This window comes from Danio aesculapii, chromosome 14 (genome assembly GCF_903798145.1).
Source record: "Danio aesculapii chromosome 14, fDanAes4.1, whole genome shotgun sequence".
Classification (NCBI taxonomy): Eukaryota; Metazoa; Chordata; class Actinopteri; order Cypriniformes; family Danionidae; genus Danio; species Danio aesculapii.
This window is the reverse complement of record NC_079448.1, coordinates 25,895,016-25,962,768: the sequence shown is the minus strand read 5'-3', so window position 1 is coordinate 25,962,768 and position 67,753 is coordinate 25,895,016. Positions and strand designations below refer to the sequence as shown.

The 67,753-nt window shown below is 35.4% G+C and overlaps 2 protein-coding genes across 2 annotated transcripts in view; both read right to left on the bottom strand.

Moving 5' to 3' along the window:
* Nucleotides 1-16,510, bottom strand: part of sh3rf2 (SH3 domain containing ring finger 2) — a 37,122-nt gene extending 20,612 nt beyond the window's left edge. The window contains 5 exon segments of the mRNA XM_056472452.1: nt 6,419-6,724; nt 11,594-11,689; nt 12,921-13,187; nt 15,552-15,909; nt 16,396-16,510. Of these exon segments, the coding sequence (XP_056328427.1) occupies nt 6,419-6,724; nt 11,594-11,689; nt 12,921-13,187; nt 15,552-15,908 (1,026 nt within the window). The 5' untranslated portion in view covers nt 15,909; nt 16,396-16,510.
* Nucleotides 16,511-63,661: 47,151 nt separating this feature from the next.
* Nucleotides 63,662-67,259, bottom strand: LOC130240374 (E3 ubiquitin-protein ligase SH3RF2-like). The gene is made up of 3 exons (XM_056471856.1): nt 67,145-67,259; nt 66,301-66,658; nt 63,662-63,919 (listed from the first exon to the last, which is right to left on the bottom strand). The coding sequence occupies exons 2-3, from the start codon at nt 66,655-66,657 to the stop codon at nt 63,662-63,664; spliced, it is 615 nt and encodes a 204-aa protein (XP_056327831.1). The 5' UTR covers nt 66,658; nt 67,145-67,259.
* Between the last annotated feature and the right edge of the window lie 494 nt (nt 67,260-67,753).

Sequence of the window (67,753 nt, the reverse complement as noted above, 5' to 3'; positions counted from 1 at the left end):
TAATAACAATGTACATGCATACATACATACATACATACATACATACATACATACATACATACATACATACATACATACATACATACATACGTGTATATATATTTCTTTATAAATATATTAGCAGAAATATTCAAATAGTGCTTTCATAAATTCAAATATTTTAAACTTTTTTGGTACTTTTAAGGTGGAAATCATTTTAGATTAAGAGCAATTTTTGTTAAGGTGGAATTAATTAAAGGTAGTAGAAGAATTTATAGAAAGGCTGGAATAATGTTTCCTTGAAAAAAAAAAACTTCATTAACCTTTTTCTAATAATAATTCAATTAATCAAATTTTTTAAATAGTGCCCTGGGTCCAACACATCTCATTTAATTCTTAACTGTCTTTACAAAAATCTAATAAAAAAATACATACATACACTCACCGGCCACTTTATTAGATACACCTTACTAGTAATGTGTTCGACCCCCTTTTTCCTTCAGAACTGCCTTAACTATTTGTGGCATAGATTCAACAAGGTACTGAAAATATTCCTCAGAGATTTCAGTCCATATTGACATGATAGCATCACACAGCTGCTGCAGATTTGTCGGCTGCACATCCATGATTCAAATCTCCCATTCCACCACATCCCAAAGGTGCTCTATTGGATGGAGATCTGGTGACTGTGAAGGCCATTTGAGTACAGTGAACTCATTGTCATGTTCAAGAAACCAGCCTGAGATGATTCACGCTTTATGACATTGTGTTATCCTGCTGGAGGTAGGCATCAGAAGATCGGTACACTGTGGTCATAAAGGGATGGAGATGGTCAGCAACAATACTCAAGTAGGCTGTGGCATTGACGCAATGCTCAATTGGTACTAATGGGCCCAAAGTGTGCCAAGGAAATATCCCCCACACCATTACACCACCAGCCTGAACTGAGGATACAAGGCAGGATGGATCCAAGCTTTCATGTTGTTGATGCCAAATTTTGACCCAACAGAAATCGAGACTCATCAGACCAGGCAACTTTTTTCCAATCATCTATTGTCCAATTTTGGTAAACCTGTGCGAATTGTAGCCTCAGTTTCCTTTTCTTAGCTAACATGAGTGTCACCCGTGGTCTTCTGCTGCTGTAGCCCATCCGCCTCAAGGTTAGATGTGTTGTGCGTTCAGAGACGCTCTTCTGCACACCTTGGTTGTAACGAGTGGTTATTTGAGTTACTGTTGCCTTTCTATCAGCTCGAACCAGTCTGACCATTCTCCTCTGACCTCTGGCATCAACAAAGCATTTGCGCCCACAGAACTGTCGCTCACTTGATATTTTCTCTGTAATCCCAGTAGATCAGCAGTTTCTGAAATACTCAGATCAGCCCGTCTGGCACCAACAACCATGCCACATTTAAAATCACTTAAATCACCTTTCTTCCCCATTCTGATGCTCAGTTTAAACTGCAGCAGATCGTCTTGACCATGTCTACATGCCTAAATGCATTGAGTTGCTGCTATGTGATTGGCTAATTAGAAATTTGCGTTAACGAGCAGTTGGACAGGTGTACCTAATAAAGTAAAGTGCATATGGATTTCTTTACAAATAATTTTAAGCAAGAATTTTTAAATAGTGCTTTCACAAATTCAAATCTTTGAAACTTTTAGTACTTTTGAGGTGGTTAGGTTAAGGACAGTTTTTGTTAAGGTGGATATAAAGGTAAGGTCAGCAGCAATTCAAAATGATCTCGCTGGTGACTGATTACTAGACTAGACAATGCCTTTTTAAAAATAAAGAAAAATAAAAGTAAGCTAAAAATAAATAAATAAATAAATAAATAAATCAAAAGAATTAAGTCACAGTGATACCAATGAACAAATTGTTACTGTAGTTCCAAATTTTAATAATCTAAAAAAGATCTTTGCAATATGAGGAACATTTGTGCAATGGAAAGTATCTATAGATGTCTATATATCATTTTAAAGAGTGTACTTGATGAGAATATTGCTTCTATATGACCAAAAACAGGAGACCCGACTTCACACATAATATTTAATTGCTTGGTTTTATTATTTACAACTTTAACTTCAAACTGGGACATTGGACAGCTGTTACCTGAACATTAACCTTGAAGCACTGGGATTGATTTAAAGTAAATCCAGACACAATTGCTACATTTAACAGTACGAAAAACTATATTGCAAGAACAGAATTTAGGGTACATCTCAAATGTCACAGCCTCTAAACACCCGTAACACTGAATTCACTTTAACTTGTATGCAAAGTTTTTAAGGTTAAAATCCATGTGATTTGAATATAAAATTTAGCTGATTTCACAGCAGGTTCAAGTAGGTCACACAAATTTTCTATGGTTATTGGCTTGAATTGATTTTAATAATGATTGATGTGTGGCCTGTGTTTCACACTTCATTAAATTGCTGACAATGCACCTTGCATTACAGTTATGCTGAAACCATTTATGGTACAACACCTGCCTCAATTTATTTCATCTGTATGTAAAGACCGTTCACTCAAATAACTTTCTAACTACTATAAAGCATCTGCTCCAACAGAAAAAAGTAGTTCCATTTAAAACTGTACTGAAAATAGGCATGGGCCGGTAAAAGATTAGTATAAGATGGTATGATATCCTTGGATAAAAATATTACAGTTTCACAGTATTGTGATTACTGCTCTAAAATATATTCTTTTTAAATGTCTGGTTAAAAACACTAAAACTTTTCCCCTTTGAGCATAATATATTCTATTTTGAGAAACTTTTAAAATGTTTTGGAGCAGTAAACAGGTCAGGCTAAATAATTCAAACGAATCATTGACTTCTGCTGCCTCATTTGTTTCAAAACACTGATTTCTTTACAATTTAAAATAGCATGTTTGGATGTCTTTTCTGCTGGGGATACTGTTGTTAAAAAAAATAAATAAATAAATAAACGTAAATAAAAAAATCTTAAATATACCTTAGGAACGATATAGCGGAAAATGTTGGAGGTTTTAAAACCTTAACTTTTCCAAACCGCGGTATACCATGAAAACGGTTATTGTCAAACGCCTAACTGAAAAAACAAGCTTTTTAGCTCTCTCTAAACATAACGAGTTATTTCTCATTATTTCTTTCCATTTAAAGAGAGGTGAGATCTATGGAGGACCAGGAGTGCCAGTTAGAAATAAAATGAAGAATCAAATGATCAATTTAATAATTCAATTATTAAAATGTGCATAAGAAAATCAAAATTTAAATGGACAATTAATAGATGAATAAATAGACATATTTAAATGTGTTAATTTAAATTGTGTTTTTAAATGTTGTTTAATAATGCAATAAAACAATGTATTTAAAAACATTTTTAAATGTATTAATACAATTATATATATATATATATATATATATATATATATATATATATATATATATATATATATATATATATATATATATATATATATATATATATATATATATATATATATTAATTTTTTTATAAATGTTTATTTAATTCATGTTTTAAAACGCTGATTAATCAAACAATAAAAAAGTTTATTATTAGATAATGTAAAATGCATTTGTCAATGCCTTTTTAAAAAGCTATTTAAATGCTTTTCTCTCTCTATTTGCCGCTTGCTTTTCTTTTCATTTCGCTACATGCGTTTCCCTAATTGAAAACAACTCAAGTTAAAAAATGCCATTGGACAGTCAGCACATAGGGGCAACCAATTAACTTTTGCCCCAAGTCGAGCTAAACCCTATCTCGCTTGTAAATTAAACGCGCACTGTCATTGCTCAGAGAGAAACCATAGCTCATTTTAGTGGGAGTTTAAAGATCAGCAAAGCAACTCAAATGTCAGGGATTTATTACACATTTAAATATGTATTTATTTGTCCATTAAGTATTCATTTAAATTGGGATTTATTTCTACACATTTTAATGCTTCAATTATTAAATTGATAATTTGATTCTTCAATGTACTGCTAATTGGACGGAAATAGTTTCAAAGATGTCCATTAAGTGAAATGCCTTATCTTAAAGGGATACTTTACCCAAAAAGGAAAATTTCCTCACCATTTACTCCCACACAGTGGTTCTAAACTTTTAAATATCTCTCTCTTCTGTTGAACACACATAACCTCTGAACAATGTTTTCGAAGAATGAGGGCATTGGCATCCATAGTAAGAACAAAATTAGGTATGGAAGTCATTTTTTACTTTGTGTTCAACAGAAGAGAGAAACTCAGTTGAACAAATGGAGGATGAGTAAATGATTACGGAATTTTCATTTTTGGGTGCACTGTAAACCCTAATACCTAATAACTAATTAATTAAACTGAGTTCTATTAACTTAATTACAATTAGTTTATCTTAATTAACCTTGATGAGTATTTAGAACTTTTTATTATTTTTTTGTAAAAAATAAACCTTTCAAGCAAGCTGAACAACTGAACAAAAAAGTATCTCTTTTAAAGTTTCATTAACTCAAAATATTTCAGTCAAGTGATTTTGTGTCTGACGTCATCCAGGCTCACCTACACACTCATGCCTCATTTGGTTTTCCCAAGATGGTGGATCTGCCTAGCTTCACACTACAGTAAGTACAATAATTCCAAGAAATATTAAATAATGTTTTAATCTATATAACTATACAGTAACAGTTAAATGTAATGTTGCATTACAGAAAACTCGTTTAGCCCCACTTGTTGCTAACTAACTTCAACGCAACTGTTTAAAAAGTTAAAATCAGTGTAATATGTCAACTTTAAATTCTAACAGACTGTTAGTGACAAAAAAAAATTTGAAATCGGCAGATGTAAAATTTTTAAATCTTGGCTAATTTCATTTGTGAAACTAATTATGGACATTTATATTTTAAATTTCATGTTTTTCAAAATGTATGAGTTGTGTGACTAAGTATTTAAGTTTGGGAGAAATGAAAAAATTTAAGTTAATTGCTATTAAAATGGGCAGCAGTGGCGCAGTGGGTAGCACAATCGCCTCACAGCAAGAAGGTTGCTGGTTCAAGCCCCGACTGGGTCAGTTGACATTTCTGTGTGGAGTTTGCATGTTCTCCCCGTGTTCACGTGGGTTTCCTCTGGGTGCAGTTTCCCCCACAAGTCCAAAGACATGTGAATTGGGTAAGCTAAAAAAATTGTCCATAGTGTATGTGTGTATGAATGTTTCCCAGTGATGAGTTGCAACTGGAAGGGCATCCGCTGCGTAAAACATATGCTGGATAAGTTGGCGGTTCATTCTGCTGTTGCGTCCCCAGATTAATAAAGGGACTAAGCCGAAAAAAAAAATTAATCAATGAATGCTATTAAAATTTATGAGCAGGAAACTTATTTTAAGTTAGCAGAAAGTACCTTGTATGAGTACAACAAACTCAAAACTTGATGTTTCTGTTCACTTAAAACTGAAAAAAAGAGTTTTGCCAACTCTTTACAGTGTGTACTTTGCCTTAAAAGAGATTTCAGAAAAGAGCAGCCGGGAAATTCTGTAACGTATCTTCTTTTGTGTTTCGTGAGAAGCTTAATATGGGTTTGCACTGATGAGGAGTAAATAATGGCATCATTTATTTTTTAAGGAGGGGGGACTATTGCTTTAAATGTTTTCTTTCATGTTGGAAGGACACTGCTGAGTCAGAAACAGTGGGCATGTTTCCTGTGACTTCACGCAGTGTTGCACAACCTAAAGAAAAAAAAACAAACACGTATTACACCAAATCCAGTGTTAACTGACCCCAGGGCAGGTCATAATAGGAGTCAGAGTGACTCGTCTCCCCATGAAGTGATGCTCTCCTCGCCTTCTATTAATGACAACAGCTGATGGCAGGAGGGGAGAGAGAGAGAGTCGCTGCTCAGTGCAGAGGAATGAGCCTTTCAAGCAGATAAGAGGAAAGTCTTATGTAACTCTATATGAGTCATGAGCTTGTAAAGCGGCAACAGAGAATGAAGCATTTTTAGCTTGCTTCCTCTCATACAGGAAAAACATCTTATACTTGCAGAGGAGAGGAATATATTCAACTATTATGTGGATGAAAACTGCTCTTATTAGACAAGAAAGAATTGCTATTTTAAAATAAGTGATTCCACGTCATTGTGTGACTAACAAACGTCTAATTTACATCACTGCCATTACTATTTGAGATTCAAATGGACACATTTGAATGAGCGCATTATAATTATCACAAATCACAGACACAGGAACCATTAAAAACTAGAATCTCTAAGCAGTCGTCTCTCTTGTTCAGAAGTAAGGAATCTGAAAAGCATGTCAGGCTCATGATTTAACATCCTTAACATCCTTCCAGTATTGCGAAAGCACAAAACTGACACGCATGGCTAACTAATCATATCTCTGCTACCAAACGAACAGCCAATCGTCATTACTCCGCAAACAAAAGTGATCATAAACACACACATGCTCTGCTCACCTTAGGCAAGTTTCTGCGAGAGCTCCTCAGACGTGGTTTGTTAAATGTGGCGAGTTGAGGCGTCTTGCTGTAGGACGGCTGTGCGCTGGAGCTGATGTGAGGAGGCTGCTGGCTCAGGCTGAGGGGAGGATAGTTCAGGCTGTTCAAGAGACTGACATTTGAAGGCCTGGATGACTTCCGAGATGGACCAGTGAGCCGCCTGTGGATGCAAGCATCTGCGTTGACCCTAACGCCGCTCCTTGGCTGCGCTTCCACCGAGTCCCTCCTTTTACGCTTTTCCAGAAGCTCGTACGCCGCCGGATTTGGCTACAGCAGGAAATCACAAAATGGGTTAAAAGCAAGCACAATGAAGACATGCTGGCTTTCATCTGCGTCAGCCACATTACCTGCTGCGTCTCTGAGTTTGTCAATAAGAAACGTGCTATTCTTAAGCTATTAGTCGTCTTAAAGTTCCTGAGAAATTGGCAGCTGTGGATGTAAGGAGCGCGGCGTTGAGATGGACTGGTGCAGCACATGTGGGCAGGAGTGACGTTCCCCCTCCCTTTTCCCATGATGTGCTGCTCTGCCACCAAAGTAAAAGAAAGCATTACTGTGCCTTCACGCCTGGCTGGTCACCGCTGAGATGCCCGAGTGGCGCTGCGAGGGAGGCTGGCTGTTTAATCTGACTAACCTCAGATATAATCCTGCGCGTGGATAATGAAAAGTATTCCTATCTGGAGCTTAATTATCTAGCAGCACATGGAGTTCAGTGGAGCAGCGAATGCACATGCCAGTCACAGGACTGCAGCGTCAGAGATAGGAAGCTCACTAACCTCGTCTGAAAGCCTGTTATCATGCTCCCTGAGTAGCAACCAAAGTCAGAAGCTGAAAGAGATGAGGGCCTACTGTTCTGAATTTAATCATGACACTAAACAGAAGACTGACGAATGGTGATGAAGATTTTACGTCATGAAGCATAAGTGTAATTTACGAGTGATATCGCTTTCAATTATTATTGCATATTTGCTTAGCAAGTGCAAAATAGTCAACATACCAGTGTTTTATTTCATTTCAAAGTCAGAAAAATACACTACCAGTCAAAAGTTTGGGGTCGTTGTTTTTTAAAGAATATTATTCTGTACACTGTCGCCTCCCATCCAACCTGATAGAGATTGAGAGGTACTGCAAAGAGGAATGGGCAAAAACTCCCTAAGACAGGTGTGCATCATATTCAAAAAGACCTGAGGCTGTAATTGCTGCCAAAGGTGCATCAACAAAGTATTGAGCAAAGGCTGTGAATACTTATGTACATGTGATTTTTCAGGTTTTAATTTTTTTAATAAATTTGCAACAATTTCAACAAATCATATTTCACATTGTTATTATATGGTATTGTGTGTAGAATTTTGAGGAAATGAATTAATGCAATCCATTTTGGAATAAGGCTGTAACATAAAAAATGTGGAAAAAGTGAAGCGCTAAGAATACTTTCCGGATGCATCCTACATTGTTTCCAAGAGGTTTAAATGAGGAGTTTCGTCCTTTTCTTTAAAAAATTCCTTAGTGCTTAATTAGGTGCTTTTTTGGCTATATTTTGTTTTATTATTTTGTTGTACTTTGTACTTACAAGTTGTTTACTTGTTATGTTATATTGTTATGTTTTCTTTATTTTGTGACGTAATATAAGGGTTTGTTTCTGTATTTTTGTTTTAAATATCTAAGCTGTGTAATTTACTGTATAAATGTGCTTTTTTTTTTCTAGTTGTGAGATAAAATGGGAGATCATGTGATCCGGAGGCATACAAAAAGGAGCAACCTATTGTGATGAACACTGTCTGATGAAGAGCCGCATGCTCGAAATGTTACACATCTTATTTATGTAATAAATTGGCATTTTTGGAGCTTTAGTGTTGCCACCTTTTTTTAATATATACAGTTGAAGTCAGAATTATTAGCTCCCCTGTTTATTTTTTTCCCCAATTTCTGTTTAACGGAGAGAAGATTTTTTTCAACATTTCTAAACATAATAGTTTTAATAACTCATTTCTAATAACTGATTTATTTGATCTTTGCCATGATGACAGTAAATAATATTGAACTAGATATTTTTCAAGACACTTCTATACAGCTTAAAGTAACATTTAAAGGCTTAACTAGGTTAATTAGGTTAACTAGGCAGGTTAAGGGAATTAGGCAAGTTATTGTATGAGGATGGTTTGTTCTGTAGACTATCGAAAAATAATATAGCTTAAAGGGGCTAATAATTTTGACCTTGAAATGGATTTTAAAAAATTAAAAACTGCTTTTATTCTAGCCAAAATAAAACAAATAAGACTTTCTCCAGAAGAAAAAATATTATCAGACATCCTGTGAAAATGTCCTTGCTCTGTTAAACATCATTTGGGAAATATTTAAAAAAGAAAAAAAAATAAATCAAAGGGGGGCTAATAATTCTGACTTCATATGTATACTGTATTTTTGATTAAATAAATGCAGCTTGCTTTGCCTTTGCTGGATAAGCTTATTTCAAAACATTTAAAATCCTACTGACCCCAAACTTTTGACCAGTCGTGTATGTTTGCAAGTCTATTTAGGACCATTATGTTTTGAGGCGGTGACATTATTTCAAGGCAATTAAGCAAAAATACCCTCAGAGGTCCTGATAGTTATTTTAATTAGTGGTCTTTAACAGGGGGTCTGTGGGGGCACTGCAGGAGGTCTGCCAAATGCTGTCTGATCTCAAACTTCCTCTTGTAAAAAAAAAATTAAAAACAAAAAAAAAGAAAGCATAAAAATATCCCTCTTGTGAAAAATAACATTAGAACAACTAAAGTTAAATAAAAAAAAATAATTAACATCTAACAGCACTCTTCATTATTTACCTGTTTTACTATTGTCTCTTTGGTATTTAACACTATTTTATTAATTGGAAAGTTACATTTCTGGGATGTTTTGTGTGATTTGTCTAATGATTGGAGTTAAAATGCATATGCAGTAATGATAAATTATCCATTTATTGGCTTTCAATGTATTGTAAGCATTAGAATAAAGTATGTAAATGCAGTAATATAACAATAATGTATGAGTAATCAGATTTTAAAATTAAAGTGCAGTGCTTCCTTCCCACAAAATATAACCGTAATAAAGATATAATAAATGTTATTTTATATAGCAACTTTAAAAGTAGCATCTCTAACTTTACATGAAAAGTATAAACCTAAAAGATCCAAACAATTCAAGCAAAAAACTAGTAAAAAAAATACGAATCCAAGATAATAAAAGCTACAATACCCTAAAATGTTGGTTAAAAAAGGGACGATTTAAAAATTATGAGGGATTCTGCTTTCTTAATCTTAAATGGCAGAGAATTACACAATTTAGGAATTGACTGAACAGTTAAAAAGATCAGCTTCTGAAAAGCATAGAACAATTTTGAGGAGCGAAACCATTCAAGGCCTTACTGTATGAGTAAGCAAAATAATTTTAAAATCAATACTAAAACTGAGAGAAAGCCAGTGCATTTTTATCCATGATAGCTGTAATGTGCCCCCTTGCACTGGGCACATTGTCAGAATTCTAGTGGCTGAATTTTGCACCAACTATAATTTGCTTACAGTAGCTTTTAAAGCTCCAGCCAACAAAGCATTACATTAATCGATATAATATAATATAATATAATATAATATAATATAATATAAAAAGTTTGAAAGGCCAAGGCTTAAATCGTAAATGAGATTTGAAATACAACTGAATGCAAATACTAAATGAATACTGTTGTCCGGTGTTTAATTGTAGCTATAATCAACCAGTTTTTTTGTATTTTCACATTAAAATAACCAGGGGAATATGTGCTTTATATGAACCAAAATCGTTTATTTTCTAGTACTACTTTTTGAGGTTAAATATGATTGACATATTTTTAATATAAAAATTAAATACTGGCATGAACAAACAATGAACAACACATTTATTACAGTATTTTCTCATGCTAGTTAACATCAGTTAATAAAAAAACAGAGTTGTACATTGTTAGTTCATGTTAACTCATGGTGCATTAACTAATGCTACCAAGAATGAATTTGGACATTAACAATGCATTAGTAAATGTTCAACTATGATAAATAAATTCTGAACAAACATTGCTCAATTAGTTCATGTTAATAAATACCAACATTATCTCACAGAAACTCGCAACTTTTTGATTTAGTGGCTAATTCATATGAATTCGTACAATTTCATACGATTTGCTTGTCCCTAAATGAGGGTTGGGTTTAGTGGTGGGGTTAGGTGCCAAGCCTCCTTTTTAAAATCGTACATTTTTGTACTGAACTTGCACATATTTCTACAAATTAGCCACTAATCTAACAGAAAACATAAAATAGTTACGTTTTCTCTTGAGATTCATTCATTTTCTATTCGGCTTAGTGCCTTAATTAATCAGGGGTTGCCACAGCGGAATGAACCACCAACTTGTTCAGCATATGTTTTACATACCGGATATAGTTTATAGATTTAAAATAGAAATATTCATTTCAAATATAGATTTCATAACACTTCTGAAGTTAAAACTTTGGTATTTTGTTGTCTAAAATGAAACATGTCTGAAAACATTGTCTTATATGCAAAAAAGGCTCTAATGAGATTTTTAATTACATTTTGTATGAAATAATGTAAACTTTAATTAAAAAAACAGAGAGAAACTAAGCATTTTTAAGTAGTCTCTTATTTTTTCATTCGTTCATTCATTCATTTTCTTTTCGGCTTTGTACCATTATTAATCAGGGGTCGCCACAGCGGAATGAACCAGCCAACTTATCCAGCATGTTTTATGCAGCAGATGACCTTCCAGCCGCAACCCAACACCAGGAAACACCCATACACTCTCATTCACATACTGTACATACACTACAGCCAATTTAACTTATTCAATTCACCTATAGCGCATGGGGTAAACCGGAGCACCTGGAGGAAACCCACGCCAACATGAGGAGAACATGCAAACTCCACAGAGAAATGCCAACTGACCTAGCTGGGGCTCGATCCAGTGACCTTCTTGCTGTGAGTCGATCGTGCTACCCACTGCGCCACCATGATGCACTTTCTCATAAGATCAGGCTGGTAAATACATCAGCTAACATTAACTAATGAAACCTTATAGTAAAGTGTGACCAAAAATAAAAAAAACTGTTGTCTTACCTCTGTGAGTTGCAAAGGAAAAATCCCAACTTTGTCTCTGAGTTTACCTTCCACCCAATTTTCATTGACTTGTTTAAGGAGAGTAATGCTGTCTCCCTGTGGGGGCAAACAGAGATAGCCATGTGTTATGCAGCTGAGGGTACACTGGCGCCCCCGAAGATGTTTACTTGGCTTGAATCACTCTGAGCTGCAGGCCCATTACACCCTTAACTCAGCTCCAAACCCATTTGGACCATCTGCTCTCAGAAGAGAAAAAAAAGCACTCCAGGAAAATGTCCTTTAATGGATGCTGTGCCTGAGACAAAACCGTTATATAATTCAAGTCCTGCAGTGTGACTAACAATACTGATGCATTAAAGAGCCAAAAGAAAAGAAAATGTATTTGCCTTCAAGCTCCCACATTATAAATAACATAATACCCAACATTTTTGTGTCCAAAGTTCCAATAGTCTCAAAAAGCTTCAGACACTTCAGTCACACATATAAATGTATGAATGTTAATAAAGCAAGTGGCTTTTTTATTTTTTATTTTGTAAAAGAATAGTTCACTCAAAACCATTATTTACTCACCTTTCATTTATCACAGACCTGTTTGAGTTTCTTTATTTTTTCTGTTGAACACAAAATCAGTTATTAGGGAAAAATGCTGGTAACCTGTAACCACTGACTTCCATTGTTTTTGTGACTATGTAAGTCAATGGTTACAGGTTTCTAACATTCTTCAAAATATCTTCTTTTGTGTTCAACAGAGCAAAGAAACCCATTAAAGCTTGGAACCACTTGGGGGTGAATACATTTTAATTTCTGGGTAAACTAACCCTTTTAAAAAAAACACAGTATTTTTTTTACACAAAACATTTGTTTTAAACTCTAGCTCTCCCATATATGAACTGGATTCCTGATACTTATGGCATCCTTTTTACTGCTGAACAACAAAGAATATATTTTGAAGAAAAAAAAAAACAGTAGCCACTGGGATGCATAGTAGTGGAACCAAAACTATGAAAGTCAAAGGGTTTCTAATTTTCAACATTCTTCAAAATATCTTCTTTTGTGCTCAACATACAGTACAAACAAAAATTAAACAGGTTTGAAACAAGAGACAGTGAGTAAATAATGACAATTTTCATTTTTTAAGCTCTTTCCGGCTGTCAAAATGGTAAGCCATTGCAAACTAATCATTCCCAGAGTTTAGCATCATTTTAACAGATGGTTTGATGTTTTGTTAGAGCAATGGCATTTGTGCATTTTTCAGTATGGCAAATTTAACTCTGAAAGCAGAATAAATAAAACAGGATTGATAAGACTATAAAGTATAGAGATGAACCTTGAAGAAGGTTAAGCATTCCTTGCTGTTCTCTCGGTCCAGATTATTAGCATTGAAGTCATAAAGAGCTCTGCAGAGGGCCAGAGGCTGAGGCTGCTCACTCATGACCCGCAACACATTGACTGGAACCAAACCGCTGCTCTCTTTGCCTTCTCCATAATACCAGTTATCATCTACTCTCCACCGCAGATAAATGATGTCACCTGACTTCATTGTGATCTCCCCTGGTGCATTACCCTGGAAGTCATATAACGCTTGGGCTTGAACCTATAACAAATGCAAAGTATAGAGAAATCAAGAATAAGCCTGGATCATACTAGTGACAGCTAAAATAAAAGTAATGCACTTCTAAGAACATACTAATGATACATTTTGACATTTTTATCACTTTTAAATGCATTAGATTACCATACAATGAAAAAGGTAACAATGTCATAATATTATGTAAAAATTTGTATAAAATGTTACAATTCTATACAGGTCTCATAACATTTCCAAATTTGAAATGACAGTTGATTAAATTCAGGGTTACTACAGCATTTCCTAACTTTTCTGAAGCTAAAAAATTGGCATTGTGTTGTCTAATAATTAAACGTGTTGAAACCTAATGACTTGATTTTGATATGAAATGTCAATTGCAATAAAAATAAACTTAAATCAAGAAAAACTGAGAATTTTCAAGCAGTCTCATGTTTTTTTTCATAGCTGTATTTATTCTAACATGTGTTTGTTAAATCATATACAATAATATGTGATCATACTCCATTGTATTAGGTTATACAGTATATGGAATGTTTAGCTAAAAGTAAAACCTAATAGTTTGAAGGAAAGAGGTAGAATAAAGATTTAAAATTAAAATTAATTAAAAAAAATTTTCAAAGAAAATCAGTAAATTAGTATATTTTTGTAGCATTTTGGCTAGATTTAGCCTCATTACAGTATAGAAATGATTGTGAAATCTGTCACAGATCTTACTAGTATTAAAGTATATTTTTATGTTTGTGATTTGCTGTGGTTTTCAAATAAATAAATAAATATACACAACGGCCAAAATAAGTTTTGAACAAGTCAGAATTTTTCCTGGTAAATATATTTCTAAAGAAGCTCTGGTATGAAATTGACCCAGATTATAGTAAAATCCCAAACAAACAATCCAAACAAACAAAAACAATCTGAAAAAAATTATGCATGATAACAATGGAATAACCCAAGGTTACTACTGAATTGTATTGAAGAGTTTGTATAAAAGTTTTTTTTTCTTCGTATTGACAGTTCCAAGACGCCTCTTGTATGGAGAATGGAGTCACTTGCATTGTTCAGGTGTGATTTTTTCCAATATTTCAACATGGTCTTTAAATCTTGGCAGTCTGGTGGTCTCATCTATGGACCTTTCTTTTCTTTTGTGAAACTGATTGGTAATGTTTGAAGTCATTGCCATGCTGAAACGTCCACCAAGGCTTCATCTTCATCATGCTGGTAATGTAAGTGTTTGAACTGAAGTAGCAAACATTAATTTACACTGATGAGGGGCAGGGCTGCTTTCTAAACAATAATACATTTCAGCTGCTGTCTGAGCTTCCCATGCCTTTTTACACCTCCCTTTCTTCATGTGTTCAATACTATTTACCTGTGTCGATTCATTTTATTACACATAGCTTAAACTAACTAGCTTTGTTTTCTTTGCATGTATGAATTTCTTACATTTTTTAGTCAACAGCACCTTTCAAAATATGTTTTTCTGAGAAAAATGCTGACATGTTCAATACTGTTCTTATACAACACTTATATAGTAATAAACACTATATTATAAATATAGTAAAGACTACATTTTAAACAGCTAATTAAAACTAAATGTACTTTTTGGACTGTAAATATTCTAACAGCACGTTTTATGGTATACTATTTCCCTCCAGAACTTCAAATGCATGCCTACTAAATTACAGGCATGGAATGGTAATGAATGTAGTGGAGAAAGTTTCCCCAGAGCATTAAAGCATCTCAAAGTTTTAAACAGCACTACTGTTTGTGCTGCAAATGCAATGGCTTTTTTTCCCAACTGAAACTCAAATCCACCGACCTACTTAAACTAAATCAAGGCCCAGTGTGTTTCAGTGGACATTGTGTCAAACACACAGAAAGGAAAGCTGACCTCCCAATTAACACAACACAAAAACCTGACTGAATGATATATTGCTAACTACACATTTCATTAAATGCACAGGATTACTGTCAAATGGAAAATTATGATGATGGCACAACAAGGTAACATGACCCATACGGGACAGAGTTTTGGAAAATTCATATTTTGCAAATTTAGCAAGACAAGCATAATGACTAATCTAAATCACTAATTCACTAAAACATGGGCTATTTCACCTCAAATTTGGGTAAAATTTAACGACAAGCCCAACCAAGTAGTTGGTTTTGACCACATTATACAACATTTGAGTTTAAATGACCCAGCAATTTTAATTATAATAACTAAATAAAGAAAATAAACAAGCATAAATTATAGCACAAAGCAAGACTGAATTACAATACACCAACATGAGCTCCAAAATAAAAAACACTACGCATTTCAAATGACTATACACGCTCTAATGCAACAAAAGTACATGTTGTATGTCTTACCCCCTGGGTGTTCTGCTCCTGTTTGGGCAGATCTTGAATGTAACTGCTGAAATGGTCCTCCTGAGCCGGAGAGCTCACATATCGGACGGCTCTGTCCCTCGTTGTGCTCAATGGACCCCATTCGTGGAGGCTCTCTAAGAGTCTTAGCAGCAACGGGTTAGTGGGAAGCTCCTCCACTGATCCTGGAACAGCAGCTCTGCACTCTGGGCAGCACAACTGATGAGGGTGTGATGTCTCCTGCTGCTGAAGGCATGATTTACAGAACGTGTGCTGGCATGGCAAGACCTTTGCAGACACGTCCAACGGCTCCATACACAAAGGACACTCCAACAACTTCATAACAGCCAGATCCTCCATCCTACACACAACTCAATCATGAACATACACTCCTCTGGCACACCTGACACAAGATTACACCATTTACAACCATTGATAACACATTCTGAACTACTCCAGCCCCAAATACCCCTTATTAGATGATGGTTCTCATTGTCAAGCTGTTTCTAATGACTCGAGCTATTTACTTCCGTCAACACCTGCTCATCTCGCTGTTGTAATATGCAAACAGGTGTGAACGCAGAAGAAGCGAACTACATTTTGTAAACACAGACACGACATAATACCTAGCACATTTAACTAGTATTTACCCTACTTATGAGTACATTTTGATGGCATTTGTTGTGTCATTATCGTGTAGACATGAAAAGCAGGTTTTCATTGAAATCAAGATCGCAGTCAGTGCGTGACGTCACGTCTACCTGGTTACACGAAACACGTTCACGGTGAAAACGAGTTAGATATAACCTTGAACATTGTACTCAAATTCAGTTAAATATTCACATACCTCGTGGTCTTGTAGGAACAGATGGACAGAAAAAAGGCTACAGGCGAATGACAGAACAGCTCTAAACTGGATGTGTGGCGACAGGTGTCATCTTACACCTCAATGTCACTGAGATTCAGCCGGAGAAATGGACGAGTGATATGAGGCAACACGGAATTGGAGGCTGGATGCATAAGTCCAAATAATGTTTTAATTGCAACTGTAACCTACTCATTCATTTAAATAGGCCTACATTGTTTCACTGGTAATGAATCAGTGAATTTTTTTCTGAAATGTATTTTAGAGAGATATAGCAATAATACTAGATAATGCATTTGCTTACAAAAAATAACAGTGATAAGTTATAGCATATATATTTATTTATTTTTTGACAACATTAGTATCTAAACTTTTTTCTTCATGTTAGTTCAGATAACTAAAGTTAAATTGGCTGTAACTCTTATATTGTTGGTAAATTGTGAAACTACTCACTAAAAATAATAAAAACTGTTGAAGCGTTTTAAATTTTTAGTTAATCTTAACTAAAATAGTTGACTGATGGTAACTAGAAAAAAAATAGTAAAATATCAATTTATTTTTAAACAAATGTTCCATGAAATATGCGCAAATTGTTCTGACCCAAGGTCAAAGTAAGTCTAATTATTACTTAAGCCGTTTTATTTTCTGTATATATATGAAATATTTACCCTCTTGGCAAAATTTGACAAATTACATTTATTTTGCACTTTATAATCATTTATATTGTACAATAAATATTAAAAATACACTACATAACATTCAATACCACAGATTTGTAAATATTTGTTAAATATAATAAGTTTTTAAAATTTGCAAAATAAATGACAGCAATTAGCATGTCACACAGTTGAACGTCCAAATGTTTGTTTGTAATTATTGATGGACTTCAATGAATTAAAGAATAAATGTGTAAATATTCATGCATTCATTTTCTTTTCAGCTTAGTCCCTTTATTAATCTGGGGTCACCACAGCAGAGTGAACACCAACTTATCCAGCATATGTTTTTTCTTCCAGCTGCATCCCAGTACTGGGAACCATCCATTCACACTCATTCACCCACATACAATTTAGCTTACCCAATTCACCTATACCCAATGTTTTTGGACTTGTGGGGGAAACCGGACACCTGGAGAAAACCCAATATGGGGAGAACATGCAAACTCCACACAGAAATGGCAACTCTGACCCCAGCCAGGGCTCGAACCAGCAACCTTCTTTACTGTGAGGGCAATTGTGCTACCACTGCGCCACCATGCTGCCTATGTGGAAATATATATGTTGTAAATGTAATTGGCTAAATGTTTTAATTTTTATGAGTTTAAATTTAGACAAATGTGGTCAACACCGCTGTCAATTGGGTACAAACTGAAAAAAATTAGCAACACTTTTCATAAGACTTATTGTAAATTTACATAAGCAAGCTAATGCATTAATTAACCAACAATAAGAAATACATTTTAATTATTAATATTTATTAACATTAATAAAAACATACATCATTGTTTTTCATGTTAGCACAGTTCCATTAAATAATATTTACTAATACATTATTAAAAGCAAACATTTTTAATGTTGAAATTAACCGTACATACACTGATACATGTTTTAGATGTTTGTTTTTTCTAGAACATTTAATAATTTAGTTTAAACAATGGAAACATTCTGCTTTTGCTTTCCATTTGTCCATCAGACCATAAAAAAAAAGTTTAGTGATTTGAAATTAAACAGATAATCAAAAGTAATGACATTTGTGCATCACAACAATCTCAGTGTTAGATATATTTGAGGAAACCAAAACCCTTGAGGTCAGACAGACCAAAATTATAATTTTATAGTAAGGACAAACAGTTGAAAAACTAATTATCTTGCCTACTTGTCATGCTAAGAAAGTATAATGCAATTTATTAAATATAAGTCCAAAAAAAACAAAAATGGATTCAAGCCTGAATGGTCTAAAGTATGAGAATCAAAGTTGACTGCACTACATAAGAAATCAATAGCGGGACGAGTTACATGGAAATTAATTTCATTGCAAGGTCCAAGTTCACTTAAGACATTATTGGGTTCATTTTTAAAATACTAGTGCCCTCTAGTGGTGAAGAAAAGCAACTAGTTGATGTTTTAAATGTAGCATTGCTTAATAATTGTACGTAAGTTTTTCTTGAAAGCAACCCTATTGGGAAACTAGGTATCTTGTTCATTACTTGCAAAAAAAAAAAAAAATCCCCTACATGAATATGCTTGAGTCAGATAGATTAATGAGCAGCGGATCTATTGACAGATAAGACTAATATGATGAGTGGCGACTGCAGTCTTACTCATAGCACAAATCATCTGCAATGAAACAATCCAGACATGATGTTTTGAATCTTTGGGATTTCAATTTCACACATCCCTTAAAACCCCAAAGTCCCGTTAACATCTCAGAGTTAAATTATTCATTAATATTGGCTCTGCGTTCTGCACAAGTTCAGGACATTCACTTAAATTTTTTAAGGGTGCATGAATTTTTTATCTGTTCTGTAAGTCTGTAGAATATGGGGGGTTTTAGGAGAATCTTTAAAAGAAGGATTCCATTGCTTTTTATGTTGGAGATTTGCTGCGGTTTCATATCTGTTTTTCAGTGCTCATTGAAGTCCTCCGTGTCTGATCCAGCATGCTTTAAGTGATTCTTTAATCATTTGTTTAGGTTAGTTTAACAGCCTGACACAAACTTGGAAAGGCTTTGGCTGCTGTGAGACTGAGTGTTGTGAAGGATGCAGAGTAATTGCTGTAGCTTAATGAGCTCTTGCTGGGGTATTTGTATTCTTTGGTTGCTTATCTCATCTAGAGAAGAGTAGAATAGAGAATACAGATCTGGCCGGCAGAGGAGCAGTGTATGTGGCTACAGAAATAAGCCTTTCTGTTCGAATTTGAAGTGCTTCCTCTCTACACGAAATATTATTACAGACTCATAAAACCGGCATTCTATTACCTTTCTCCTTTCATTTTTCATTCAGCTGGTTTCTTTGTTTTCGGTCGTTTATTCAGATTTGTGCTTTCTCTGCAGTTTGAAGTAATCAAGTCATCGGAGTTCTGTGGGAATGAGTCTATGGGTGTTTATAGGCTTCCATTACAGGCCATCAATTATTCATGGGCTGATTATATGGCTATTGTTTCCTGCCATTATTTCTGAGAGTTTACATTTATCAAATTGTCCACCCACAAATGAAGGCGTATTGCACTCTTTCCTTGTTAAGCCGGAAGCAGAGTTTACTTTAAGCCACTTATAACGATTAAAATATGAAATATGTTGAGTGTTATCAAGGCCTGATAGAGATCAACAGTAAATCTGAACGCTGTTAATGTATCCCTAAGAATAGTGTCATTTATGTTGTGGTTTTATTTATTTTTTGTTTTGGGGGGATTTCAATCTGTTGTTTGCATCTCCCTTGTTGATGTTTCTGGGATGCTACAGCACCTTCTGTTTGCAATGCTTCTGATGTTTTGTTAATTATGGTTATATGCATATGTGCAGCATGTGTGGTTATTTTGTTCAGAGTGTTTAAAAGAAGAACCTGCTGTGCAAGACTAACCCGAATAACAACATTTTTGACGGTTCAAAGCCATTCTTGTATGACACTGAAGGTTCAAACAATTCCCACAGATGAAAGTTTATACTCGCTAAACAAAAGAAGCAAAGGAAATAAGAGTTTAAAATCTGTAACTTGGATTGGCAGATAGATGGACAGACAAACAGAACTGTTATGCATTACAAGTGATAAAAAGATAGATTTTAACCAGTTACTAGCATGATGGAAAATTATGTTAGCATGTGCTAGGCTACTTGTTACACTTTACAGGTGATATTGATGAACAGACTGACAGATGGAAAGATTTTTAGTCGCTAGCATAATGTATAGTTAGTATGTGCTATAGGCTAGTGATGTACCCAGACATTAAACTGACAATTTCAAGCTAACGCTTCTCAACATAATGTAACAACAACAATGTAAAATGACCCAGTTAGTTTTCTTACACATTGTTAATTGATTTTCAGTCAAAAACTGTTATATAATTGTCACATTTTCACTCGATTTCAGTCGACTGGATTTAAAAAGGAAATAAGATAGATAGATAGATAGATAGATAGATAGATAGATAGATAGATAGATAGATAGATAGATAAAACAATATGGAAAACACTAATTAAAAAGCAAGTACATTAAGTGTTTCTAAATTTAGTTTGACATGTATTTCATTGCAGACAATACAACAGCACATTATTTAATGTGTTCCTTGTGATTTTTATTGTTTGTGTGTTTGTTTGTTTGTTTGTTTGTTTGTTTGTTTGTTTGTTTGTTTTAATAAACACATTAAAATTTTGATTCTTGCAACATGTTTCAAAAACGTTTTGTAATGCTGCCAGTTCATGTCACAATCCTTAAAAGACGTTTTGGGACTGAAGACACCAAGTAATGAAGTATTTCAGGTGTAATTTTGTCCCGTTGCAAACAAGTCTTAAGGTGGGCAACAGTACAGGGTTTTTGTTGTTGCATTTTGTGTTTCAAAATGTGCCACACATCCTCTCTTGGATACAGTTTGGGACTGCAGACAGGACAGTCAAGTACCTGCATCCTCTTCATCCGCAGCCAGGACTTTATAATGTGTGCAGAATGTGGTTTTGCATTGTCTTGTTCAAATATGCATGGGTGTCCCTGGAAAAGATGTCTTCTTGAAGGCAGCATATTGTGCTCCGTACTTTGTACTTTTCAGCAATAATGGTGCCATCACAGAAGTGCAACTTACCACTGATACAACCCAACACCATGAACAACCCAAGCTTTTGGACTTGTTGCTGGTAAAAGTCTGGATGATCCTTTTCTTCTTTAGTCCAGAGCACACAGTGTCCATTTCTTCCAAAAAATACCTGAAATACTGATTCATTTGACCACTCTATGCCTATCCCAGATGCCTCTGAGCCCAGAGAAGTCAGCTGTGCTTCTGGACACTTTTAACAAAGGGCTTCCTTTTGGCACAGTACGGTTTTCATTTTTTTTTACAGTTTTAACACACATATTGTGGAACTTGACAAAGATTTGCCAAATAGTCCTGGGCCCATGTGATGATATCACTTACAGATGAATGACGATTCTTGATGCAGTGCCACCTGAGTAATCAGAGTTCATGTTCGTTCAGCTTAGGCTTGCGCCCTTGTCCTTTAGGCACTGAAATTTCTCCTTATTCATTGAATCTTTTAATTATGTTATGCATTGTTGAAGATGAAATATGCAAATGTCTTCTTATCTTTCTTTGAGGAACATTGTTTTTAAACATTTCAATAATTTTCTCACGTATTTGTTGGCGAACTGGCGATCCTTGGCCTATCTTTGCTCCTAAAGGACTAGACCTTTCTCGGCCGCTTTTGTACATAATCATATTTACGATCACCTGTTGACATCACCTGATTCAAATCACATCATTATTTAACCAATTTACCTGATTCATTCATTCATTCATTTTCTTTTTCAGCTTAGTCCCTTTATTAATCTGGGTTCGCCACAGCGGAATGAACTGCCAACTTATCCAGCACATGTTTTAGGCAGCGGATGCCCTTCGAGCCACAACCCACCACTGGGAAACACCCGTACACACTCAATCACACATACAATACACTATGGCCTATTTAGCAATTCACCTATAGCACATGTCTTTGGATTTGGAAACTGGAGCAACCCCACGCGAACACGGGGAGAACATGTAAACTCCACACAAAAATGCCAACTTACCCAGCGACCTTCTTGCTGTGAGGCATTTGTGCTACCCACTGCACTAACGCGTCGTCCAATTTACCTGATTACTAATCTTAAATAGTTCCTGTCCCAACTTTTTTTTTGGAATGTGTTGCAGGTCTGAATGTTAGTAAAGGATGTATATTTACAAATGAAATATTTTGTGCTCATATTAACTGCAATAAAACACAAGTTAAAGTAACATTGCAAATCATTACTTTCCATACTGTCCTGACTTTTTCTGATTTGGGGTTGCAGACAGACGCACGGACGGACGGACGGACGGACGGACGGACGGACGGACGGACGGACGGACGGACAGACAGACAGACAGACAGACAGACAGACAGACAGACAGACAGACAGACAGACAGATAGATAGATAGATAGATAGATAGATAGATAGATAGATAGATAGATAGATATATAGATTGCACAGCATTACAATGCATTACAAACGTTTTATTTGTCACAAAATATGCAATCAAAATATTCAACCCTTCAACCCCCTTTTACGAAACAAAGTAGAAAATCTGTCACATTGGATCAGCTTAATTATCCTTGTCTGAATGCCTCGAATCTAATTTGGAAACCAAATGTTAGCTGTTTCAGTAGCAGTAGCAGGTGGTCCCCTGCCAAATGTCTTTAGCATCCATCTGCAGTGCACCTGTGCTCTCATTCTGCTTCTGCTCTGGTTCGGCAGGTTATATGCACCGCGTGTCATTCTCCATTGAGAAAAGCCTTGTCCCTCTCAGCTCTGGGCGATAGCACCATAACACAAGAATCCATTGTACACAATCAAATTAACGAACATATCTCTGGACACTAATGCTTCGCCATTATGAGGACATCAAGCCTGGTTTAGTCCAGTGCTGACCTGAAATTCATGTTCATGTCCATTAAGGAAGGACTGTCATCTGTGTGGCATCTGTGATGTTGTGACATTCAGCCTGACCTCTAGGCGAACCGTCTAAGGTCCTGCTTGCCTTCTGGACCTGACAGGCCATCATCAGAAATAAACCTCAAGCACTCTCATTACCGAGGATATTACGCTCATTTGCACAAAAAATTATCTGATACGGCCTGGGTGGATGTGTGTGTGTGTTAGATGGTGGTGTGCATGCAAAAAAAAAAAACACATCTGTAGAGCTTTACATCTGGCTGTGAATATTAAAAATAGGACATCAACAGAACATGCATAAGACTCAGTCCATACTGAAGCCAGCTTTTAATTGAAGAACACACAAACAGCTGTCAGAACAAGCAAAGGACCTAAATATAGGACACACACACACAAACATGCTTGCAAGCCAGCTGCCTCCCTGTTTGTCCTCCCTGAGAACACTCTATTTTCACAAACACAAAAAAAAGAGCAAGAGAGAGGGGGGTTGACTACAATGTAAAGCCAAACTCCCCTTTTCGGCTCTCTGGGTTAAGGCTGATTAACTAGCAAAATTAGAAAAGCAACCACAATGACCTCACGCCAAACACGTTTATGAAATAATTGATCTCCTCCAATTCCCTCATGCTTTATTCCCATTGATTTCCAATGAGTGCTATTGGCCCCGAGGAAAATTCCATCACTGGTGAATAAGAAAGCAGGAAGGGAAATGAGGCCACATTTAACATCAGTGCACACAAAAAGGCACTGTCGGAATGCTTACTGAACTGATAAGACCTTTATTTATCATAGCGTGGCTATTCATAAACAAAGAGAGCGAGGGACAACTCTGCGATGAAAGCAGAAAATCGCTTACGGTGATTTCCGATCTCAAAACGCAAAGAACATTTCGCTTTTTGAGTCGCGTTTACGGAGCTCATGTGAAATAAACAGGCCCCTTTTAATTATTTCCCCAGAAACCGTGCAAGAGGCTGTTTGGTTTCAAAGTGAACTTGTAACATGATTACATAGCTTCCCACGTGTTTGTAAATGATGAAACTAATTCACGTCTGAAATATACTGGCTGCTGTTCTCACACTTATCTGCCGGGAAACAAACCAGCTCAGTAATCACAGCTTTGATGTGTTTGTGTGTATCTAATTCAAATTCCATACAAAGATTTCATTTCTGAACTCGGCCAAGGATCCAGACACACTTCTTTTGCTTGAAATTTTACGCCGCAAGTCCCCCGAGTTTTGTCCTTTTTATTACACATTCGCAAGCAAAATCTTCTCATAAGTCTTCTGTTGGAGCTTGCTTCCGGAAAAAACTAGTATTATAACAGATCTGTCATGTGCAGATATGTTTATTTCATGCATGAATATCCCTTTTATGTGTTGGTTCTATAATACAGATTTTCCTAATGGAAGTGCATTCTACTCTGTCACCGGATTGACATTCTTAGATGGTGTGTGGATGAGTGTCACACATCCGGCAAAACATCAAATCAGAATGAAGGCAATGAAAACAAATGCTGCCATGCCTGTATATTTTCTAATAACTAAAGGGAGGGTTCACACAAAATGTATTCACTCTCAGGTGGTTCCAAACCTATAATCGTATCTTTAATCTGTTGAACACAAGGAAAAAAAATTGAAGAAAGCGGCAAAACTGGCAAGCATTGACTTCCATAGGAAAAACAAACACTGGCCCTCCTGGATTGAGATTTGTGACCTCTCCTTTAAGCAATAGTTTCACATTGGTAATCACGCTACAGAGTGATTCTGCTGAACATCATAGGCTTGCAAACATTTATACTAACACGGCACATTTACATTCAGCAAACGGCATTTTAAACTTAGTGTGTGTGTTTGCAAATCTGAGTTCAGCGAGTTTGTATTTGAGTTCTGAGAGAATCGCCAACTGAGCATCTCCAAGCCAAACACTGCAGTTGTATTCCTTAATGAATTTGTTTTTAAACAAATCTGATGCTTAAATTATTCAATGACTCACTCTTAAGTATATAGTCATTAATTAATCAGTGGCTGCGTTCCAATTTATATTTTATGCACTTCCCTCGCTAACTTCATTCCGTCTCGCTGACTTGGATGTACGTCATGACTTCGACCCGCAGCAGGGGTTAATGTGACGTCAGATTTCACTGCACTTGAATAATGCGAACACCCATGAACCAAAGTTCACCAAAAGAGCTGCTTAAGCTATGGTTCACGTCTGATGTGAACACTGTCATACTAAAATCACAAGTGAACCACTATTGATAACAAAATAATTGAAATGTACATATTTTTTTCTGACTGAATAGATGCTTTTAGATAATTTAAAGATAGCTTTCCACTCTTGCCAAATTTATTTCCACTCTTATTCAGCAGAAACTGGTTCAATTTTTTATTACTTTAGTGATGCATAAACATATGAGCTATTCTGACATATCATATTTGAATATTGACATATTAAAACCAATTTTAAAAAAAGTCCACAGTTCAAATTGAGTCAAGCAGTCGATCAGTGCATCTGAAATCACATACTTCCCTACTATATAGTATGTGAAAACAGTATGTGAGCTGAGTAACATGTCCGATTTTCATAGTTATTTGAAAAACAGTAATGATACTGTGATACTGTGCTTCCACTGAGATTTTGAAGTGTGCATCCAATGGACACTTTACTATCCCATAAATCAATGCAACTGACATGGGTAAGTCATATAATAATTACAAATGGGGATGTAGTACATCTGAATTTCATTTATACTATTCATATTCCTATTATATAGAATGTATTTTCTAGCAGTTGTGAAACATATTTAAATTTAAGTGTAGTACCCACTTTTTTCCATTAAGTGAGTCTCTATACAGGTATGTCTATTATATATTGCCTTGGAGGCACTGCTTTTCCAAAGTCCCAGCAACGTCCTTTTTTGATGGGCCTAACTCTTGCAAAAAAGGATACTTTTGAACTGAAAATCTTACACCCTTCATGTTTCAAGAATTGAAGGGTGAATTGTATCAACTCATTCAGCTCGAGAGGATACGCTTCTTGGAACCAAAATCTCAACACCAATTTCAAACTCCATGGCATTCTTTTCTGCATTTCCTCAAAAATGATTAGTGCTATGTTAAAGATTTATTGGAACAATTGATCTTACTCTCATAATTACATTTAAACATTGATTGTTAAATACTCTCACTGCCCGATAGGAGTCCATTGATGATAGAAAGACATCTACTGATGTCCGAAAGACTTCTGAATGACAACCAAAGACATCAACAAATGTGACATCCGAAATGTGTCTGAAAGCGGTGCACTGATGTCCTAAAAACATCTGAAAGTGGTCCACTAACGTCTGAAAGTGGTCCCTACTCATCAGATGTTGAGAGACCAACCTGTTTTACATATTTAAAAGATGTACGAAAGACATCCAATGATGCCAGAAAGAGTTCCATTGGTAACCAAAAGACATTGAAAACGTCTCAATATTTCCTGACCTGATATTTAGGTTTTTATTTGTTTGAGAAGGAAATCTGTATTCTCTATATTGAAGAATGTTGGAAATAACAATTGCCTTCCATGGTTTTTTTTTTGCCAATTGCTGCTTGTTTTCTAACATTCCTACAGAATATCTAGTTTTGTGTTCAACAGAAGAAAGAAATTCATAAACATTTAGAACCAAATGGGTTTTAATCAAATGTATTCTTTTATTATAAATATGAGTATGAATATGTTAACCTTAAGGCCTGCTCAGCTATTGTAATTAAGCGGCACAAATGTACAACACAATAATGCTCTTCTTGAATCAAAACTATAAATGCTATTCACAGCTATTCGCAGCAGGTGCAATCGTGCATGACAAACCATGGATTATTTTATTGTTGAGGTTTGTTTAATTTTTTTGACCAGTGTGTCATTTTTTTCTGTCGCCCCTGCAATGAAATGGAACATCCAATTAGATTTGAGCTTTTGATCATGTACCCAGAGCTGCTGCAGTTGCACAAAAGGGTGAGACGAGTAGGGCTATAGCACTGAAAGCTGTTTTGAAAAACCAGCTGCCGACACCAAAGAAAAGTGCTCTGGAAAAGAATGGAATGAATGTTTGTTATCTTTGGTGCCTGAGAACAGAGAACATCTGAGAAAGTCACAGCAAGTACTAAAACAGAAGCAAAAAAGAAGTTCTATATACAGCAAGGTATGGGATTTGATGGAGAGTTTAATATTTTATTAAAGGTGTGTGAGCATAATAGACAGATTTAGGTAGATAATTTATGCTTAGATAAATAGTTTATGTTTGGTGTAGTACCAAACTTAATTTATCTTAATTTACTGTTGTATGTTGTGTGGTGTACAAGGTTAAATGCAAAAAATGACAACACACATACAGAGAGTGTACTAGAGGAAAAAGAGAAGACAAGTGTTGTTGTGGATTGGCTGCCAAAAGTACATTGTTGTGATTAGCAGCAGTTATTTTGCATGCGTTAATCGTGTTTAAATGCCATAGCTGGCCCTTAAATGAAAGGCCTATTTTGACCTATTTGGAAGGGTCGTGAATATTATTGAGCTCTGCTCTGTTGCTTTTGGCATCACCAAACTGAATAACAAATTGAATGTTTAAGAGCTCTTAAGTGGACCTACCCTCTCAGAAATAAAGGTATGGAGCTGTCACTGGGGTGGTACTTTTCAAAGTTTAAGGTCGGTTTTCCTCTAAAAATCACCCCGCATGATTACATTATATTAGACATCACAGCAATAGCGTCATTGCAAGATGATCAATTTCAGGGGGTTGAGAGTCCTGACATTGTTATTTTGGGGGTCATGGATTGAAAGATTGGAAACCCCTGGCTTAGGTAGTGCAAAAATCTCCAAAAATGGGGTTACAAGTTCATATAACCCTAGGAATTGGTCCTAGAATGAAAGGTCTGTTTTTACCTTATTGGAAGGGTTATGAATATTAATGAGCTCTGCTTTGATGCTCATGACAGGGACTGACACTCACACAGTGTGATATACTATGAAATATAAGCAGAATAATCATACTTCAGTTGTCAACAAATATTTTTTTAAAATCAGTAGATGTCTTGTCAATGAAGAAAATCATGTTAGCAAGTAGCGAGGGAGCTATCTAAAATGTAACCTAAAAAGGCTAAACTGTAATTTTATTTTTCACCTTGTGATAGCACGAATAATGATCAAACCTTTAAATTTGCATTACCTGAGAGCTCCGGTGTCCATTTCAAAATAAGAGTCCTGCGTACATAGGAAATATGATAATATAGGCAATCATATTTAGTGTAAACACACGAATAATTAGTGGTTCGTCTCACTTTGTTTTGTCTTGCTCACTGTGAAAAGGCCTTTAGGTTATCTATAAGCCAATATGCTCAAAAAACAGTGGCAATAAGATATATGCATTCAAAACATATACTTAAACTCACTCGAGATTCTGATGACATCACTTTGAACTTCAGCTTTTTATCAGATTTCTGGCCAATCAATGGTCTATAATCCAAGATATCCCTTTCTCTCCACTAAAAATAGAAGTTAAAGCTACCGCTGAAATCAGTGTCTTCAATATTTAATATATGATAAATGGTACACAGTTCATAAGGAGATAAATAATTCAGAGAGCGTAAATATGCTTTCCATTTAGGTGAATGAAGTTTGGCTTCACATTAGTGTCACACAGACCACACATTGCATACACAGTCTAATTTGGTCAAGATATCACAGAGTGGATCATATGTGGAATATGGTGCAGACCACAAAGCGTATTGAACCCGATTGAACTCTACACAAAAAGCTGCATTTAAAGTGATCTGGAAGCAATTACGAGACATGATTATACAGCATTATTAGTTGTGGCTGTCATAATATGTCAAATGAAGCTTTGGTCGAGCTCAGCTGTGACATAAACAAAATACTATACAAAAAAAATGTATATGTATATGTGATGTAATACTGTTCAAAATGCCCCACCCTCTGTGTTCCTGTTTCATCAGATTACATCACCACACTGAAAAACATATCGCATGTTTAGGAGCCCTTAAGTGGATCTATGAAGGTGCAGTGCACTGATGCAAAATGTTTAAATTGTTCTCTGATGCATAAATAGATGGTATGTGGCTTTGGTAAGTGTAAAAAAATCCAGAAATGGGTTTACAAGACCATTTATAATTCAATTCAATTCAATTCACCTTTATTTCTGTTTCTATTTCTAAGTAGCTTTACCTAGAAGATTATAGTAAACTGAAACAGTGTCAGTCCAGTTTTTAGAGTTTAAGTTTAGTTCAGTTCAATTCAGTGTGGTTTAATATTCACTGCTGAGATTCCAAACACTGAAGAGCAAATCCATCGATGTGCAGCTCTACAGGTCCCGAACCATGCAAGCCAGTGGCGACAGCAGCAAGGAAAAAACTTCAATAATTGGCGAAAGTGAAGAATTAACCCTAGCAATTGGCCCTTGAATGAAAGATCTGTTATACCTTATTCGGAAGGGTTGTGAATATGAAGGAGCTCTGCTCTGATGCTCATAGAAGTGGCTGATGCTCACACAGCGTGGTGTATGAAATACACACAAGCAGAATAATCATACTTCAGTTGTCAACAAATATTTTAACAAAATCAGTAGATTGTCAACGAAAAACTGAAGCAGGTTAACAAAGTCATGCTAGCAAGGAGCAAGTGAGCTATCTAAAAATCTAAAAGCTATCCATAAATAATAGCAACGTGTTACATGATGTGGATGCAATTTAGTCTAAACTGTAATTCTATCTGACAAAAGGGTGTGTGTTTTCAGGGATTAATGTATCAAAACATGAGCAAAAATTAATATCATCAGCTATTTTCATCTTGTGATAGCACAAATAATGACTAAAGCTTTAATTTTTACATTACCTGAGAGTTCTGGTGTCATTTTCAAAACAAGAGTTCTGCAAACATAAGATATATGATAACCTTAAAAAATGATTATTGTTGTAATATCAGTAGGAAATGTTATGGCCAATCAAATGCTACTGGGAAAGTGCTTATTAATGATCCCTTGAGTAACCTCTGAGGCAGTGTATTGTTACGATTTCACTGGTCTTTTACACTCATGGGATTTACATGAGAACAAAGAAAGATGTTTGAGGCTCACGGTGTGTCATTTCCATATACAAATCTTATTATTTAACTATGACTAGGTATATCATGTTTTTTCGTTCTATGGTACATTTAGGAAAGGCTGGAGAAAAGAAAAGGTTCTTTATTTCTCCAAAAATGCTACATTTCTCATCACGAACTACGCAAAATACAAAATATAGGTCTTAATACTGTACATACATGACCCATTTTCACCCAGATCAACGTGATGAGATTTATCCTTATGCTTAATTCAAAATCTTACAGACCACAGAGACGTGATTTTTGAACTTATTCTTACAAATTAGCACCCGAGTCTCACATGGTTGTGATGCTACTGAATGCCGACAGAGTGATGACATCTCTCTGTTGTGAGTAGTCGAAGAAGCCAGGCCTGAAATGCACAGCAGATGAGGTGAAGTGACAGAAAGCCCAGGCCACGGCTGAAAATGAACCATGCATTCACTGTGTGGCAAAATAGCATGAGTAAAATGTCACCTGCACCCCGAGGCATTCCTGAGTATCTCTCATGGGTCACAAACCACCCCATCATCGTGGGACACTCCCGGAGCCAGGCTGTTCGGCTTTCATTTTTCAGTAGTGACAGCTTGCCCTCTCTGGAACGTCTTAGACAAATACTCCAGTCTGCTGCCATTTAGATCCTGATTTGGTTTTGAGGTCACGTATATATTTTTTCCTCTTAAATGCTCCCTTCAGGTAATCAGTTTTGTTCTTGTTTACCCACGGCTCCCTGTGGCTCACGTCTCTGTTTACCTGTGCAGCTTGCAGGAACCGTTGAGAAATATCTGCATCTGCAAAACTGCCTGAATCAAAACAAGTCAACCCGGCCTGGGGCCAGACTATAGATTTAACTAGTGTTCATTAAGTCCAGCAGGGCTCATAGACTCTCTCAAGGCTCACCTTGCACAGTAATGACTGTGGCGCCGCGATCTGTCGAGTCAGTGAATCTTTGGACTGATAGAGCAGTATTAATGTTATCCGCAGCAATAGATTAAAACAGCAAGCAATAAATAAAGTCAAATGTTGCAATCTACTGACATGGCATAAAAACTTAATTCAGAACTGGGTATTTATGTTTTATGAAGGAATGCGAGTGGGAAAGTTGCTGCCATGATGCAAGACTGCGAAGAATTTGAAAGAGCTTTGGTGTTCATGTAATGGTTACTGTCTGGCAAGTTGTCGTACACTGTGTTCAAATATGTCTACTTCCATAAGCATTATGTCTAAATTCATATTCTCCAAAAGATAGTGTGGTAAAAATCACAGTGAACTTGAATTCATAGTGTGAATAAAACTGTACCCCAAAACAGCAGTGTATGAATTCATAGTATACAAAAAAAAAAGAGCAGTGTGTTTGAATTTGTAGTATGTAGAAAAAAACAGTATAGCAAAATAACAGTGTGTCTGAATTCACAGTGTGTGGAAAACAGTTTGACAAAAGAGCAGTGTGTCTGAATTTATATACTCTTTAAAAAAAGGCTGTGTTGTATTTATCCGATGCTGGGTCAAAAACAGTATGGACCAACCCAACATTCATTCATTCATTTTCTTTTCGGCTTAGTCCCTTTATTAATCTGGGGTTGCCACAGCGGAATGAACCGCCAACTTATCCAGCACGTTTTTACACAGCGGATGCCCTTCCAGCCGCAACCCATCTCTGGGAAACATACACACACTGATTCTTACACACACACTACGGACAATTTAGCCTACCCAACTCACCTGTACCGCATGTCTTTGGACTGTGGGGGAAACCAGAGCACCCAGAGGAAACCCACGCAAACGCAGGGAGAACATTCAAACTCTAACCAGCGACCTTCTTGCTGTGAGGCGACAGCACTACCTACTGCGTCACCCCCAACCCAACAGTTTTGTTTAAATAATGTTTTATTAAAATGTAATTAATAAAAATGAGCACAATGTCTTTTTTTACCCAGCGTTGAGTTATTACGGGCGACATGATGGCACAGTGGGTAGCACTGTTGCCTCGCAGTAAGAAGATCACTGGTTCAAACTCGACTGAGCCAGTTGGCATTTCTGTGTGGAGTTTGCATGTTCTCCCCGTGTTCGCGTGGGTTTCCCTTACAAGTCCAAAGACATGCGGTACGTGTGAATTGAATAAATTAAATTGGTGTATGAGTGTGTGTGAATGCAAGAGTGTATGGGTGTTTCCCAGAGCTGGGTTGCGCTGGAAGGGCATCTGCTGCTTAATGACATATGCTGGATAAGTTAGCAGTTCATTCCGCTGTGGCAACCCCTGATTAATAAAGGGACTAAACTGAAAAGAAAATTAATGAGTTATTACAACCGATAATTTGTTTAGTTTACTATTCAAAAAAACAGAGTGACAAAAGAGTAGTGTGTCTGAATTCATAGATTTCAAAATAAGTCCTGTTCCCCCTAAACTACCATACTCTGTGTTATATGGAAATGCAGATTTTAAATATGTACAGTATTTAATAAGGTATTATAATTTCATACAATTTCAACCTTTTATTCACCAAACACCTCGAATTATAAAACCCAGAATAAGGATACTGTTATTACACTGTAAAACCCAACAGTCAACTTTATCAAATGAAATGAGTGTAGTTAACTCAAAATTGACTGAAAGTTAATTCTAGTCATTCGAAAAGCGATTTGAACTCAGTGTTGAAGGTAATGAGTTAATTAAATACCTCATTACTTCAACTTAAATGGAGTGAGCTCACAGTAGATTAGTTTAACTCAAATTATTTGTAGCAATCGGTTTCCTCAAATGGTTTGAGTTGCTTTAACTTATTGGGTTTTACTCAGTTGGCTTGAGTTCTCTTCATTTATTGGGTTTTACTGTGCTCAGATTGCAAATGGTTTAAGTTCGCAATACTCATTAGGATCAGTTTTTGAACTTAAATGGTTTGTTGCAATCCGTTTCCTCAAATGGTTTGAGTTACCTTATGTTTTGGGGTTCTACAGTCTAGGTGCTTTGCAGGTTGCATATGGACCAATCATTAGTATGTTCCCTTTCATATTACTTACATGTATACAGTTCTTACAGAAAAGTACACCGTAAATTCAATATACTTACGTGGATTTTTGCAAGTTTAATGTCTTGTTGTTACCACCTTATTACTCAAACATTACAGTTTGTTTCTTTGCATGTTATAGAAAAGTACACCATAAATTCAACATACTTATGCGGTACTTTGTATGTTGAATGTCTTGTTGTTACCCCCTTATTAGCAATATTTCTGAATTTCATGCTAACATTAATTCCACACAGAATATACTTATTTATTGGTCAATAAATACATTTCAAACTGAATGTACTAGACATTATGCCATTTTGGACCCATGTAAGGAAGCATAGGACTGATTTTGTGATCTACCAAGCTAAAATAATAGGCCAGACCTCAATGAACCAACATTTAACCCTAAGCATGAGCAATAGCGAAAGTGATGCTTACCAGAGAGAACACGGCTAATAAATAGAAGTGCTCTCTCTGAGACGTTGAGTTGCTGTGTGTGGCTCCTCTCTTAAAGAGTGGGCCGAACAGATCACTTAAAGGAGGAAAAGTGCAAGCTTTTATGACAAATGATCTCTCTCTGCCCCTCACCACACCATCAAGGAGGTAAACATCATCTGTTCTGGCCCTGTTTTCTGATGGGTAGATAATAACTCACATCAGGAGGCTAAATGAAACTCACCGGGAAAAAGGAGGAGCAAATTACTCTGCCTTTCTACCCCATGACACTCATAGAAATGGAGATAAATGCGAGGGTGTTTATGAAGCAACTTGCCACAGATATTTTCACCTGATTATGTGCCACAGCAAATTCCTCTCGTTTACATTTTATGTTTATATTAACATACTATATTTATTATAGATTTTGTGTAGATACCATATATCTGTACATGTTTTAAATGCATTTATTCCTAATAATGACATTTTGTAACCTAAATTGGTCATAAATCAGATCTACTATTTTGTCTTTCTTTCTTTTCCATTAATTAAAACCTGTTTTAACACATTTTAATCCAACTCAGGCTCATTCTGAAAACATACCTCTATATACATTTATGGAGAGCACCAAATATGTCCCAGGAGCTACTTTTTTGCAGTTTTTGTTTTCTCGTATCCACCATGGGCCACTGTGTATGCGTTTTGAGATCCCAAATTTCTCTCACAAGTGCCTTTTGCGCCTGCTGTTCTAGCATAAATCCACCAGAGGCCGCTGTTGACTGACTGTTTGACTGACTGACCGAATGACTGACTGACCGATCAACTGGCCCACCCTCATCCTTCCCTAAACCCAACCAATAGTGTTTTCAAAAGCACTGATTGACCCATCCATCCACTTCCCTAAACCCAAACGAAAATTGAAAAAAGCAATTCAAGAAAAAAAAGCCCTCGTCTGATTTTTACCATGTTTTCAGATTTTACCACATCTTATTTACTAGTTTGTTTTATATTTTGGATTCTGTTTTGTCTTACCCGCTTTTTGGAACCATTCCTCACTGGACTCAAACCACGTTATCATGGTCAATCCTTCTTTGTGTCTCAAGTCCACCGACGTACATGGCGAGCTATTGGACAAACTGGTATTGGTGGGAAAGCACAAAAAGGAATGGTGTCATACCGCCCCGTAGTGTTTGTTTTAAAAATGAAATGGAGCCATACGTTCTTCTGGCTACATAATTTGCGGTCTCCAGAAACATATATAGAGCTACATTTTCAGAATGAGCCTATGTTGTTTTAATCTGTTTGTAGTTCATTTTTAATTCTTTGTTGTTTTTATTTTCTTGTTTCTTTATTTTTGTTAATGTAAATCCCCTTGAATTACCATTGTGTATAACATGTGCTATACAAACAAACTTGCCTTGCCTTGCCTAAATAAAGAAAAATAGTCACATACTTCCAACGTAAATAGTGTGTAGACAAACCATGTGAAGCTGTTAACTGGGTCTCCATTAGGGTTTCCAATAAAGGATGAAGTTGGCTGCTTTCTGTTTAGAGTCAGCTGTGTTGTCGTAGATCTGAGATACTTTTAAATTCTGATGGTAACTGTTTTATGAAAACAACATTTAATTTATGTTTGTTTTTGATATTGTGCAATTCGTCAGGGCTAAAAATATACAATGATCAGGATGTCAAAATAAACAAAAACATACCCCTCAGGAAATTTCCACACATACAGTGCATGGGTGAGTTTTTCTCAACTTCATTTTATGAAAAAAAACTATGACCACATGAAGCATAAAAATACACTGTTATGTGCTATCAAGGGTGTGAAAAATTAACAGGTGGTGATAGAAGCCTTATGATGGGTTCACAACAAACATGGAGTTAAGTAATCGTGCAATTAAGTTACATACAAAGTCAGTGCAAATGCACGAACAAAGTTTTTTATTTTTTTTAAGCCCATAAACAATGTATACAATATAAGCTTATACATACAACAACAAATGGGCAAAATAATTATCTTTAACAATGATATTGTTAGTGATAACAATGATAACAATGAAATACCATTGTGCGGTGCAAATGACTTGGACTGGGTGATGCGTTTGCCGTGAACCTGCACAGTTCACCTCAGTTGCATCCACTGCACAAGTTTGAGAGGAAAATTAGCATGAGGTGAAAAATGTCCTGCGAGTAAAATGACATGCATTAGGACGAACCTACACTGTAAACAATTATCTGTTAATAAACAGTGTTTACATTCATTTACAGTTATGAATTGATTTATGGCACGTTGATCTCTGCTCAGTCGACTTGTGATATTGAAAATTCAACACTGCAGTTTAACAAAGTGATTTTATTGACATTTTAGTTGTTGAAATAATATAATGTATAATAAATAATATATAGAGAAATAAGTCTGCAAAATAAGCCTGTACTGGGAGTTTATTACAAGGTTTTTATACCATAAATATAAAACACTAACCCAGAGAATATATCACTTAAAAAAAATGAAAGACACTAGCTATGTTTCCATCCACCTATTTTATGCACATTTTGGGTATGCGCATAAAAAACCGGGTGATGGAAACGCCAAGATGCTCATAAATTGTGAAAATGCACATATCAAACATATGCGTATATAACTGTGTAGGATAAAGTTATTTTTTACTAATTTTCTCATCTTTGATGAGAAAAGATGCGCATAAACTATGATGGAAACACTTTTACTGAATAAATTCCAGTATGTACTATAAAAAACTGTACTTTTGATATTTGGCTCCAGTTAATCAGGAAGGGACGTTCAGGAAGTGACTGTTCTCCTGGACTCATTGGATGGAAACGCTGCTTTATTTGCATGTTTTTTATGTGCTGTTCCAGTTATGCACATACATTTAATTTGCATCTTTGAATGGAAACATAGCTACCAATAAATGTTGTTGGAAGACAGATCACGGTCCCATTATGAATTCAAAAACATAAATAAAAGGGGAAGAATAAAACCCTGAATCACCAAATACGGACAACTGTTAAATGTTGCATTAGATTAAAGCAATCTCAGCCAATCAGAAACTACAAAACAGCGCATGCTGACATCATGACAGCAAAAACACACTGTAAACAGGCTTTTCAGTAAGTTTTCCATGTGAATGAATGGCCTAACCATATAGAATAACTGGCAGAGCCTCAGCTCTCTGACAACACCACTGACTCTAAACAGGAAGCAGCCGGGTTTGTCTATTTTTGGGATCCCCTGACACATTTCCATTAAGGCCTGTGCTATTTGCAGCACTTTTCTGTATTTGCATGTGTTGTGAGAATTTGCATGCATGTTTGTTGTCAAATGGAACTTAAGAAGTTCTTTCCATTTGTTAATGTTTTTCTATTTACATGTGTTTTCTTAACTTGCAACATGTTTGAACTCTGTTGACCACTGTGCCTTTGTCTCAAAATTCAATCCCTGATTTTTTCAAGTTAGACATCAACCTTCTTAGAATTGCTCAATCTATTCAGTATAAACAACATAAAAAAATATCTGTTTCAATTCATCTTATGCTAATTGTATAGGGTCATCAGCTGTAAGTATGGCTAGGCCGATAAACAATATTACAGTATACTGTATCTGATCACAATAAAATTGATGTCAATAACAATGATAAGCTCTTGACTTTTTACTCTATATTGATCTAAGAGCCAAACATTCAGCAGAAATGTGCAACAATGGGAATCTAAAAGTGTGTTGATATTAGAGATGTACCGAATCTTCAGCCAACAAAAAATTACTGGCTGAAAATGTTATGCCATTTAATAGACCCTCTCATTTTTTTTCAGTCATAGTTGGGGTACTCTTTTAAATCTGGAAGCACTAACAACTTATATCAAGATATGTACAGTTGAAGTCAGAATTATTAGCCCCCCTTTAAATTTTTTTTCTTTTTTAAATGTTTCTCAAATGATGTTTAACAGAGCAAGGAAGTTTTCACAGTATGTCTGATAATATTTGTTCTTCTGAAGAAAGTCTTATTTGTTTTATTTCGGCTAGAATAAAAGCAGTTTTTTAATTTTTTAAACACCATTTTAAGGTCACAATTATTAGCCCCTTATATATATATTTTTTTTGATAGTCTACAGAACAAACCATCATCATACAATAACTTGCCTAATTACCCTATCCTGCCTAGTTAACCTAATGAACCTAGTTAAGCCTTTAAATGTCACTTTAAGCTGTATAGAAGTGTCTTGAAAAATATCTAGTCATTATTTACTGTCATCATGGCAAAAATAAAAGAGACCAGTTATAGGAAATTAGTTATTAAAACTATTATGATTAGAAATGTGTTGGAAAAAAATCTCTCTGTTAAACAGAAATTAGGGAAAAAATTAACGGGGCAAATAACTGAGTGGGGCTAATAGTTTTGACTTCAACTGTATCTTTATTGTTCAATATGGAAAATAATTAAGGAGATTGCATTTTTGCCATATTGACGCCGAGCCCTACAGTATAAGTAGATTTTTTCCTGCTCAACAATAATGAAATATCTGATAAATGATGACTAAGTACAGCTTTATTTTGTTTATCACCTTTATATCTTAAGGTGGTTGTGTCTCATAAGGGAGACTGGATGTATTACTCATAATTACTGCAGGCATGAAACAAAATATTTTTTCTGCAAAAGTTGTCATGCGTTAAATGGCTTTATGTCGAGCAATTACTGTACACAGTTAAATAAAATACCACTGTTCATTCAAGATAGATTCTGTAAAGAACTGAATAAACCATTGTTTAAAATACTGATTGTGATAATTTATAGAATATGGTTTAGATGGCAAATATGAGTGAGATGGGGAGCTGCGCCTTGACAATGATAGCACACTGATGATGATGATGATGATGATGATGATTATGATGGTGGTGGTAAAATTATGTGCTAAAACTGAAGTCTTAAAAGTTCCCAATGATAATAAAATATGCTTTATGCTTTTATAAATATTAAAGCTATAAATATCAGGAAAGTTTTTTTGTTAAGGCACTAATTAAAGATCCATCGCATCTAGATATGTGTCTGACCTAAATGTGTAATAATGATTGTAATAATGAAAAAAACAACATTATATCATTGTGGTTTCATTATTAATGATGTAATAATGATAAAACAAGGCTTAATAGGTACTCTCTTTAGTGCCTGTTTGCAATTTCTACAAAATCATGTAAGGATAAATACTGTTTATATAATATATCTAAATATTATATATACTTAATATTAACCATCATAATAACCATTAATCACTGATTCTGATTAGCCTGATCGCTTAGTTTTCCCAGTTTAAAACAAAATAATTATGATATTTATTTATTTATTACATTCTTTCAAATATTTCCCAAATGCTTTTTAGGGGAGAGGAGTTTTTTTTGTAACCACAAAATTTGTAAACACAATATTTTTAATAACTAATTTTAAATAACTAATAACTAGTGTCTTTGTCATGATGATGTTACCTTATATTTTAGTTTTTTTAAGATTTTAAAACAAAATAACACTTTCTCCAATAGAAAAAAATAGGAAATATACACAGAAACAGTGTAAGAAATGTCCTTGCTCTGCTTAACATCACTTGGGAAACAATTTGAAAGAATTAAAACTTCACAGGAGGGCTAATGATTCTGCATTCACAATCATCTTTAATGTTATTACATGTTCAATTAAGTGTTAAATGTCCCTAGTTAAATACTTAAGTTCTCTTTATCATCATTTGCATAAAAATGAATAGAAGTTGGTGTTTAAAATGCTTCTATTGTTTATATCCAATGCACAATGCAATGCATTTTATGTAGAGAAGCATAGAGAGGGATGTACTGTATCTTTCCAATATTCTTGGGTATTAATTCAATGCACATTTACCCTCGTTCCCACGTTTGTATACTGTCCTCACAGCCTCTCTTTCTGGCAGTGTAATGCAGAACTCAATTGATGTGCACATGCACAAAAGTTAATGGACCCACATGTAGCTGAAGATGACTGTGACAGCTTGTGCATTTTCTCAAAACACTGAAGGAAAATTCCAGACATCAGCTGTCTCATCATTTCCTGAACCCATGCATAATCCAACATAAAAATACACTTCAGCATTAACGTCATGCAGGAATGAAAATAAATGAATAACCTAATTACCATCGTGTTTTTGAAGATTACCAAATAGCTTGTAACAAATGATGAGCTTTCCACAGTAAACAGCTAACAGCAAATGCATGTTTCAGAGAGAATTGATTTTTTGTTAATTAAAACAGACCCAGTCCAAGTACTCAATACATAGACATGGAAGTTTTTTTCAACAATATTATAAGCGCACTCTTTCCTCGTAGCAATGTTTAAAATAAAAAAAACTTGGAATAATTTACCTCCAAACTCAACGTTTATCTATGCACACACTGAATGGGCAAAAAAGGGAATTCCTCCAAACTAATTAGTGGTGCTTAAAAAAGCATTTCACCTTTAGCTATAATTCTAGCATGCATGTTTAATCACAGCAGGGGAATTGCCTGCATAGTGAAAGATCTGCTCTCCTCATCTAAAGTCGTGTTAGCCAAATACAAACCTCGGGGAAAATGCATGGGCTCATTTGAAAACCTTTTAGCAGATACTGTATAAGAGAACACATAGAATATTGTGATAAATTAGCTCATTTAATAGCGCAGTGAAAGAAGATCAGTTTTAGAGTAGTGACTATCACACTTTTGGAGAGCCTCATGTGTAAACGATTAATAGAAGTGACGACCCTGAGGTCAAATAATTATTAGAAGTAGAGCTATGTGGACAGCACCGGTGATAAATCCCAATAATCAGTTTATTCAAAAACAAGAGTAATTAAAGCTGCAAGCAGCGATGAAAGGGACCTCGCACCCAGGCTCACCTCCGCCCGTTGGCCTTATTATGACAGAGAACAGTGGACATTAATAATTTAAGCATATATATATATATATATATATATATATATATATATATATATATATATATATATATATTATATATATATATATATATACCTGAAAAAATCACTAATTTATGCCAAGCTTCCTTCTGCCAGTAGGTGGCGCTATGATTGTGACAATGTTGTCATGTAAATGTCATGAGGAGAGGAATCTTTTTTCACATCAAAATGGTCTTTGGATCAAACTAACAGAACATGGATTCGATATAATAAAATTTGTAGGAGGAGTTTGTTACAGTGTAAAACATGTCATTTCCTGTTGTCAGCAGGTGGCGGTGACTGTAACTAAATATTGGCATGTAAATGTGATCAGGACTGTTATCTAACGTGAGTTGAGGCAGATCTGACATTCATGTCTGAGTTATAACAACTTCCTTTTTTCATAGCGAAACATCAAGGTTTGTGAGGCTGCCATGTACACCCGTTTTGACGAAAACTCTAGATCTTCGCAATTTAACATTGCAAAGGCCTTTAGATGAAATTACCCAATTTTGGTGTTGATCTGATAAAATCCCTAGGAGGATTTTGTTAAAATACAATGCCTGGAAATGGCAAAAACTGCACTTGTTTGGCAGAGAAAGTTAAAAATATCCGACTTCCTGTTTCGCTCTAAGCGATTTTTGTAGATTTTGGCATGTTTGACATGTGTGCCAATTTTTGTACGTGTGCATGAAAAGTAGCTTGGGGGCCACTCCGTCAAAAGTGCATAGGTGGCGCTGTCGAGTCATTTTGCCACACCCTCTTCTTGAAACCCATAACAAAGGTCAATTTTTGAGTTTGAATTGGGCCTACGCACCAGGTGCTCGGTACCTAATTACAGTACATTCGGAGCCAAAGTAAAAAGGCAATGTCAGGTTTATGATTTATACTGTAAGACTTGGTATATTTACATGACAACAATAGTTAAAGACTGAAAAGTCTGCATTTTTGGGAAGGCTCACATTCAGTAGACAACACTGTCAAAATGATCCCCGTTCACACTGATCTATGAAAACTATCTGTTGTGAATGCCAGACCAGTAGTTGGTGAGGTAAATTCTTTTTTAAATAAATAAAGCACTTCCTGTCTGTGCACAGACATTCTTCTACACACTAACACAGTCCTGTAGTCTGCCATTTTTGGCTATACTCTATCTGCACATGCCTATTTACTTAGGTCCAATCCCAATTCAACCCCTTAACCCTTCACCTTGTTTTGCACGTTCCCAATTCTCTTTAGCTTGAAGGCGTAGGGCTAAGGGGAAGGGGTAGATACCCGTTTAAACGTAGATTTTTCAGGACCACACTCGAAACCAAGGGGTAAGAAAATTTCTCAGAATACACCAGCCAAAACGGCAGGATAGATGCACCCGGAGGTAAGGAGATCCAGTAATTAGTATTTTTTTGTCACTATTACAAACTTTTACAACAAACAAGCTTATGTTTTAATATATTCATAACCGCGTTTGTGTTTTACCGTCATACAAAAAAAAAAAAAAAACGCTAAAATAAAAACTGCTAAATTTTGCAATCTATAATCCATAACGTGATATGTATCCATAATGGCCATTTTTGTAGTTTACACACACTCAAAAATGGGTGGCGCAGTGGGTAGCACTGTGGCCTTACAGCAAGGTTGCTGATTTCGGCTGGGTCAGTTGGCATTTCTGTGTGGAGTTTGTATGTTCTCCCATGTTCGTGTTGGTTTTCCCCGGGTGCTCCGGTTTCCCCCACAAGTCCAAAGACATGCGCTATTTGTGAATTGAAGACTCTAAATTGGACGTAGTGTATGAGTGTGAATGAGAGTGTATGGGTGTTTCCCAGTGATGCGTTGCAGCTGGAAGTGGTTCATTCCACTGTGGCGACCCCTGATTGATAAAGGGACTAAGCCAAAAATGAAATGAATGAATGAAACAACACAATTCTTAAGGTTTTTTGGGTATACAACCTAATTTTTTTATGTTCAATTTACTTCAATTTGTAAAAATTATTATGCTAACCTAATCAATTTGTGTTGAAGGAACAAGAAGGAATTGTCTAGAACCCTGCATTGTTTATAATGCAGAGATGGTAACAGTAACCCATTTTCAAAGATTTTTCCATTTCTGTGCCATTACACAACATTATTGGAAAAGAACTAGAGTAATTTACAGTAAATACTAGTGTTCTTGAACCATAATATTGTAAAGTGTATTGTTTACACTTTAAAGTGTACTGCGAATATGAGTATTTACAACTTTTTAATGACTACTACATCACACTGTTAATAATATAATGAACTGATAAATTGTAATAAAATACTGTAATATAGTTTAGTTTTTACTATAGTAAACCATGGTGTAGCATATATAGTTGTAAAAACCTTAATGGATTGGGTAATCATGTACTGTTGTTTATATTACTATAGCTGTTGTGTAAACTAGTATGGTTCAAAAACACTATAGTATTTACTATAAATTACTACAGTATATAGTTTTTTCATGGGTGACAATTATTATAAATCTAAGATCATTTGATTCATTCATTCATTTTCTTTTCGGCTTAGTCCCTTTATTAATAATCCCTTTATTAATCATCATCACAGCAGAATGAACCGCCAACTCATCCAGCATATGTTTTACGCAGCGGATGCCCGTCCAGCTGCAACCCAATACAAAGATCCATCCATACACACTCATTCACACACATACACCACAAACATTTTAGTTAATCTAATTCACCTATAGCACATATGTTTGAACTGTGGGGGAAACAGGAGCACCTGGAGGAAACCCACACCAACACAGGGAGAACCTACAAACTCCACACAGAAATGCCAACTGACGTAGCCCGGGCTCGAACCAGAGACCTTTATGCTGTGAGGAGACAGTGCCACTCTAAAATAATTTATTTCTTAAATAATGCGCTTTTTATAGCATTCTTGGAGTAAATTTTGCATAAAGTTTAATTATAAATGAAGACTGTTTTACACAAGAGATCACACAATGTGGTAAGTTAGCATGGTGCAGTTAGCAAGTTAGCATGTTGCCTTGCTGCTGGATTTTCTAACTACACCAGTGCTGGCAAAAAGCCTATTTCTCCCTTGATGGCCAAAACCATCTATGTATTCTAGCTGAATACATTTTCTGGAAGCAAACAGAAATCATAAATATTTCAGTATATACAGTTGATGTTTTGCCTGTGCTATTGAAGGGCTTTGTGCTCATCATTTTCTGTAGCCCCAGACTAATTTTTCATATCACATGAGTGCCCTTGAGTAAAAATGGCAACATGCAAGTCACATATTTTTGGGCATGCCATTGAGATGTAAAAAAGATTCAATATATTTTTCCAGGAAATGTATTACCAACCATGATGCAATTCCCTCTAACTCACTCTAGTTTTGTATTGCTTTCAAGTACACAGATCTAAACATTTTAAATGATATGTTGAATTCAGAAACCCATATTTCAACATGGGGAAACTAGTGACTGTTTAGTGAACTGCAGCCAGCAAATTACTGCAAGTTATTAATCACACTTGTCCATTATTTAGTAAGTATTACTACAAGTTATTATAGTGTATATTTAAGTCTATAGACTGTATCAGTGTGTCATGGTGGTGCTGTGGGTAGCACGATCTCCTCACAGCAAGAAGGTTGCTGGTTCGAGCCCTGGCTGGGTCAGTTGGCATTTCTGTGTGGAGTTTGCATGTTCTCCCTATGTTCGCGTGGGTTTCCTCCTGGTGCTTCGGTTTCCTCCACAGTCCAAAGACATGTGCTATAATAATGAATAACCTAATTAGCCGTAGTGTATGTGTGTGAATGCAAGAGTGTATGGGTGTTTTCCAGAGTTGGGTTCCCTTCTTTGCATAACACATTAACATTACAGTAAAGAACAGCTCCTTCAGCATTATTGCCATTGTAATTCTTTTATTCTACAGCAAAAATCAGTTACCTGGTTAAGAGTAAGTTCACTTAATATATATGGTGAATAACAGTAAATTGACTATTCCAGAATACCTCGCATTGCAAAGGTACAATGTGTTCTAGGGCTGCATGATATTGGAAAAATGTAGCATTGCAAGATTTGTTTATTTTGTGATATATATTGCGATATGAATATAATTTCACCAAATGAATTAATATCTCAATTTGGAAAGAATTCATTATGTTATATCAATTGGGCTGATTCTGCAGTGGGAGTGCATCTTCATAAAATCTAACAAAATATCTATACATCTCCCCGACACATTTTCATTGTGGTCTGTGCTATTTGCAGTACATTTCTGTATTTGCATGTGTTGTGCAGATTTTGATGCACGTGTTTAGTCAGAGATTGATAAATAATGTTTACTATTTGCATCCCCGTAAAATATAATAAACAATCTATACATTTTTTGGGTTCCTTCAACACATTTTCGTTGTGGTCTGTGCTATTTGCAGTGCATTTCTGTTTTTGCATGTGTTGTGAGTTTTTGTGCATAATAATCAATCAAGAAAAAGAAACAATTGAAAAAGTGTTTTTTTGTTTCCCGAGTCTAACAGTATTCAAGTACAGTAACTGAAGGATAAAAATAAAATAAATCAATAAAATGATTCGTAGTCGTAGTTAAGGTCACAAATTGTACAATTTCTTATGCCTGAATGCTTTTAATGTCATTATACAATCACAGCCATCAAAAACACATGCAAATAATGAATTATAATACAAACATAGCGTAGCATATCCTGCAATGTGACTATTGTGAAGGATCACATTGCGATATATGTGCAGCCCTAATGTATACTTCAAAACATTGGTGTATTAACACAGTTTAAAATGAATAATGCAGTAGTTTACCAAAATACCATTACGATTTTTACCATTTTTTATGGTAAAGATACCATAAAAACTGTCACATTGTTTTATGACAACCGTTTTTGATTTTACAGTAAATTTTACTGAATTGTTCAACTTGTATAGCCATCCTTTGTAAAAACATCGCAAAAAACATCCCTTACTTCAACTAAAATTAATCTATGGGCTTTCATAAAAAACCTATTAAGTCGGGAAAGGTTTGTTTGTTTTTTATAAACTGTTTTTAAAAAAATAATATTGTACAAAAAAATCCATATAGTTAGCTACTTAAATCAGAATGCGTTTATTTGCTAAGCAAAATGTTTTATGATATTAAGTCCTATTCTCAATAAATTATATAACAATAAGGAAGTTTTAAGTTTATTATATATCAGTTTTCTGCCTAATAATTCTCTTTACCTTTTGAGTTTGTTTCAGACTCCACTGGCAAATAAGCATAAACTCACAAAATTGTGATCTTAAGGTTTTTCAAACATGTTTCGCATGTAAATGCATCTTGAGTGAAGACTCTTTATGACTCAAACACCATATTTTATTTGAAAGAATAAATCTACAAATCTCGCATTGTAAAATAGCAGTACCATGGGATGAGTAAAACATGCAGCGATGAGTTCGTAAATGACAGCATATCACACAGCTTAACTTTGGAATGCAAAACATTCTTTTGAATTTGGAAGAATGTAGAGTGACTGATATAGTTGGCCCATAAAATATTAAGACTATGATGCATCAATCTCAGACTCTTCCTTCAGTGCTGGTCGTGATACAGCCAACATTTTATGACGCACAGTGGCTGCTTTAAATGATGTACAAGTTTATAGTATGAAATGACAAGGTGACGACACTACGTCTAGTTAAGCAAATGAGAACCACTGATGCATGAATAGATTATGCTAATTATGAGCGAAAACCATATGCTGCACACATTCGTGCTGTCACACACATCCGTCTTTTCTCCCATACTGAATTATCAAGCAACGCCAAGGATAAAAGAGAACAAATCTGGTGTATGATTTCTAAAATTCAATTCCCAGGAGCTGATACTGTGGCGATAACCCTCACCTCTGTCCATGAAATCATTCTTTCAGCAGCAAACTGATGAATGTGTCACACATGGGCTGGTCCTGATGAGAGTTTCTGTGTGGCTGTGCAGCTTCAGGAATACATATTAACCCTCAGTGGGCCTGCAAATGAAAAAATACAGGTTACACTTTGACTAGTTGCTTTCAGAGCTCTGGATCTCCAAGATACGTAGTAGAAAAATAATTGGTAGTGTTTGCTAAGGCAAGATAGGCATTTCATAAAAAGTTACTTCAGGACACTTCAAATTGTGTTTGGGGAGAGCTGTGCTTTTACTTTTATTGGCAATGTTTTAGTTTGTGTGCAGGTGAACTTCCTCCTGAAATAAAATCAGATTTATTTATAAAGATAGACAAGTGCTGAGAAGTTTGAGTGGTGGAAATAAACTGAATTACATGCTAAGAAATTAAACTTCACTTTATGTTTTAGAAAATAAGGTGTTTAGCCACCCTTTCAAGACCCCAAACGAGGCTTCAGAGTTAAATTCATTAGCTGAAATTCAGTTCATTTAAAATATGCAAATTCTAATATGCAAATGTATTTCCTTAAAGCAGGGGTGTCCAAACTCGGTCCTGGAGAGCCGGTGTCCTGCAAAGTTTAATTCCAACCCCAATCAGACACTCCTGGGCTAGCTAATCAAGCAGTTACTAGGCTTTCTAGAAACATCCTTGCAGGTGTGTTGAGGCAAGTTGGAGATAAAATCTGCAGGACACCAGCCCCCAGGACTGATTTGGACACCCCTTCCCTAAAGGAAGGTTCTCCTAAAACTGAATATTCTGCCATCATTTACTCACCCTTGTGACTTGTTACTCACTCATTGCTTGATACAAATCTATATTAGTTTCTTTCTTCTGTTGAACAAAAAAAGTTGGAAATCAGTAGCCATTGACATCCATGTTTTTGTTTTTTCAAACAATGGGTGTCAATTAATGGCTACCAGTTTCCAACATTCTTCAAAATCTTTTCTTTTGTGTTCAACAGACACTCATGAAGCTTTGGAGCCACCTGAGGGAGAGTAAATGAGTGTGTAACTGTGAGGAAGCTGGAAACAGGTAATGAGAAGCCACAAACAGGTAATCCAAAAGGCAAAGGGTCAGTACAGGTGACAAAGAAGCAATAACGGGAAAACAAGGCAACAGTCAAAGACAGAAAGACTAGAAAGTATTATGTTTCAAGATGTTACAGGGTATAAACCAACGTGTGTGACAAAGTGAGCAGTCTATATCTCTGAGTAATCAGTCCTTGAGCAGCTCCCAGCTGTGTGTGTGCGTAATCAAAGGTGATCTGGAACAGGTGTGAGGGAGGTGCATGACAGGATTTTTAGTTCACATGGTGACAGGATTGTAGTCTGAGTGAAAGTGAATGTTTACCAACGATCTACAAGCCTAGATCTCTGGTGATTGTTTCATTCTCAGAAAAACTCTACCTTTAATTTAATTAAAAATACTGTAACACTTTATTTTGATGGTCCATTTGAGTATTAGTAGACTGTCTGCTTAATATCTGTTGATACTGCTGCTTCAACAGACATTTAACTGACTATAAGAAACTTTGCAAGTACATGTCAACTTAGACTAACCCTAACCCCAACCTAACAGTCTACTTAAAATCTACTGAGAATTAGTTGGCATGTAGATGCAATGTAACTTAAATTCAACAAACGGACCATCAAAATAAATTGTGACCAAAAAGACATTCTGAACATCTCAGCAACTAAAGCAGAGCATTAGTAGATTGGTTGGTTATGGTTAGTACAGTAAGTTGAAATTCTAATTAGGGAACAAATACAATTTTAGCTAATTTTAAGTGTAGCACATTGACTGCTAGTTGACATGAGCTGTAGGATTACAGTTTGTAGACAGGATATCTAAATGCAACAATAAACATGAACCGATATAAATAATTGTGCTGTTGTAATTCTTGTATGCGGATTGTTTTTTTGGCCTGACTACTAATTCTACATTTCCAAAATTATCATTTAAAAGGATTTTCGATATGTCATTATGTGCACAAATATGTGTACTGTAAATGTTTGACTAAACCATTAACAATTTCCCGTAGAAACTACAGTAACTTACTGGCAGCAGTCTGCCAGTAACTAACTAAATCAATTACAGCAAAAAATACCATATTTGCATTTAAAGCATCATTTTTCTGTGAATGTATTTACAGAATTGTATATCTTTACTGTAAAATATAGTCATTTTCACAATACAACTTTAAAATACAGTAATATATCGTGTATATGTCCTACAGTAAATTACTACAGTTCATATTCATATACAGTTCATATACAGTGTAATTTACAAAAATCGTTAACAGTGTAAGGGGATAGAATATACACCGTTAACAATTTCCTTTAGAATCTACAGTAACTTACAGGCAGCAGTTTGCCAGTAACTTACTGTAAATCAATTACAGCAAAAAATGCCATATTTACAATTAAAGCACCATTTATCTTGCTGTTTATGTATTTACACAATTGTATAATATTTCTACTGTAGATATACAATAATTTTCCAATTCAACTTTAAAATACAGTAACATACTGCAAAATTGTCCTAGAGTAAAATACAGTACATATTACAGTTAAATACTGTGTAATTTACAAAAATCCTTAACAGTGTAGACACATGTGTTACAGTACATCCAAACATTTGTTGTGTTTCAAGGCATCAACATTCTTCATTTGTCTTTGCGATTCTTTTTATGGTGCTCCATAAATTTCGCTGTATCTTGTACCTCTGAGTGGAAAGCATGCCCGGTTTGTACTGCCCTGTGGCAGGGCTGATTAGTAACCCTGGGAAATGATTAATAACCAACGGGATTGCTTTTCAAAATGGCTTAATTGACTTTCTGTAAATTCAGAGGCAGTCCTTGAGAGAAGATTAGGTAATGAGGGAGAAAATGACAAGCCACTGTGTTAAATCTCTCCTCCTCTATCGAAGCACGGTAACAGCATGAATAAGAGCAGGTTTGCAAGCAGTCACCAGCCAACTGTGGTGCTGTCAAAGTCGGCACAGCTCACTGACTCCAGGCAGGGTAGGCTATATCTTGCCATCTAACTGTCTCTCTCAGCATTAATCTATAGTTAGTGCCAAGAGGGGGGAAACACAGATGAGCATAGAAATTTTACAAGGGCCTGCAACCCTTCCCCCCCCCCGCCCTGCCGCTTTCACAGGAGCCAAAGGCACCTCTCTCATTAAGGGCTGCTCACCTGCAGTGCTGGCGCCCGGCTCTGCTGAGGGCGGGTCTCTGGGGAAACACAATGAGAGTCACGGATAAGAGTCAGGGGCTGCACTGCTGAGCACAGAGAAAATAGAAACCACATAGAGAAGAGTCTTGAAGCTCTCTCAGGATGCATAAGGCTGTGCTCTTTCTTACCACACTGTGTAGCGATGGAAGGACATTTTGTTTGTGTCTAAAATTGAAAGCAGCAGTCTGCCACCACGCTGGCAGTCACTCGGTACAGTCTATTTGTAAAAGTCTTTCACAGTTTAAAACTATGAAAGGGACTCTGGTTAAGAAGGTTGCAAGAAGCGATAATGCAGGTTTAAGTTTAATTCAAATGATTTTGATCAGTTTTCTTACAGCGAATGAACCATCTCTGACATCAATATTGGAGCTGATTTAGACAGAAAGAAATCTCAGATGGAGAATTTTCTGAGCTTTGATAGCACATGGTTGGCGGACAGCTAAGTCTGGACAACTGAGTCATGAGTCTTTAAATGAACCCGACATCCAGTCTAATATTAGTTCATTACAATAGCATGACGAAACAGAGAGCGATCTGTGAAGTTTCTGTGACTTTGATAAGTTTCCACACCTCTTTTAAACACTTACACCTACAGTACGTCTTATAATTATCTCAGAGAGAGCAGGTGATTACAGCTTAGTTACATCAGCACTGCCACAGAAGACACAGAAGGCCCAGAGAGATATATTAACACGTTTTGTTCAAAGCCACACACTAATGAGATTACAGCATAGGTGATTCATCCTTGTGAGGTGGCAACATAAGAAGTGCCACAGAAATACAATAGATGTTTAATTTAGGTAATCCAGTTTGGTCACATTATATTAGACTGAAAAATACGGTGTTGGATTCATTTGAAACCATTTTTACTTTGAAAAATCGATTTAATTAGTTTTTTGTTTAAATAGAAAGACTGGAAAAATGTTTCCTTGTAAAACAACTTCATTAACCTTTTTTAAAATTATAATTCAATTAATCTTAAGGGTTTTTAAAATAGTGCCCTGGGTGAAACTGCCTTAAAAAAAACTAATATTAAAACAATGTACATGCATACATACATACATACATACATACATACATACATACATACATACACATACATACTACATACATACATACGTGTATATATATTTCTTTATAAATATATTAGCAGAAATATTCAAATAGTGCTTTCATAAATTCAAATATTTTAAACTTTTTGGTACTTTAAGGTGGAAATCATTTTAGATTAAGAGCAATTTTTGTTAAGGTGGAATTAATTAAAGGTAGTAGAAGAATTTATAGAAAGGCTGGAATAATGTTTCCTTGAAAAAAAAAAACTTCATTAACCTTTTCTAATAATAATTCAATTAATCAAATTTTTTAAATAGTGCCCTGGGTCCAACACATCTCATTTAATTCTTAACTGTCTTTACAAAAATCTAATAAAAAAATACATACATACACTCACCGGCCACTTTATTAGATACACCTTACTAGTAATGTGTTCGACCCCCTTTTTCCTTCAGAACTGCCTTAACTATTTGTGGCATAGATTCAACAAGGTACTGAAATATTCCTCAGAGATTTCAGTCCATATTGACATGATAGCATCACACAGCTGCTGCAGATTTGTCGGCTGCACATCCATGATTCAAATCTCCCATTCCACCACATCCCAAAGGTGCTCTATTGGATGGAGATCTGGTGACTGTGAAGGCCATTTGAGTACAGTGAACTCATTGTCATGTTCAAGAAACCAGCCTGAGATGATTCACGCTTTATGACATTGTGTTATCCTGCTGGAGGTAGGCATCAGAAGATCGGTACACTGTGGTCATAAAGGGATGGAGATGGTCAGCAACAATACTCAAGTAGGCTGTGGCATTGACGCAATGCTCAATTGGTACTAATGGGCCCAAAGTGTGCCAAGGAAATATCCCCCACACCATTACACCACCAGCCTGAACTGAGGATACAAGGCAGGATGGATCCAAGCTTTCATGTTGTTGATGCCAAATTTTGACCCAACAGAAATCGAGACTCATCAGACCAGGCAACTTTTTTCCAATCATCTATTGTCCAATTTTGGTAAACCTGTGCGAATTGTAGCCTCAGTTTCCTTTTCTTAGCTAACATGAGTGTCACCCGTGGTCTTCTGCTGCTGTAGCCCATCCGCCTCAAGGTTAGATGTGTTGTGCGTTCAGAGACGCTCTTCTGCACACCTTGGTTGTAACGAGTGGTTATTTGAGTTACTGTTGCCTTTCTATCAGCTCGAACCAGTCTGACCATTCTCCTCTGACCTCTGGCATCAACAAAGCATTTGCGCCCACAGAACTGTCGCTCACTTGATATTTTCTCTGTAATCCCAGTAGATCAGCAGTTTCTGAAATACTCAGATCAGCCCGTCTGGCACCAACAACCATGCCACATTTAAAATCACTTAAATCACCTTTCTTCCCCATTCTGATGCTCAGTTTAAACTGCAGCAGATCGTCTTGACCATGTCTACATGCCTAAATGCATTGAGTTGCTGCTATGTGATTGGCTAATTAGAAATTTGCGTTAACGAGCAGTTGGACAGGTGTACCTAATAAAGTAAAGTGCATATGGATTTCTTTACAAATAATTTTAAGCAAGAATTTTTAAATAGTGCTTTCACAAATTCAAATCTTTGAAACTTTTAGTACTTTGAGGTGGTTAGGTTAAGGACAGTTTTTGTTAAGGTGGATATAAAGGTAAGGTCAGCAGCAATTCAAAATGATCTCGCTGGTGACTGATTACTAGACTAGACAATGCCTTTTTAAAAATAAAGAAAAATAAAAGTAAGCTAAAAATAAATAAATAAATAAATAAATAAATCAAAAGAATTAAGTCACAGTGATACCAATGAACAAATTGTTACTGTAGTTCCAAATTTTAATAATCTAAAAAAGATCTTTGCAATATGAGGAACATTTGTGCAATGGAAAGTATCTATAGATGTCTATATATCATTTTAAAGAGTGTACTTGATGAGAAATTGCTTCTATATGACCAAAAACAGGAGACCCGACTTCACACATAATATTTAATTGCTTGGTTTTATTATTTACAACTTTAACTTCAAACTGGGACATTGGACAGCTGTTACCTGAACATTAACCTTGAAGCACTGGGATTGATTTAAAGTAAATCCAGACACAATTGCTACATTTAACAGTACGAAAAACTATATTGCAAGAACAGAATTTAGGGTACATCTCAAATGTCACAGCCTCTAAACACCCGTAACACTGAATTCACTTTAACTTGTATGCAAAGTTTTTAAGGTTAAAATCCATGTGATTTGAATATAAAATTTAGCTGATTTCACAGCAGGTTCAAGTAGGTCACACAAATTTCTATGGTTATTGGCTTGAATTGATTTTAATAATGATTGATGTGTGGCCTGTGTTTCACACTTCATTAAATTGCTGACAATGCACCTTGCATTACAGTTATGCTGAAACCATTTATGGTACAACACCTGCCTCAATTTATTTCATCTGTATGTAAAGACCGTTCACTCAAATAACTTTCTAACTACTATAAAGCATCTGCTCCAACAGAAAAAAAGTAGTTCCATTTAAAACTGTACTGAAAATAGGCATGGGCCGGTAAAAGATTAGTATAAGATGGTATGATATCCTTGGATAAAAATATTACAGTTTCACAGTATTGTGATTACTGCTCTAAAATATATTCTTTTTAAATGTCTGGTTAAAAACACTAAAACTTTTCCCCTTTGAGCATATATATTCTATTTTGAGAAACTTTTAAAATGTTTTGGAGCAGTAAACAGGTCAGGCTAAATAATTCAAACGAATCATTGACTTCTGCTGCCTCATTTGTTTCAAAACACTGATTTCTTTACAATTTAAAATAGCATGTTTGGATGTCTTTTCTGCTGGGGATACTGTTGTTAAAAAAATAAATAAATAAATAAACGTAAATAAAAAAATCTTAAATATACCTTAGGAACGATATAGCGGAAAATGTTGGAGGTTTTAAAACCTTAACTTTTCCAAACCGCGGTATACCATGAAAACGGTTATTGTCAAACGCCTAACTGAAAAAACAAGCTTTTTAGCTCTCTCTAAACATAACGAGTTATTTCTCATTATTTCTTTCCATTTAAAGAGAGGTGAGATCTATGGAGGACCAGGAGTGCCAGTTAGAAATAAAATGAAGAATCAAATGATCAATTTAATAATTCAATTATTAAAATGTGCATAAGAAAATCAAAATTTAAATGGACAATTAATAGATGAATAAATAGACATATTTAAATGTGTTAATTTAAATTGTGTTTTTAAATGTTGTTTAATAATGCAATAAACAATGTATTTAAAAACATTTTAAATGTATTAATACAATTATATATATTATAATATATAATATATATATATATATATATATATATATATATATATATATATAATTATATATATATATATATATATTATATAATTTTTTTATAAATGTTTATTTAATTCATGTTTTAAAACGCTGATTAATCAAACAATAAAAAAGTTTATTATTAGATAATGTAAAATGCATTTGTCAATGCCTTTTTAAAAAGCTATTTAAATGCTTTTCTCTCTCTATTTGCCGCTTGCTTTTCTTTTCATTTCGCTACATGCGTTTCCCTAATTGAAAACAACTCAAGTTAAAAAATGCCATTGGACAGTCAGCACATAGGGGCAACCAATTAACTTTTGCCCCAAGTCGAGCTAAACCCTATCTCGCTTGTAAATTAAACGCGCACTGTCATTGCTCAGAGAGAAACCATAGCTCATTTTAGTGGGAGTTTAAAGATCAGCAAAGCAACTCAAATGTCAGGGATTTATTACACATTTAAATATGTATTTATTTGTCCATTAAGTATTCATTTAAATTGGGATTTATTTCTACACATTTTAATGCTTCAATTATTAAATTGATAATTTGATTCTTCAATGTACTGCTAATTGGACGGAAATAGTTTCAAAGATGTCCATTAAGTGAAATGCCTTATCTTAAAGGGATACTTTACCCAAAAAGGAAAATTTCCTCACCATTTACTCCCACACAGTGGTTCTAAACTTTTAAATATCTCTCTTCTGTTGAACACACATAACCTCTGAACAATGTTTTCGAAGAATGAGGGCATTGGCATCCATAGTAAGAACAAAATTAGGTATGGAAGTCATTTTTTACTTTGTGTTCAACAGAAGAGAGAAACTCAGTTGAACAAATGGAGGATGAGTAAATGATTACGGAATTTTCATTTTTGGGTGCACTGTAAACCCTAATACCTAATAACTAATTAATTAAACTGAGTTCTATTAACTTAATTACAATTAGTTTATCTTAATTAACCTTGATGAGTATTTAGAACTTTTTATTATTTTTTTGTAAAAAATAAACCTTTCAAGCAAGCTGAACAACTGAACAAAAAAGTATCTCTTTTAAAGTTTCATTAACTCAAAATATTTCAGTCAAGTGATTTTGTGTCTGACGTCATCCAGGCTCACCTACACACTCATGCCTCATTTGGTTTTCCCAAGATGGTGGATCTGCCTAGCTTCACACTACAGTAAGTACAATAATTCCAAGAAATATTAAATAATGTTTTAATCTATATAACTATACAGTAACAGTTAAATGTAATGTTGCATTACAGAAAACTCGTTTAGCCCCACTTGTTGCTAACTAACTTCAACGCAACTGTTTAAAAAGTTAAAATCAGTGTAATATGTCAACTTTAAATTCTAACAGACTGTTAGTGACAAAAAAAAATTTGAAATCGGCAGATGTAAAATTTTTAAATCTTGGCTAATTTCATTTGTGAAACTAATTATGGACATTTATATTTTAAATTTCATGTTTTTCAAAATGTATGAGTTGTGTGACTAAGTATTTAAGTTTGGGAGAAATGAAAAATTTAAGTTAATTGCTATTAAAATGGGCAGCAGTGGCGCAGTGGGTAGCACAATCGCCTCACAGCAAGAAGGTTGCTGGTTCAAGCCCCGACTGGGTCAGTTGACATTTCTGTGTGGAGTTTGCATGTTCTCCCGTGTTCACGTGGGTTTCCTCTGGGTGCAGTTTCCCCCACAAGTCCAAAGACATGTGAATTGGGTAAGCTAAAAAATTGTCCATAGTGTATGTGTGTATGAATGTTTCCCAGTGATGAGTTGCAACTGGAAGGGCATCCGCTGCGTAAAACATATGCTGGATAAGTTGGCGGTTCATTCTGCTGTTGCGTCCCCAGATTAATAAAGGGACTAAGCCGAAAAAAAAATTAATCAATGAATGCTATTAAAATTTATGAGCAGGAAACTTATTTTAAGTTAGCAGAAAGTACCTTGTATGAGTACAACAAACTCAAAACTTGATGTTTCTGTTCACTTAAAACTGAAAAAAAGAGTTTTGCCAACTCTTTACAGTGTGTACTTTGCCTTAAAAGAGATTTCAGAAAAGAGCAGCCGGGAAATTCTGTAACGTATCTTCTTTTGTGTTTCGTGAGAAGCTTAATATGGGTTTGCACTGATGAGGAGTAAATAATGGCATCATTTATTTTTTAAGGAGGGGGGACTATTGCTTTAAATGTTTTCTTTCATGTTGGAAGGACACTGCTGAGTCAGAAACAGTGGGCATGTTTCCTGTGACTTCACGCAGTGTTGCACAACCTAAAGAAAAAAAAACAAACACGTATTACACCAAATCCAGTGTTAACTGACCCCAGGGCAGGTCATAATAGGAGTCAGAGTGACTCGTCTCCCCATGAAGTGATGCTCTCCTCGCCTTCTATTAATGACAACAGCTGATGGCAGGAGGGGAGAGAGAGAGTCGCTGCTCAGTGCAGAGGAATGAGCCTTTCAAGCAGATAAGAGGAAAGTCTTATGTAACTCTATATGAGTCATGAGCTTGTAAAGCGGCAACAGAGAATGAAGCATTTTTAGCTTGCTTCCTCTCATACAGGAAAAACATCTTATACTTGCAGAGGAGAGGAATATTCAACTATTATGTGGATGAAAACTGCTCTTATTAGACAAGAAAGAATTGCTATTTTAAAATAAGTGATTCCACGTCATTGTGTGACTAACAAACGTCTAATTTACATCACTGCCATTACTATTTGAGATTCAAATGGACACATTTGAATGAGCGCATTATAATTATCACAAATCACAGACACAGGAACCATTAAAAACTAGAATCTCTAAGCAGTCGTCTCTCTTGTTCAGAAGTAAGGAATCTGAAAAGCATGTCAGGCTCATGATTTAACATCCTTAACATCCTTCCAGTATTGCGAAAGCACAAAACTGACACGCATGGCTAACTAATCATATCTCTGCTACCAAACGAACAGCCAATCGTCATTACTCCGCAAACAAAAGTGATCATAAACACACACTGCTCTGCTCACCTTAGGCAAGTTTCTGCGAGAGCTCCTCAGACGTGGTTTGTTAAATGTGGCGAGTTGAGGCGTCTTGCTGTAGGACGGCTGTGCGCTGGAGCTGATGTGAGGAGGCTGCTGGCTCAGGCTGAGGGGAGGATAGTTCAGGCTGTTCAAGAGACTGACATTTGAAGGCCTGGATGACTTCCGAGATGGACCAGTGAGCCGCCTGTGGATGCAAGCATCTGCGTTGACCCTAACGCCGCTCCTTGGCTGCGCTTCCACCGAGTCCCTCCTTTTACGCTTTTCCAGAAGCTCGTACGCCGCCGGATTTGGCTACAGCAGGAAATCACAAAATGGGTTAAAAGCAAGCACAATGAAGACATGCTGGCTTTCATCTGCGTCAGCCACATTACCTGCTGCGTCTCTGAGTTTGTCAATAAGAAACGTGCTATTCTTAAGCTATTAGTCGTCTTAAAGTTCCTGAGAAATTGGCAGCTGTGGATGTAAGGAGCGCGGCGTTGAGATGGACTGGTGCAGCACATGTGGGCAGGAGTGACGTTCCCCCTCCCTTTTCCCATGATGTGCTGCTCTGCCACCAAAGTAAAAGAAAGCATTACTGTGCCTTCACGCCTGGCTGGTCACCGCTGAGATGCCCGAGTGGCGCTGCGAGGGAGGCTGGCTGTTTAATCTGACTAACCTCAGATATAATCCTGCGCGTGGATAATGAAAAGTATTCCTATCTGGAGCTTAATTATCTAGCAGCACATGGAGTTCAGTGGAGCAGCGAATGCACATGCCAGTCACAGGACTGCAGCGTCAGAGATAGGAAGCTCACTAACCTCGTCTGAAAGCCTGTTATCATGCTCCCTGAGTAGCAACCAAAGTCAGAAGCTGAAAGAGATGAGGGCCTACTGTTCTGAATTTAATCATGACACTAAACAGAAGACTGACGAATGGTGATGAAGATTTTACGTCATGAAGCATAAGTGTAATTTACGAGTGATATCGCTTTCAATTATTATTGCATATTTGCTTAGCAAGTGCAAAATAGTCAACATACCAGTGTTTTATTTCATTTCAAAGTCAGAAAAATACACTACCAGTCAAAAGTTTGGGGTCGTTGTTTTTTAAAGAATATTATTCTGTACACTGTCGCCTCCCATCCAACCTGATAGAGATTGAGAGGTACTGCAAAGAGGAATGGGCAAAAACTCCCTAAGACAGGTGTGCATCATATTCAAAAAGACCTGAGGCTGTAATTGCTGCCAAAGGTGCATCAACAAAGTATTGAGCAAAGGCTGTGAATACTTATGTACATGTGATTTTTCAGGTTTTAATTTTTTAATAAATTTGCAACAATTTCAACAAATCATATTTCACATTGTTATTATATGGTATTGTGTGTAGAATTTTGAGGAAATGAATTAATGCAATCCATTTTGGAATAAGGCTGTAACATAAAAATGTGGAAAAAGTGAAGCGCTAAGAATACTTTCCGGATGCATCCTACATTGTTTCCAAGAGGTTTAAATGAGGAGTTTCGTCCTTTTCTTTAAAAAATTCCTTAGTGCTTAATTAGGTGCTTTTTTGGCTATATTTTGTTTTATTATTTTGTTGTACTTTGTACTTACAAGTTGTTTACTTGTTATGTTATATTGTTATGTTTTCTTTTTTTGTGACGTAATATAAGGGTTTGTTTCTGTATTTTGTTTTAAATATCTAAGCTGTGTAATTTACTGTATAAATGTGCTTTTTTTTTTCTAGTTGTGAGATAAAATGGGAGATCATGTGATCCGGAGGCATACAAAAAGGAGCAACCTATTGTGATGAACACTGTCTGATGAAGAGCCGCATGCTCGAAATGTTACACATCTTATTTATGTAATAAATTGGCATTTTTGGAGCTTTAGTGTTGCCACCTTTTTTTAATATATACAGTTGAAGTCAGAATTATTAGCTCCCCTGTTTATTTTTTTCCCCAATTTCTGTTTAACGGAGAGAAGATTTTTTTCAACATTTCTAAACATAATAGTTTTAATAACTCATTTCTAATAACTGATTTATTTGATCTTTGCCATGATGACAGTAAATAATTGAACTAGATATTTTTCAAGACACTTCTATACAGCTTAAAGTAACATTTAAAGGCTTAACTAGGTTAATTAGGTTAACTAGGCAGGTTAAGGGAATTAGGCAAGTTATTGTATGAGGATGGTTTGTTCTGTAGACTATCGAAAAATAATATAGCTTAAAGGGGCTAATAATTTTGACCTTGAAATGGATTTTAAAAAATTAAAAACTGCTTTTATTCTAGCCAAAATAAAACAAATAAGACTTTCTCCAGAAGAAAAAATATTATCAGACATCCTGTGAAAATGTCCTTGCTCTGTTAAACATCATTTGGGAAATATTTAAAAAAGAAAAAAAAATAAATCAAAGGGGGGCTAATAATTCTGACTTCATATGTATACTGTATTTTTGATTAAATAAATGCAGCTTGCTTTGCCTTTGCTGGATAAGCTTATTTCAAAACATTTAAAATCCTACTGACCCCAAACTTTTGACCAGTCGTGTATGTTTGCAAGTCTATTTAGGACCATTATGTTTTGAGGCGGTGACATTATTTCAAGGCAATTAAGCAAAAATACCCTCAGAGGTCCTGATAGTTATTTTAATTAGTGGTCTTTAACAGGGGGTCTGTGGGGGCACTGCAGGAGGTCTGCCAAATGCTGTCTGATCTCAAACTTCCTCTTGTAAAAAAAAAATTAAAAACAAAAAAAAGAAAGCATAAAAATATCCCTCTTGTGAAAAATAACATTAGAACAACTAAAGTTAAATAAAAAAAAATAATTAACATCTAACAGCACTCTTCATTATTTACCTGTTTTACTATTGTCTCTTTGGTATTTAACACTATTTTATTAATTGGAAAGTTACATTTCTGGGATGTTTTGTGTGATTTGTCTAATGATTGGAGTTAAAATGCATATGCAGTAATGATAAATTATCCATTTATTGGCTTTCAATGTATTGTAAGCATTAGAATAAAGTATGTAAATGCAGTAATAAACAATAATGTATGAGTAATCAGATTTTAAAATTAAAGTGCAGTGCTTCCTTCCCACAAAATATAACCGTAATAAAGATATAATAAATGTTATTTTATATAGCAACTTTAAAAGTAGCATCTCTAACTTTACATGAAAAGTATAAACCTAAAAGATCCAAACAATTCAAGCAAAAAACTAGTAAAAAAATACGAATCCAAGATAATAAAAGCTACAATACCCTAAAATGTTGGTTAAAAAAGGGACGATTTAAAAATTATGAGGGATTCTGCTTTCTTAATCTTAAATGGCAGAGAATTACACAATTTAGGAATTGACTGAACAGTTAAAAAGATCAGCTTCTGAAAAGCATAGAACAATTTTGAGGAGCGAAACCATTCAAGGCCTTACTGTATGAGTAAGCAAAATAATTTTAAAATCAATACTAAAACTGAGAGAAAGCCAGTGCATTTTTATCCATGATAGCTGTAATGTGCCCCCTTGCACTGGGCACATTGTCAGAATTCTAGTGGCTGAATTTTGCACCAACTATAATTTGCTTACAGTAGCTTTTAAAGCTCCAGCCAACAAAGCATTACATTAATCGATATAATATAATATAATATATATATAATATAATATAAAAGTTTGAAAGGCCAAGGCTTAAATCGTAAATGAGATTTGAAATACAACTGAATGCAAATACTAAATGAATACTGTTGTCCGGTGTTTAATTGTAGCTATAATCAACCAGTTTTTTTGTATTTTCACATTAAAATAACCAGGGGAATATGTGCTTTATATGAACCAAAATCGTTTATTTTCTAGTACTACTTTTTGAGGTTAAATATGATTGACATATTTTTAAATAAAAATTAAATACTGGCATGAACAAACAATGAACAACACATTTATTACAGTATTTTCTCATGCTAGTTAACATCAGTTAATAAAAAACAGAGTTGTTCATTGTTTGTTCATGTTAACTCATGGTGCATTAACTAATGCTACCAAGAATGAATTTGGACATTAACAATGCATTAGTAAATGTTCAACTATGATAAATAAATTCTGAACAAACATTGCTCAATTAGTTCATGTTAATAAATACCAACATTATCTCACAGAAACTCGCAACTTTTTGATTTAGTGGCTAATTCATATGAATTCGTACAATTTCATACGATTTGCTTGTCCCTAAATGAGGGTTGGGTTTAGTGGTGGGGTTAGGTGCCAAGCCTCCTTTTTAAAATCGTACATTTTTGTACTGAACTTGCACATATTTCTACAAATTAGCCACTAATCTAACAGAAAACATAAAATAGTTACGTTTTCTCTTGAGATTCATTCATTTTCTATTCGGCTTAGTGCCTTAATTAATCAGGGGTTGCCACAGCGGAATGAACCACCAACTTGTTCAGCATATGTTTTACATACCGGATATAGTTTATAGATTTAAAATAGAAATATTCATTTCAAATATAGATTTCATAACACTTCTGAAGTTAAAACTTTGGTATTTTGTTGTCTAAAATGAAACATGTCTGAAAACATTGTCTTATATGCAAAAAAGGCTCTAATGAGATTTTTAATTACATTTTGATGAAATAATGTAAACTTTAATTAAAAAAACAGAGAGAAACTAAGCATTTTTAAGTAGTCTCTTTTTTCATTCGTTCATTCATTCATTTCTTTTCGGCTTTGTACCATTATTAATCAGGGGTCGCCACAGGAATGAACCAGCCAACTTATCCAGCATGTTTTATGCAGCAGATGACCTTCCAGCCGCAACCCAACACCAGGAAACACCCATACACTCTCATTCACATACTGTACATACACTACAGCCAATTTAACTTATTCAATTCACCTATAGCGCATGGGGTAAACCGGAGCACCTGGAGGAAACCCACGCCAACATGAGGAGAACATGCAAACTCCACAGAGAAATGCCAACTGACCTAGCTGGGGCTCGATCCAGTGACCTTCTTGCTGTGAGTCGATCGTGCTACCCACTGCGCCACCATGATGCACTTTCTCATAAGATCAGGCTGGTAAATACATCAGCTAACATTAACTATGAAACCTTATAGTAAAGTGTGACCAAAATAAAAAAACTGTTGTCTTACCTCTGTGAGTTTCAAAGGAAAAATCCCAACTTTGTCTCTGAGTTTACCTTCCACCCAATTTTCATTGACTTGTTTAAGGAGAGTATGCTGTCTCCCTGTGGGGGCAAACAGAGATGCCATGTGTTATGCAGCTGAGGGTACACTGGCGCCCCCGAAGATGTTTACTTGGCTTGAATCACTCTGAGCTGCAGGCCCATTACACCCTTAACTCAGCTCCAAACCCATTTGGACCATCTGCTCTCAGAAGAGAAAAAAAAGCACTCCAGGAGAAATGTCCTTTAATGGATGCTGTGCCTGAGACAAAACCGTTATATATTCAAGTCCTGCAGTGTGACTACAATACTGATGCATTAAAGAGCCAAAAGAAAAGAAAATGTATTTGCCTTCAAGCTCCCACATTATAAATAACCTAATACCCAACATTTTGTGTCCAAAGTTCCAATAGTCCTCAAAAAAGCTTCAGACACTTCAGTCACACATATAAATGTATGAATGTTAATAGCAAGTGGCTTTTTTATTTTTTATTTGTAAAAGAATAGTTCACTCAAAACCATTATTTACTCACCTTTCATTTATCACAGACCTGTTTGAGTTTCTTTATTTTTTCTGTTGAACACAAAATCAGTTATTAGGGAAAAATGCTGTAAACCTGTAACCACTGACTTCCATTGTTTTTGTGACTATGTAAGTCAATGGTTACAGGTTTCTAAACATTCTTCAAAATATCTTCTTTTGTGTTCAACAGAGCAAAGAAACCCATTAAAGCTTGGAACCACTTGGGGTGAAATACATTTAATTTCTGGGTAAACTAACCCTTTTAAAAAAAAAACACAGTATTTTTTTTACACAAAACATTTGTTTTAAACTCTAGCTCTCCCATATATGAACTGGATTCCTGATACTTATGGCATCCTTTTTACTGCTGAACAACAAAGAATATATTTGAAGCAAAAAAAAAAACAGTAGCCACTGGGATGCATAGTAGTGGAACCAAAACTATGAAAGTCAAAGGGTTTCTAATTTCAACATTCTTCAAAATATATTCTTTGTGCTCAACATACAGTACAAACAAAAATTAAACAGGTTTGAAACAAGAGACAGTGAGTAAATAATGACAATTTTCATTTTTTAAGCTCTTTCCGGCTGTCAAAATGGTAAGCCATTGCAAACTAATCATTCCCAGAGTTTAGCATCATTTTAACAGATGGTTTGATGTTTTGTTAGAGCAATGGCATTTGTGCATTTTTCAGTATGGCAAATTTAACTCTGAAAGCAGAATAAATAAAACAGGATTGATAAGACTATAAAGTATAGAGATGAACCTTGAAGAAGGTTAAGCATTCCTTGCTGTTCTCTCGGTCCAGATTATTAGCATTGAAGTCATAAAGAGCTCTGCAGAGGGCCAGAGGCTGAGGCTGCTCACTCATGACCCGCAACACATTGACTGGAACCAAACCGCTGCTCTCTTTGCCTTCTCCATAATACCAGTTATCATCTACTCTCCACCGCAGATAAATGATGTCACCTGACTTCATTGTGATCTCCCCTGGTGCATTACCCTGGAAGTCATATAACGCTTGGCTTGAACCTATAACAAATGCAAAGTATAGAGAAATCAAGAATAAGCCTGGATCATACTAGTGACAGCTAAAATAAAAGTAATGCACTTCTAAGAACATACTAATGATACATTTTGACATTTTTATCACTTTTAAATGCATTAGATTACCATACAATGAAAAAGGTAACAATGTCATAATATTATGTAAAATTTGTATAAATGTTACAATTCTATACAGGTCTCATAACATTTCCAAATTTGAAATGACAGTTGATTAAATTCAGGGTTACTACAGCATTTCCTAACTTTTCTGAAGCTAAAAAATTGGCATTGTGTTGTCTAATAATTAACGTGTTGAAACCTAATGACTTGATTTTGATATGAAATGTCAATTGCAATAAAATAAACTTAAATCAAGAAAAACTGAGAATTTTCAAGCAGTCTCATGTTTTTTTCATAGCTGTATTTATTCTAACATGTGTTTGTTAAATCATATACAATAATATGTGATCATACTCCATTGTATTAGGTTATACAGTATATGGAATGTTTAGCTAAAAGTAAAACCTAATAGTTTGAAGGAAAGAGGTAGAATAAAGATTTAAAATTAAAATTAATTAAAAAAAATTTTCAAAGAAAATCAGTAAATTAGTATATTTTTGTAGCATTTTGGCTAGATTTAGCCCTCATTACAGTATAGAAATGATTGTGTGAAATCTGGCACAGATCTACTAGTATTAAAGTATATTTTTATGTTTGTGATTTGCTGTGGTTTTCAAATAATAAATAAATATACACAACGGCCAAAATAAGTTTTGAACAAGTCAGAATTTTTCCTGGTAAATATATTTCTAAGAAGCTCTGGTATGAAATTGACCCAGATTATAGTAAATCCCAAACAAACAATCCAAACAAACAAAAACAATCTGAAAAAAATTATGCATGATAACAATGGAATAACCCAAGGTTACTACTGAATTGTATTGAAGAGTTTGTATAAAGTTTTTTTTCTTCGTATTGACAGTTCCAAGACGCCTCTTGTATGGAGAATGGAGTCACTTGCATTGTTCAGGTGTGATTTTTTCCAATATTTCAACATGGTCTTTAAATCTTGGCAGTCTGGTGGTCTCATCTATGGACCTTTCTTTTCTTTTGTGAAACTGATTGGTAATGTTTGAAGTCATTGCCATGCTGAAACGTCCACCAAGGCTTCATCTTCATCATGCTGGTAATGTAAGTGTTTGAACTGAAGTAGCAACATTAATTTACAACTGATGAGGGGCAGGGCTGCTTTCTAAACAATAATACATTTCAGCTGCTGTCTGAGCTTCCCATGCCTTTTTACACCTCCCTTTCTTCATGTGTTCAATACTATTTACCTGTGTCGATTCATTTTATTACACATAGCTTAAACTAACTAGCTTTGTTTTCTTTGCATGTATGAATTTCTTACATTTTTTAGTCAACAGCACCTTTCAAAATATGTTTTTTCTGAGAAAAATGCTGACATGTTCATACTGTTCTTATACAACACTTATATAGTAATAAACACTATATTATAATATAGTAAAGACTACATTTTTAAACAGCTAATTAAACTAATGTACTTTTGGACTGTAAATATTCTAACAGCACGTTTTATGGTATACTATTTCCCTCCAGAACTTCAAATGCATGCCTACTAAATTACAGGCATGGAATGGTAATGAATGTAGTGGAGAAAGTTTCCCCAAGCATTAAAGCATCTCAAAGTTTTAAACAGCACTACTGTTTGTGCTGCAAATGCAATGGCTTTTTTTTCCCAACTGAAACTCAATCCACCGACCTACTTAAACTAATCAAGGCCCAGTGTGTTTCAGTGGACATTGTGTCAAACACACAGAAAGGAAAGCTGACCTCCCAATTAACACAACACAAAAACCTGACTGAATGATATATTGCTAACTACACATTTCATTAAATGCACAGGATTACTGTCAAATGGAAATTATGATGATGGCACAACAAGGTAACATGACCCATACGGGACAGAGTTTTGGAAAATTCATATTTTGCAAATTTAGCAAGACAAGCATAATGACTAATCTAAATCACTAAATTCACTAAAAACATGGGCTATTTCACCTCAAATTTGGGTAAAATTTAACGACAAGCCCAACCAAGTAGTTGGTTTTGACCACATTATACAACATTTGAGTTTAAATGACCCAGCAATTTTAATTATAATAACTAAATAAAGAAAATAAACAAGCATAAATTATAGCACAAAGCAAGACTGAATTACAATACACCAACATGAGCTCCAAAATAAAAAACACTACGCATTTCAAATGACTATACACGCTCTAATGCAACAAAAGTACATGTTGTATGTCTTACCCCCTGGGTGTTCTGCTCCTGTTTGGGCAGATCTTGAATGTAACTGCTGAAATGGTCCTCCTGAGCCGGAGAGCTCACATATCGGACGGCTCTGTCCCTCGTTGTGCTCAATGGACCCCATTCGTGGAGGCTCTCTAAGAGTCTTAGCAGCAACGGGTTAGTGGGAAGCTCCTCCACTGATCCTGGAACAGCAGCTCTGCACTCTGGGCAGCACAACTGATGAGGGTGTGATGTCTCCTGCTGCTGAAGGCATGATTTACAGAACGTGTGCTGGCATGGCAAGACCTTTGCAGACACGTCCAACGGCTCCATACACAAAGGACACTCCAACAACTTCATAACAGCCAGATCCTCCATCCTACACACAACTCAATCATGAACATACACTCCTCTGGCACACCTGACACAAGATTACACCATTTACAACCATTGATAACACATTCTGAACTACTCCAGCCCCAAATACCCCTTATTAGATGATGGTTCTCATTGTCAAGCTGTTTCTAATGACTCGAGCTATTTACTTCCGTCAACACCTGCTCATCTCGCTGTTGTAATATGCAAACAGGTGTGAACGCAGAAGAAGCGAACTACATTTTGTAAACACAGACACGACATAATACCTAGCACATTTAACTAGTATTTACCCTACTTATGAGTACATTTTGATGGCATTTGTTGTGTCATTATCGTGTAGACATGAAAAGCAGGTTTTCATTGAAATCAAGATCGCAGTCAGTGCGTGACGTCACGTCTACCTGGTTACACGAAACACGTTCACGGTGAAAACGAGTTAGATATAACCTTGAACATTGTACTCAAATTCAGTTAAATATTCACATACCTCGTGGTCTTGTAGGAACAGATGGACAGAAAAAAGGCTACAGGCGAATGACAGAACAGCTCTAAACTGGATGTGTGGCGACAGGTGTCATCTTACACCTCAATGTCACTGAGATTCAGCCGGAGAAATGGACGAGTGATATGAGGCAACACGGAATTGGAGGCTGGATGCATAAGTCCAAAATAATGTTTTAATTGCAACTGTAACCTACTCATTCATTTAAATTAGGCCTACATTGTTTCACTGGTAATGAATCAGTGAATTTTTTTCTGAAATGTATTTTAGAGAGATATAGCAATAATACTAGATAATGCATTTGCTTACAAAAAATAACAGTGATAAGTTATAGCATATATATTTATTTATTTTTTGACAACATTAGTATCTAAACTTTTTTCTTCATGTTAGTTCAGATAACTAAAGTTAAATTGGCTGTAACTCTTATATTGTTGGTAAATTGTGAAACTACTCACTAAAAATAATAAAAACTGTTGAAGCGTTTTAAATTTTTAGTTAATCTTAACTAAAATAGTTGACTGATGGTAACTAGAAAAAAAATAGTAAAATATCAATTTATTTTTAAACAAATGTTCCATGAAATATGCGCAA

Bases quoted from the DNA above. Each gene is read 5' to 3' on its own strand.
- LOC130240374 (XM_056471856.1), bottom strand. From the start codon at position 66,657: ATGGAGGATCTGGCTGTTATGAAGTTGTTGGAGTGTCCTTTGTGTATG. The intron at 63,920-66,300 runs GTAAGACATACA...TATGACTTCCAG, and splicing joins AGGAGCAGAACACCCAGGGG to GGTAATGCACCAGGGGAGAT.